At 47.7% G+C, this 55,487-nt stretch overlaps 1 protein-coding gene across 3 annotated transcripts; it reads right to left on the bottom strand.

Moving 5' to 3' along the window:
• Window positions 1-1,452: 1,452 nt before the first annotated feature.
• TNFRSF13B (TNF receptor superfamily member 13B) lies at window positions 1,453-33,461 on the bottom strand. 3 transcript variants are annotated; one of them, XM_078068020.1, is made up of 6 exons: window positions 33,356-33,421; window positions 13,952-14,088; window positions 11,128-11,373; window positions 2,552-2,728; window positions 1,770-2,032; window positions 1,453-1,550 (listed from the first exon to the last, which is right to left on the bottom strand). In XM_078068020.1, the coding sequence occupies exons 2-5, from the start codon at window positions 14,064-14,066 to the stop codon at window positions 1,782-1,784; spliced, it is 789 nt and encodes a 262-aa protein (XP_077924146.1). In that variant the 5' UTR covers window positions 14,067-14,088; window positions 33,356-33,421; the 3' UTR covers window positions 1,453-1,550; window positions 1,770-1,781. The 3 variants fall into 3 exon arrangements, with proteins under 3 accessions (XP_077924146.1, XP_077924145.1, XP_077924147.1); XM_078068019.1 differs by lacking the exon at window positions 33,356-33,421 and adding an exon at window positions 14,379-14,441; XM_078068021.1 differs by lacking the exon at window positions 13,952-14,088 and having other exon boundaries at window positions 33,368-33,461.
• Window positions 33,462-55,487: the final 22,026 nt, after the last annotated feature.

The raw sequence follows: 55,487 nt of genomic DNA, 5'->3' as shown, positions 1-55,487 counted from the left end.
CCTTACCCTGTCAGCGTGCGGGACATCCACCCCAGTTACAGGCCTTTAGTGTCAATCCTGTCATCGGATAAGCTACTCGCATGGGCTTGGTGGCAGGAAACACTGCTGCCTGGGTGTTGCCATTTGCCATGTGGGGCTGACTGAGCGACAGATCGGACATGAGTCTTCGGCAGACATACTTTAGAAGCCCCAAATTCCCGTGTGAAGCCCTAACCCTCAGCTCCCTGGAATGTGACCTTGTTTGGACATGGAGTCTTTACAGAGGTGATTTGAGTTAAATGAGGCACGGGGGGCGGCCCTGATCCAATAGGACTGGTGTCCTTATCTAAAGGACATAATTAGGCCCCAGACTCAGAGGGAGAGAAGACGCAGGCCAGGCCGAGCCGAGCGGCCTGGAGCAGATCGATCCTCACGGCCCTCAGAAGGAGGCAGCTGCTCGCGCCTTGACTTCAGAGGGCACACCTTGAGAAGCAGGGGACAGTGACTTTCTGTCCTTTAAACCACCCTGTGTGTACTACTTTGTTACAGCAACCCCAGGAAAGCGAGACAGCCTGTTAGCCCGTGGAGGGTGGACAGATGATGCATCAGGCATCCCGTCTACACCTCCCAAAGTGTGTTGTGTGAACCTCTGGTATATGTCGCTGTGCAAGGTAATCTTGCATGGCACAGGATGACATCATTTTATTTCACTTACTCATGTATTTATCCTACTGTGTAAATGCTTCTAAGAATCATTATGCATTTTAAGTGCGACTAAAATATGGATTTCGATGCCACTAACAATAGAAATATCAAATAAAATGTGTGGATGCTCAGATATTACTGTTTAGTGTTACCACTCATAAAATTTAGCGTGCGCTTAGAGTAGGGCTAGAAGGAAAGGGGATTAATACAAAGAAGAATCTTAAGCCACTCACAGTGCAGGTTGGTGGCTAGATAGGACCAAAGGTGTGTGCAAAGAGCCTCGGGCTTTCAGAGCGGCTGGGTGCCCTGGGCTCAGCCTGCCCCTTCCTGTCCACGCCATGCCCCACCACACACACACACACACACACACACAAACACACATGTGCGCACACACGCACGCGCAGAATTGCACTATGCTTCCCCGTGCGGCACCATGCCTAAGGAGGCTCGGTGGAGAAATTGTTTTGTCAAAGAAATGCAGGTGAGCCCAGCCCTCCTGGAGGACCCCCACTGGTGTCCCCCCACTCTGGCTGTCCCTCTTAAATGAAAGCGGGCCGCAGGGCCCCCGCTGTGTACCGCTGCTTCCCACCACGCACAGGTCAACAAGCTCAGTGGGTCCAGAGCCTGGTGGGGCGGTCAACTTGCAGGTCCTCGGAAAGCCAGCAGCTGCCTCGTGGTGGAGCCTCGAGCCCAGGGAGGCAGCGGGACAGGTGGGATGTCCAGAGGCATCACAGGGGAGACGCGACCAAAACCAGGGATAGGGAGGAGTGGGCAGCCGGGGAAGGTTTTATTTCTAAAGAAGGGCTCTTGGGGGCTGCGTCCAGCAGGCGTGATGACTTCACTGCAGGTGTGTAGGTGACGGTGACCTGCAGTGGGGACGTGGCAGAAAGACGTGACCGGCCTCCTTCCCCAGCACCTCTTTCCCTCCCTCCCTCCCCACCTCTCTTCCACCCTCCCCACTCTCCCTCCCTCTCCACCTCACTCCCTCCCTCCCACCCTCCCCACCTCACTCCCTCCCTCCCACCCTCCCCACCTCTCCCCCTCCCTCTCCACCTCTCCACCCCCTATCCTTCTCCCCGTCTCACCCTTCCCCCAGGTCACGCGGCGGGGCCTCCCTCCTCGGCGGGCGCGCACAGGACCTCAAGGCCACCGTCGGGGGTGCGGGCGCAGGGCTGTGCGGTCGCAGTCGGGCCGAGGCGCCCCCACCTCCCCGAGGGCGCGGCGTCGGGGGTCCCGGGCGCGCGCGCGCTCTCCTGGGTGGGCTGCCTGCGCTCCGGGAAGCAGAAGCTGCACGTCTCCACCGGCTCTGGCAGCGTGCCCGCGGCGCTTCCAGCTTCCATGCAGTGATCTGCGGGAAGGGGAGAGGGCAACGGCGTTGGCCTTGGCCCCGACCCCTCCTCAACCGCCCTGCACCGAGGGGACAGGCGGCCAGGTTGTCGGGTTCCCGCAGACGGTGAACTGCCCTGCCCGCCCGCGCCCCACGGGCAGCCCCCCCTCCTGGCGCCTCCCTTGTGCTAGGGAGCCTGCCTAGGAGCAGGCCTTCACACCTTGGCTGACCCCCCCCCCCGCAACCCCCAGGGGGACCGCCTCCTCCAGGTTTCAGCCCTGGAAGCCCTGCGCCCCTGCCAAGCCCCTGGCCATCGCCCTACACGCAGCCTCGACAGGTGCTCCACCTCTGGTCCTGATGTTGAACCTCATTTCACCAAGACGGAAACAGTACCGCAGGGATGTGCCCCCCCCCCCCCCCGCTCCAGATAGGGCTGGCAATATGCTGTCCCTTTGGCAGCAGGACCAGTGCTGGGACAGGGGGATGGCCCGCAGCTTGTCCCGCAAGCCGTGGGAGTATGAGGGCCCGTTTCTCGCTCACCCTTGGAAGCCTTGGCCTGGGTCCCACATGGTGCTGCTGAGGGCTGGCAGGAGAATTGGTCCCCTCTCCTCTTGAGGAAGCAGGCCACGGCCAGGAGGAAGCAGCAGATGATTGCGCAGAGACAGAGGCCCAGCGTGCTGTAGACCAGGGCCAACTGGTCGGCACTCAGCTTCAGCCCTGGGGGTGCCCCAAAACAGACGTGAGGCCCTGAGATCCGGAGGGGCCCTTCACTGTCCAGGGCCCTTCTCGGAAGCGTACCCTCCTCTTTCTTTTCCCTCATTGGGCCCAAGCAAGCCACGTGGCCATACCCATGCCCCCTGGGAGGGTGGAGCCCCCAGTCCCAGTGTACTGTCGAGCCAAGATGGTTCCCTTCCTCACCCTGAGGCTTGGCTGGTGTGGACTCTTCTTTGGACTTTGGAGGAAATCAGCCCCCTCTACCCCAGGCTGGTAGCAACGTCTCCCAAGAGCTCAGCGCTGGACACCTCTGGAGCTGGCCCTTGTTGCCGTCTGCTCTTGTCATAGGACGTAGGTTGGGACAGTACCAGAGGTGGATGGATGAATGAACAGACAGAAATCTTGGGAAGCTGTCTCTGTCCTGACCTGGGCCTTCCTTCAAGAGGGGGCCTTCCTGGAGAAGCATCCTTGGAGAGTGAGACGGCTCCAGTTGCTACTGAGTCTGGGAGAGCAAAGCAGGAGGGCCCTGGGGAACGGGAGTGCTGTTCACTCCACTTCTCAGGGCCTCGAGCTTCTGGTTTGGATGCGAGAGGAAGACTCAGCCCTGAGCCAAAGCCCTCCCCTTGACATTTTTCCTGGCCCCTAGAATCGGGGCACCCCCCCTAGGCTCCAGGTGGAAGGACAGAGGGGCCAGAGTTAATCCGCACATGCAATATACTGATGATGTGGACCACCCACGGAGCCTGTGTACGTGCACGCACTTTGGGGAGCATCTCCCATAATTCCCCTGCTCCTGTGAAGGCGGATTGACTACCCCGCCTTTAGATATTGAGGTGGAACTCATACGCCGTCACATTCCTCATTCTAAAGTGTGCAACTCAGTGGGTTTGCGTATATTCACAAGGTTGTGCAAACGTCACCGCCACCTGATTGGAAGACATTTCCATCACCCGTGTACTCACTAACAGTCACTCCGCATGTCCCCCCCCAGCCCCTAGCACCACTCCACTGATCCCCCTCTGTCTCTGTGGGTGGGCCTATTGGGGACCTTCCCTGTGAATGCGGTCATAGAGTATGTGGCCCTTTGCGTCTGGCTTCTTTCGCTGAGCGTGATTTCAAGGCTGATCCACACTGTCCTGCGGGTCAGGACTTTACTCCTTTCTGGGGCCGGATAATGTTCCATTGTAGGGTCATAACCCATGTTCCTCCGTTCATCTGCCCATGGACGTTTGGGCTGTTGCCACGCTTTGCTGTCGTGCATAAGGCTGCCGTGACCATTTGCAGACAAGGTTTCGTGTGGACGCATGTTTTCGGTTTTCTGCTGAAGCCTAGGCGTGGAATCTCTGCGTCAGATGGTAATGGTCTGTGTCACTTTTTGAGAAACCTCCAGACTGTTTGCCACAGGGGCTGCACCATTGGACACTCCATTTTACAGGTGACAAAACAGATTCCAAGTCACCCTGTTCCCAGTCGCAACTGTCGCGGGGAGCAGGTGTGATGGACTCCGGGCCAGTGCTCAGGGCTGGCCTCACAGAGGCGATGAGGGGGACGCCGCCCCTGACACGCTCCTCAGAGTCACGAGTTTTATAAAGTGACCGAGCTGGCAGGTGCCACCCTGATGTTTACAGAGGGAGACCGGGCGCTCTGGGCGGTGCTGTCCTTCGTGTCCCTTGCCCAGAGCTCAGGGAGGCCCAGAGAAGGGGGAAGCAAAGAACCCTCAGTGGGCACCATACGCCCTACTCGTCTCTGGAATAAAACGACAACAATGTGCGGCTGGATCCACAGGGGAGAGGCCGGCGGCCTTCATTCACATCAGGGACGGAATGCCCAGTCGCCAGGTTGCTCAGTACAAATGAACTGCCGTGTAGATTCAAGGAGAGAGTCTAACCATCTGCACATTTCAGATGTTCTCGGTGCGAGTTCTACCAGCCAGACCCGGCAGCGAGTGTTCACGGCTGGTCCCTGAAGAGCCACCTCCGCGCAGCCTGCCCCTCACATCAGGGCTGGGCCGGGCCTCCCTGACACCAGGAGGAGGCAGCAGAAGGCCTGGGAGCCCTTGCTTCTGCTTCGGGGAGCCCCGGGGCCACCGCGGGAGAAAGCCAGCTGAGAGGCCACGTGGGTGCCCACACAGAGAGGCCACGTGGAGGGGGTGGGCCTTGAGGCTGAGGGAGGAGCGAGGCCCAGCCATCCCCGCATCAGAGCCAAACCTCCAAGTGACCCCATCCCCCCCACGCCATCTGCCTGATGCTGTGCAGAGACCCCAAGCAGACACCAGACCTGCCCAGTGGAGCCCAGTAACCCAGAGAACCAAGCGAGATAACAAAGGGGTTATTTGTAGGCCACTAAGTTTTCGGTGGCTTTTGGAGACTACAGTGAACAACCAGACTGCGCTCCTGAGGGGGTGAGGGGCTTGTCCCAGCTGCTCTTTGCCCCTCTGCCCAGACCAGCGACCTGACGTTTCCTGTGGGCAATGGAACTAGCTCGTGCTGGTGACCTGCCCCTGGTACCTGCTTTACAGAGCTCCTGAACCAGGAAGGGGAGTGCAGATTAAAGTACAGGGGTCCTCTCCCACCTGTCTCACGGGAGTACCTCGTTTGGGCTGGGGTGTGGGGAGAACAGTTTGAGGGCCATTTGGAACCAGCTCGCAACACGAAAACCACACTTTCCTGATGCCCGTGGATTCGCCGACTTCACGTCCAGGCCACGTCCCACCCACACAGACACGGGCGTTCACTGGAGCCTTGTTCAGAGCCGCAGAAGCTGGGTCGGCGTACGGCGGACCGAACCCCAGGAGATAGGCAGCGAAAGCAGGAGGTGCGCACTTTGGATGCCAGCCGTGGTGTGAACCACATAAGGAGCTGTAGATGTGCCTTAGGTAAGGAAAGGTGGGAAAGTAGGTTCTACGCCTGGCGCGGAGCCCAACGCGGGGCTCGATCTCACGACCCTGAGATCAACACCTGAGCTGAGACCAAGAGTCGGACGCTCAACCGACTGAGCCACCCAGGCGCCCCTCTTCTTTTTGTTTCTTAAATGATTTGTCTGTGTCATCTATTCAAAACAGGAAAACAGCTTGAAGCTGCTCTGCTCACGACACACACACGTCCAAAGAGCCTCGTAAAAGGCCCACCGGAAGGACCGGGGTGGGGGCGGGGGGGGGTCATTGAGCCCCAGCCGCTGGCATGCCCACTAACGGGACAGCCGTCCCCCGCTGCTTTCTGCACCACCCGAATGGGCCCTGCACGGGTCTGGCAGCAGTGAGCGGGTGGAGGGCATGTGTGTGCCCTTCTCTGCTCTCCTTTGGTCGATCACGAAGGTCTCTTGGGTCACGACCTCAGAAGTCGCCTTCTGTGGGCCCTCGGTGACCCGGCCCCCGCAGATCAGAGAGGCCTTGCCCGTACTTCTCTGTCTGCTGACCCCGGGAGCAAAGGGGCACAGTCAAAAGGTTTTGTGAGAAAAAGGGACGCGTTCTCTGTGCTCCTCGGAAGATGAAGTCTTGGGAAGACCCCCCTGCAGGTGCAGTTCCCAAGAACCACCACCAGAGGACACCGCACATGGCTTCCGGCGGCTTGGGAGCGAGACTGGCCCCAGCCCTGGGACGGTTTGTTTCCAGGCTAGTTTTTGTTTTTGTTTTGTTTTACTGTCTTCAAAGCCATCTCACATCTAAAAATAGAATTTCCCCAGACTGCTGTGGTCCCCGGCTCAGACTCAGGCTGGCCAGGTGGTCAGGGTTATGACTCGTCACTTAGGGGCAGAGAAAGGGGCCTTTGCGGGCCAGGAATCCAGATGGCACCGCTCAGCTGGGGGCCCTGCAGCCACACTGCTTGGGTTGAAGGAGGCTTTGGACTTTGTACTCAGCTTCCTCCGCCCTCAGTCTCCTCATCTGTAAAATGGGGAATGAGATGCTTGTCAGCATTGTTTGGCATCCGCAGGGTAGTGCGTGTAAATGGATACGAGGCGGCTAGGCCCTGGGTGGGGGTGTGGGGGGACACTGATGCTGCAAGTCCCCAAGTGTCCCCACGCCTCCCCAGCTCAGCCTGCGGGGAGTCTGTCCGTAGGACGGAGGGAGGCTGGGGTGGCCTTTGTAGGACGCCACACTCAGGAGGATTTCTGTTCCTCCTCTTTCTCGGAAGACTCTGGTGCACCACTGGTGGGCCGCGTCCATGGGGACCACCTGGTCAGCATCCGGGACTCTGCATTTTTCCCTCCTTCCCTGTGCACGTGTGGTGACCCTGGGCCGAATGTTCACCTTGAGAAGGGGTTTCCTGCAGCGAGTGTGAGCCTCACTCTCCGGTCACCGGGGGGCCTGCACATGTCCGTAATGTGTGGGCCTTTCCTGCAGACAACCCCCCATGGGGTCCGTGTGTGCTTGTGTGTGTGACACTTGGCTGCCGTTTTGGGAGACGAGTTTGGGAAAGGATGGGGGGGCATCCCCTGCTCCACCCGCCACCCCCATCAGGGCCTGGGATCCTGATGTCCCTGTTCTGTCTGGTGCCACCTCTTCTGAGAGCAAACCTCCATCCTGCTGGTGGGAGGGCAGCAGGGCAGCAGGGCAGGGGGGATGACTCCTTCACAGCCTCACCCCTCCTCCCGTTCGGCCCCTCTCCCTGGCCCCGGATCAGACCCCTTGGCCTTCCTCTTTGCTCAAGCCGCTCCGGTTAACGAAGGAAGCCCCCTTCACCCTGGGGCCCCCTCCAGCCCTGGCCCGTCCCTCCCCTCCCTTCTCAGCCTGGTTTTGAAGACCAACGTCAGGGCCGCCGTGTCTAGCTTCAGCTCCCACACAAAAGGAAACCTTGAGCAACTCCCAAGACAGACGTGGTATCCGCCCTGACCCCGAAATGCTGACCGCTGGCTTCCATGGACGTGACCGCAGTGAGAACACGGCTGTTTCCCACCCTGCACACATGACCTGCAGATTGATTATCTCGGCTGCTGGGTTTCTCTTCCTTAAATGCCTGTCATGCTTCCCATTTGCCAAGCCAGTGCTTTTCTCCCTGGGTGCGTGTACCCCACAGCTCAGAGTTCCCCCACCATGCAGGACGCTGCTGCCCGCCGGCCCCTCCACACCCTCACCTCCTAGGCCTTCAGGCCCTCTGCCTGTGATCTTCATGGTGGGGCTCTGCACCCCCGTCCCCAGCACCCTACACTGTTCAGTGAACACGGGGGGCCCTGGAGGGCAGTCTATGCTTCCGGGCCCCCCACTCTGCCACTGTGCCTTCTTCCCATCTGGTGCAATTAGGTTAAACCGGACTAGGGCATGCTAAAGGCCTGATAAAGGATGAGGCTAAGCGGGAGATGGAGAAGGAGAGGCCTGGCTTCTTGGCCTCAGGAACAGTGAGAGAGGGGCTCCCTGCCTTACCCCCTGGCATTTCCTCAGGTCAGGGATGCCTCCACCTACTGACACCTGAAAATGGCCCTTCAAAGGGTCCTCTGGCCTCTTTGCATCTGCAGCCTTCTCTGCGCTGTGACCTACTCCTTCCAGAATGTTCCTCCTTATTTGCCTTTGTGGACACACAGCCCTCTGGGTTCTGCTCTGACCTCACCGACAGCTCCTTTCCAGTGTGTCTGTGGGACCCTCTATGACCCCTCAGAGGCACACTCCCCCTCTCCCCCCCATAGAGCTTCCCTCTCCGTCCTTTTCTGCACACACCTCCTGGGTCCCCGGGGCATCTTTTTCATTCTTGGAAACACAACTGCCACCCCGTAGGCCCACGAAATCCAGGTTCCCCAGTGAGATGCTCCCCAGAGCTCTGGACACCTGGATATCATCCTTCTAGCCTCCAGAGTGGTGAGCAAGGACACTTGTGTGGTTTTAGGCTCCCCAGTGTGGGGCATGGTGTTACAGCACCTGCAGGAAGCTAACACGGCCAACCCAGGAAAGGACCAAGGCTCAGAGAGGTTAAGTAACTTGCTCAAGGTCACACAGTTAGTGAGGGATGGAACCAGGGTCTGCCTCCACAGCCTGCACCATTACTCCAGTCTGCCTCAAAGGCCCCTCCTCGAGAAGACTGCCTTGCCCCCCCCATCGCACCCCTGGCTGCGTTATGTTGCCACCATGCCCGGAGACTGATTTGTCATTTGCTTGAGTCTTGTGCATCGTCTGTCTCTCCCACTAGACTGTGACTTCTATGGGGTCAGGGACAGGATTTGTCTGGTCTTGCCACCTCGCCCACGCACAGCAAACCCTCCCAGTTACGTGTCAGATGAAGGAATGACAGTCTGGAAGGACCGCAAGAAGAGCTGGAGTAGGGTTGAGGTGGGGCCTGGCAGGGATGCGGACTTCATAGGGGGATGGCAGGATCTGGGGAGCCCACAAGGGGGAAGGGATCACATCAGCTCCACCACTGGCCGCAGCTGGAGACAGCCTGGTCCCATGGCGTCCTCCAGTCCATGCTCTCAAACAGGTCCACCCCTGGCCCTCCCGGCGTGTAACCCTCCTACTTCCTGCTTATAATCCACACCAAGCACAGCTCTGGTCCCATCAGCACACCCAGGTGTCAGAGGAGAGAGCAGAATGGACCGAAACCCCAGACCTCTGGGGAGACTCAGGCCATAGCAAGACAGTCATTAAGCCACTGAGTTCCTGGGAGGGTGTGTGGTGTCCCCGGCTAGTGGGCCAGCTAATGCTGCAGGGTCAGGCATGACCTGCATGTGGACCCCCCTGGCTCCCCACCATGTCCTTACATACCCCCATCCACACATCCTGAGGGATCTACTCCTGGAGCCAACATGAGGCTCCCAGATTCCACCCAGTGCCCTCCAGGGGTGAGGCTTGGCTGGGAGTCATAAGCAGGAATAGCTAATCTTGTCCCACGGGCAGCAGGTTACCCTCAGGAAGTGATAACAATCCCATGAATGCCACTCTGGGATTTTTGCTCTTGCAGAACGGATAAACTTTGGGACCCAGAGACTTGGCCTGAATCCCAGCTCCGCACTGCTCATGCACTCATTGTACAAGTCTCAGAAACTCACTCTAAATTTTGAGACTCAGTTTCTCGACCCATAAAACGGGTAGTATTGATCTGAAGGGGACCCTATTGCATTAAAGGTGAGAAAGTTCTGGGTTTGGCTAGAAGAATCCAAATACATCGCCAGCTGCAGGTTGGACATACGGGTCACTAGACACTGGAGGAGCAGGTGTGCCCCGCCCATCCCCACGTCATGTTCTGTGCCTCCCTCCCTCTGTATCCATGCCCCTCTGCATGTGAATCAGCATTTCTCATGAGAGAGAGACTGTGCTAGATTACAATCAGCCACAGACTCACCAACGCTACGAATTCTTTGTCTCTCCTCCCGCATCTGTTTCCCCATCCTTGAATCTGACTGGCTTTGCAACTTGAGTAATAGCCTGCAGCGGTGCGGATGTAGTGCGTGTCCCCAGCCTGGCAACACGAGGCCTTGTGTATCTCTACCTCTTACACTCCTGCCATCATCATGAGAGGGACATGCCTGGTCCCGGGAAGAGGAGGAGAGACACATGGAGCGGAACCACCTCTAGCTGGCCAGCAGAACACAGCTAACCCCAGGCAAAACCCAAATATGTAAGAATAATAAGCCACTGAGTTTTGGGACTATTTGTTACACAGCAACAGCTCACTGACAAGAGAACAAAAAAGACTAAAAGACAACAGTCTAACCAAGTAGAACTTGGGGCTGGGCAACCTCCATTATCAGGGCGCACAATGCCTGCCCTTTGGTATCTTGGCACTAGGATCTGGCGCCATGGAAATGATGTCATTGTGAGGAAAGTCACAACAGAGGAAAGAAACCAGTCAGGCCTCCAGGAGCTTCAGCCAATGTCTCTCCACTGACAGACCAAGGGCAGTGTAAGTATCTCAAGTGCTTATGGGTCCACATGGCATTTCTCCTCCACCCCATCCTTTCTGACACTGCAGAGTAGGGTAGGTAAGCCAAGAGGTGTTTTCTGGGAGGATAATTAGACACTTTCAATGGTTGGCACTTAGTAGATGACCAGGTCCAGGGACCCTTCTCACCATGTCCCAGGTGGCCAACCCCCACCATCAGTTGTTTTGTAATACTTTTTTCCTTTTCATTCTTTGGAAGTCCCCATTGTGTCTAAATGGAATCAGAGATCTTGCTCACATGGTTAGCTTTGCTGGTTACCTGCTGCTCTGTGTTTTAAGAACTCATTTAGCCTCCATTATAAGGCTCTCAATGATCAGATTTTTTTTTCTTCTTTTCCTCCTGTGTCCTTCTCGCCCACAGACTTTTATGTATTTTGCCTAAAATTTCGTTCTATCCTGTGATAACCCTCCCCTGTCTTCTGGCCATTTGCCCAGACTCTGGACTTCCTGCTTTGTAGACCCTCCTTATCTAGGCCTGGCACCTGGCCCTCTGCCCACTGTGGCCCTCAGACACCATCAGGCCAACCTCAGAGGACTTACCTGGACCTGTCTCCGAGCCTCTGTGCTCTGTTCCCTGGTACCTTCCCAAGTCATCTGACCTGGTTTCAGCTTCCCCAGCCCGCTGTCTCCTGAGCTCTGGTGGGAGGTTCACATGGCTCCTGAACTTGTTCTCACAGAAGTATGTGCATTGCTTGGGGTGACGTCCACAGATGGAGGCACAGCTGATGCAATCCCTCAGGAGCTGATCATAGTACCTGCCTTGCTCTTTGCGGCAACTGAGTGCCTCTGGGAGACAGAAACGAGTGATGTTACTGGGTGACAGAGACCTGCAGGCCCTGTGAAGCTGGCCTTCAAGGGCATCACAGTTTAAAAAAAATCATAATTCAATTCCCCAAAAGCAATTCCATAGTAATGCAAGTCCTTTCCCAATATGTAAATGGAAGGCTATACATTGTCCTCTAAGTACTGTTTTAGCTGCAATATATACTTTGATATGTAGTATTTTTCCTATATCTACTTTACAATGTTTTTCACTTTTCATTATTACTTCTTCTTTGACCTATAGATTATTTGAAAGTGCATTTCTCAGTTTCTAAACATATAAGAATTTTCTAGTTATCTTTTAAAATTGAAATCTAGGTTATTACATTATCACATAAGTTCTTCACTTGTATTTTTCAAACTTCATAAAGGAAAAACATATTTCATATTAACATAAGGATTGGAGGAGGAAGCCAGCAACCACATTGGCAGGTTGAGGGAGGGGGTTGGAAGGAAGATGGGAAAGCTCAAACTAATAGTGTCTCTTCTGTCTTAATGAGAATTATAAGAGCTTAAGCAGGCATCAGTTCCAAGGAGCAGAAATCAAGTAAACTAAAGCCTAATCACACTTGCTTTAAGAGAGCAATTTTGAGTGCATAATAGAAATCTATACTTTCACAGGGCTTCCCTTATCTTTAAAACAAGATTTTATTTATATGAAAATGTGACTCACACAGGGTTATTTTAAGGGCACATTTCAGAGGCTGTGCAAGATAGAGGGTAAGAACACAGACTTCAAGATCAGAGAGATTTGAGAGCATCCCTAGTCTACCACTTGCAGGTTGTGGGGTCTTAGCCTCTCCATGCCTCAGTTCCCATATTTCCAAGACAAAGGTAACAATAATGTTGACTTCTTAAATTTGCTAGGAGGATTTGAAGTTCCTGGCACAGTGTCTGACACATAATAAATAAATGCTGGATTAATAGAAGGTTTAAGTAGAATATTCATTTGTGACTCTTTGCAACACACACACACACACACACACACACACACCAACTCTTAAGTCCTTGAAAGAGTAAAGGAGAAGACCAGGAAGATGGTGGAACTGGGAACTCAGAGAAGACTCAGATGGGATCAGTGACCTCTTCTTTTTTTTTTTTTTTTAAGATTTTATTTATTCATTTGAGACACAGAGATACAGAGAGAGAGAGAGAGCACGAGCAGGGGGAGTGGGAGAGGGAGAAGCAGGTTTCCCGCGGAGCAGGGAGCCCGATGCGGGGCTCGATCCCAGGACCCTGGGATCATGACCTGAGCCGAAGGCAGATGCTTAACCATCTGAGCCACCCAGGTGGGAATCAGTGACCTCTTCTTGCCCTGGCTCTGCCCCGGGGTTCCAGTAATCCACATAAGACCACTGCCACTCATAAGAAGGAGTTGATGGGATGACAATGGTGTTCCCAGCATTTTATGTGTGACCTCCTCCCCTCCTCAGGCCCCCAATGTGGCTGTTGCAGGTGGTGTCTGAGCTTCCCAGACCACCAACCTTCACTGCCCAACCTCATAAACTTCCCTTCTGGACCTTGATATTTCCTGTTGTGTTTTTTTCACCTCCATGCCTTTGCCCACACTGGTCTTTCTTCCAGGAGTGCCCCCCCACAACACCACATCTACAAACTCTTAACAATTTATCTCAGGTGGCATTTACTCCAAGAATACCTCCCTGCTCCCCAACCCATCAGCCAGAGGTGGTCTCTCCCAACTGTAGCATTTTATGGTACTTTATCTTTCTCCCTTGAAATGTAGTTATTTCTTCCATTAGATGATAACCCCCTTGAAGGATCATGTCAGTTTCCTATTTTCAAGGAGCTAGACAGTTCCATGAATATTTACGGAGTGATAAAATGAATATTCTACTTCATTAATGGATAGTGGAGATACTCTCAGTCAGTTAAGTGTCTGCCTTCGGCTCAGGTCATGATCCCGGGGTCCTGGGTCATGCCCCACCTGCATCAGGCTCTCTGCTCAGCAGGGGGTCTGCTTCTCCTTCTCCTACTCCCTCTGTGCTCTCTTGCTCTCTCTCAAAGAAATACAATCTTTAAAATAAAATAAAATACACAAGCAAAAAAATGCCTGGGGAATAAAAAGGCAGAATTTTTAATGCTAATGATGGGTAGATAGGAATTTATTATTTTATCCTCTCTGTGATAATTCCTATAATAAAAACTTTCAAAAGAAAATTAGAACAGAGAAGGACAAAGAAGGTCTTCATTTCTATTGGGTAGTCAGATAGGACCTCTGACATTTGGCCTCAGACCTGAAGGTTGAGTAGGAAGGAGCTGAGGGAACTATAACAGGAAAATGCATTCCAACCATAAAGTACAAATGTGCAAACACCTTGAGGCAGGAAAAAACAGCATGTTCAAGAAACTGCAAGGAGGCCAGCATGGCCAGAGCAGAAAGACTGAGGGGTAAAAGGGTGCCACATTGTACATCTCCTTTAACCACCTCCTTCTCAACCACCCAAGTGCAATGGAGCCTGAGGGACCTCTGGGGGGAAAGAAGGGGTGATCCAGCCCGTGGGGCTCAGGCCCCAGAACTCACTGCAGAATGCTGAGCAGGTGCGTGGAATCTGATGGCTGCAAATGGGTTTGCAGGAGAGGCAGACGTTCAGCAGGGGATCCCAGTACTGTTCTTCAGGGCAGGGCTCCATGGCCATCCCTTTCACAGGCGCTGTGGAGCTGAGAGGCAGGGAGCATGAGGGTAGCTGGCACCCTGCTGTAGGTCAGAACCCAGACAGTCACTCCCACTCACATTCCTACCCTCTGTCTCAGCAAGCAGAGGGGAACCAGACAAGCTAGCTTCCAACCCCAGCTGCACCTACTGGGAGACCTGCAGCAGCCATCTCACTTCCTTGAGCCTCAGTTTTCCCATTTGTGAAATGGCTGTTCTGAGGCTCCCTCTCTCACTTCTGTGCCCTTCTCAGCCTTGTTCTTTGCCCTCTTTAATGTGCCTCTTTCTACCACAGTACCTTTGCACAAAATGCTGTTCCTTTTGCATAAAATGTTCTTCTTCCCTGCTCCTCCACTGGTATTTTCTCCTGATCGTTTAAACCCCACTGTTTCAATTTCATTTCCTCAGAAAATCCTGATTCTCTTCTCAGATTACAACATGCCCCTTTTTCTGAGCAGTGATGTGCCCTTCACTTGTCACTGTTTTCACTTCACTTTTATAAGTGTGACTATTAGATACTGTCTCCCCCATTAACTGTGAGCATCCTTCAGGCAAGAACTCTAACTTTTTTCTTCACTCTGGGTCCTCAGAACCTAGAAAGTGTCCAGGACAGAGCTGGTGCTCATTAAGTGAATTAAAAAAAAAAAAAAAAAGCAGATCTAGCCAGTGCCTAGCATACAGCAAGCATTCAATAAATGTCTATTTCCTTCCTGTTTTCTTTTTTATTGAGATATGAGACACACACAATGATGTGTGTAAAGTGCACAAATCTGAAGTGTACAGCTTGATGAATTTTTCCATATGTATACACCTGTGTCACTACAACCCACATCAAGGTACAAGGTATAGATATTTCTTGCACCCTGAAGACTCCCTTGGATCTCCTCCCATCTGATACTTACTTCCAGAGGTAATTTCTACTCTGATTTTTATCACTGTAGCTTGTTAAAACAATATTGCCCATTCTTGAACTTTTGTGTCTGGTTTTGTTGGCTCCATGAGGTATCTGAGACACATCTCTGTCGAGGCTCTATCAGTCATTTGTTTTGTATTGCTGAGTCTTCCATTATATGAATGCATCACCTTTTCTACAATTTTCTGCCTGATTTCATGATATTAGCTTCACCAAAAACGTCTCCTTTTAAACATTTTTCAAGGCCGTTTGTTTACTCTTTGATGAAAGTAAAGCTGAGAAAAGACCAGTAGCTTCTGGTTTAATGTGACAGCTTAAACACATGGGCTTATCTTCCTTCCCTCTTGAAACCCTACTAAAAGGACAAGAAAAAGATATTTGTCCTCAAAGAGAAAGAGAATGGAAAAAAGTTACTGCAGCAGGGGACAGATGTGAGCAACATTTTGGGATATGGAAGGCATGTGAACTGGGACTGATTTCAGTTAAAGATCTCTCTCCTTCGATGCCCACAGGGAGAAGGACGTTGATTTGAGCCACAGAACCCTAGGAAGTCTCTGGAATTGAATGCACCAAGTATCTCTGACAGTGGGGGATGGGAAGGGAAAATGATGAAAGAGGGCTTGACCCCAGCCAAAGCCCATCCGCAGACAGGTAACGGCCTCTTGACAACCTAAGCAAAAGATTAGGGGCCTTCTCAGACATAGTTGAGGGTAGCCATAAAGTCCACTCTCTCCAAAACACAACCTAACGAGTGCTGTGGCCAGGTTTTAAAAAATGTGTCCTTCCCCATCCTGCAACTGGCAGGAAATCAGCAGAATCTGGGAAAACTGATCCAAAGGAAACAACCTAAAGACACTGACTGGGAGATTCTCTCAAGAAAATGACCACGTTTGCTGCTTGACCATCTGAGAGCCAAGCTTCTACATTAACAACCCCATTTGTTTACTCAGAACTTCCAATCAGCTGTTTCTGCCTCAGTCTAAGTTGTGAACCAAGAACCATGGGTCCCCTGATATTGGAGTACCCCCTCTACATGAAAGAGAATTCAAACAAAGTAAGCAGAAAGAACATGCCGGGAGCCAAGAGAGACAATGCAGAGAAGAGAAGAAAACTAAAAGGTGACACTAGCAACAATTGATATCCTCAGAAGGATTGGAGAATTTTTACATTTATGAAAAGGAATGGTGCCCTGTCTTTTAAAAAGAATATGCATAGAATACATAAGAATTATTAGAAATTAAAAATATAATAGCCAGAATAAAAACATCAGTAGGAGGGTTGCAAGATGTAATTGAAGAAATGTCCCAGAAAATAAGGAGAGAAAAGATATGAAAATTATGGAATTATTTCGGGAGGTCCAAAGGTTGACTAATGGGAGCTCCAGAGAAAACAGATTTCTAGGATATAGCTTCCAGATTCAAAGAGCCAGTCAGGCATCTGGCACAATAAATTCTCACCAGCCATGACCCATCATCATAAAATTTAGGAGGACCAGAGATTAAGAGCACATTCTAAAACCTTCTTGAGAATAAGCAGGTTACCCATAGAGTTCTGTGGGGAAGCCAGTGGACATCTCAAATCAAAACTGGGATGTGAGAACAATGTCTGGGAAGATGGTAGAGTAGAAACTCCAGGAATCTGCCTTTCCACCTAACAGCTGTTGATGGCAGCAACCATCTGGAGGCACTGTTTTGAAACTCTGGACTTACCCAGGGGAAAGCTGGATGAAGAGACTGGTAAGGTTTTGGAATTTTGGTGCTTTTCAGCCTATTTCATGCTGGTGGCTGCCATTCCTCAGTCTCCACCCCATGTATGCAGCAGTGGGAACAGCTGCTCATATTGCTGGTGCAACTTGCTGGAACCTAGATGGGCAGTAAGGACCTTGTCCTCCAAATATTGGGATTGTAGGTTCTGACTGCTGTTTGCTGTTTTTGATCAGTGAGAGGCTAGCACACAATTTGGTGGCCATTGTTTCAACCCCCATCAGCTGAAGTGGCTTCCATGAAGATTTATTTATTTTTTTAAAGATTATTTATTTATTTATTTGAGAGAGAGAGGGGGAGAGGGAGAGCATGAGCAGGTGGGAGGAAGCAGAGGGAAAGGGAGAAGCAGACTCCCCACTGAACAGGGAGCCTGATGTAGGGCTCGATCCCAGGACCCTGAGATCATGACCTGAGCCCAAGGCACACACTTAACTGACTTAGCCACCCAGGCACCCCAAGCATTCCATGGAGATTTAAAGAGACAGTACTCTCCACCACTCTTGGGAGCCAGACTTTTAAGGAAACCTTTGTCAGGTCACTGGCTGACTGCAGAGATAAAAGAACAGAAACTTCAGTGACCACACACAATAAATACAAACTTTCAAAAATAGTTTGGAAAAGCCACAAATGGACTCCAGCCAGCAACAAGCAAGATACAGCAATCCCTGAGGAATGAGAGAACTAGAATGACCACAACATAATACTCAAAATGTCCAGTTCTCAAAAAACTTACAAAACATACAAAGAAACAGGAAAATATGACACATTCACAGAAAAAAAGAATTTGACAGAAATTATCCATGAAGAAGTCTAGACATTGGAAATATTAGTCAAAGATGCTAAATCAACTGTCTTAAATATGTTAAATGAGCTAAAGAAAACCATGGACAAAGAACTAAAGGAAGTCAGAAAAACAATGCATGAATGATGTATGAGAATATGAATAAAGAGATAGAAGTGGTAAAAGAAAGAACCAAAACTTGGAAGCAAGCAAGATTTCCTTCAGTAGGTACATGGATAAATAAACTATGGTACATCTAAACAATGGAATTTATTCAACACTAAAAAGAAATGAGTTATTAGCCATGAAAACACATGGAGGAATCTTAAATGCATATTAGTAACTGAAAGAAGCCAAACTGAAAAGTCTACTGTGTGAGTCCAGCTATATGACATTCTAGAAAAGGCAGGACTATAGAAACAGTAGAAAGATGCGTGGTTCTCAGGGGCTTGAGGAGGGAGAGATAAAGGTGGGACACAGGGGATTTTATAGGGCACTGAAACCATTCTGCTTGATACTATCCTGGTGGATACACGTCCTTACACATATTTGTGAAATCCCATAGAAGGTATAACACCAAAAGTAAATGTTAGTGTAAGCTTACGGACTTTGGGTGATAATGATGTATTAATGTAGATTCATCAATTGTAACAAATGTACCACTTTATTGCAGGATGCTGGTAGTATAGGAGGCTGTGCCTGTTTGGGAGTATGAGTCATAGGGGAACTCTCTGTACTTTCTACTCAATTTTTCTGTGAACCCAAAACTGCTCTAAACAATAGAAACAAACAGAAATTATGGAATTGAAAAGTCCAATAACTGAAATGAAAAAAAACTCACTAAAGGGGTTCAACAACAGATTTGGAGAAGGCAGAAGAAAGGATCAGTGAACCTGAAGATAAAACAATTATATTATTTAGTCTGAGAAGCAGAAATTTTTAAAAATGAGGACAAGTGAACAGAATCTGAGGCCTCATCAAACATGCCATCATAAATTTATAGGAGTTCCAGAAGGAGAGAGAGAGAAAGGGACATAAACAACATTTGAAGAAATAATGGCTGAACATTTCTCAAATCTTAGGAGACACATGAATATAGATGTTCAAAAATCTCAATGAACTCTGAATAAGATAAATCCAAAGAGCCCACACTGAGACACATTGTGGAAATGTGGAAACCCAAGGACAAAGAGAAAATTGTAAAACCTGCAACAGAGGAACAACTTGTCACATAGAGGTGATCTTCAATAAAATTAACAGCTAATTTTTCCTCAGAAACCATGGAGGCCAGGAGTCAGTGGGATGATATATGTAAAGTCCTGAAAGGAACAATTTGCCAACCAAGAATTATATAGCCAGCAAAACTATCCTTCAAGAATGAAGGGGAAATTAAGACATTTCCAGATAAACAGAAGCCAAGGGAATTCATTACCAGTTCATTAGACCTGCCCTACAAGGTATGCTAAAGGGAATCCTTTTTGCTGAAATGAAAGTACCCTAGACATAGACACATCATAAGAACAGATAAGGGACATTGGTAAAGGTAACTACACAGGTAAACATAAAAGCCAGTTTTACTGTACTTTTTGTGTGACTGTGACTCCTTTTTTTTTCTATATGATTTAATGAACCAATGCATGAAACAATGACTATGACTATAAACTTATGTTAATGGACATAAAATGTATATAGAGGTTATCTGTGACAATAACAATGTAAATGGGAAGGGACAGAGATATAGGAAGAGAATGTTTGTATATTATTGAAACTAAGTTAGTCTTCAAATTAAGTTGCTATAAGTTTAAGATGTTAATTGTAATCCCCAAGATAACCACTAAGAAAATAACTTTAAAAAATACAAAAAAGGAAAGAAAAAGCAAATAAAATGTTACACACAAGTAAACAACTAGATACATAAGAGGGTAGTAATGGAGGAATGAGGAACAAAGAACATATAAGACATACAGAAAACAGATAAATGACAGAAATAAATCCTTTTTTTATCAGTAATCTCATCAAAGTAAATGGACTAAATTCCCCTATTAAAAGGCAGACGTTGGCAGATTGTATTAAAAAAGAAAACAGTATCCTTCTATATGCTGTCTACAAGAGACTTCCTTTAAATAAAAAGGACACAAAGAGATTGTAAGTAAAACAATGAATAAATATATTCCATGCACATAATAGCCAAAAGAGAGCTGAGGTGTTTATTATTGTCAGATGAAATAGTCCTTTAAGCGAAAGAGGTTATAAGAAACAAAGAAGGACAAAATATATGAATAAAAAGTTTGATACAGCAAGAAGGTTATAAACATACATGCACCTAAAAACAATATATGAAACAGAAATTGACAGAATTGAAGGGAGAAAAAGATAGTCTTACAATAATATTTGGATACTTCAATATCCCACTTTCAGTAATGGATAGAAGAACAAGGCAAAAGATTAATAATGAAATAGAGGACTTGAACAACACTATAAACCAATGACGTATAATGGACATAACACAGGGTGTTACACTCAACAACAGCAGAATACACGTTCTTCTCAAGTGTACATGGAATATATTCTCTATGATTGACCATATATTAGATCATAGGGGCACCTGGGTGTCTCAGTTGGTTAAGTGTCCAACTCTTGATTTTGGCTCAGGTCATGATCTTGGGGTCGTGAGATCAAGACCCACGTCGGGCTCCACACTGGCTGTGGAGCCTGCTTAAGATTCTCTCTCTCCTCTGCCCCTCTGCCTCTTCCCCCCTCACTTCCCCCCCCAAAAAAGCCCAAAAAAACAAAACAAACAAAAAAAACCATATATTAGGTCACAGAACAAATTTTAACAGGTTTTAAAAATCTGAAACCATTCAAAGTATCTTTTCTGATCAAAATGGAATGAAACTAACAATCAATAACAGAAGGAATACTGGGAAATTCACAGATATGTGGAAATTGAACAACATACTCTTAAACAACTGCTGTATCAAAGCAGAAATCACAAGGAAAATTAGAAAAATATTGAGATAAATGAACATGAAAACACAACTTACCAGAAGTTACGGGATACAGCAAAAGTAATGCTAAAGGGTAAATTTATAGCTGTAAACACATACACTAAAAAAGAAGAAATTCTCAAATCATAACCTAACTGTACACCATGAAGGACTGGAAAAAGAAGAGTGAACTAAACCCAAAGATGGTGGAGGGAAAGCAATAATAACGATGAGAGTGGAGATAAATAAAATAGGGAACAGAAAAACTGTACTAGAGAGAATCAACAAAACCAAAAGTTGGTTCTTTGAATAGATTAACAAAATTGACAGACCTTTAGCCAGACTGACTAAGAAAAACAGAAGACTCAAATTACTAAAGTCAGAAATGAAAGTGGGACATGAAAAGATGTTCAGCATCATCCATCATCAGGGAAATGCAAATCAAGACTACAACGAAATTATCACCTTATACTTGTCAGAATGGATAAAATAAAAAATACAAGAAACAGCAACTGTTGGTGAGGATGTGGAGAAAAAGGAACCCTCTTGCATTATTGGTGGGAAGGAAAATTGGTGCAGCCACTGTGGAAAACAATATGGAGTTTCCTTAAAAAATTAAAAATAGAACTACCTTATGATCCAGGAATTGCCCTACTGGGTATTTACAAAAAAAAAACCAAAAACAAAAACCAAAAAAAACACTAATGCAAAGGGATACATGCACCCCTATGTTTGTTGCAGCATTATTTACAATAGCCAAACTATGGAAGCAGCCCAAGTGTCCAAGGATAGACAAATGGATATTTGGTATATATCTGCAATGCAATATGACTCAGCCATAAAAAAGAATGAAATCTTGCCATTTGCAAAGACATGGATGGAGCTAGAGAATATTATGCTAAGGGAAATAAGTCAGTCAAAGAAAGACAAATACCTTATGATTTCACTCATATATGGAATTTAAGAAAAAACAAATGAGCAGAGGGGGAAAATAGAGAGAGAGGTAAACCAAGAAACAGACTTAACTATGGAAAACAAACTGATGGTCACGAGAGGGGAGGTGGGTGGGGGGATGGGTGAAATAGGTGATGGGGATTAAAGAGTACACTTATCATGATGAAAATAAAATAAAATGGAAAAAAGAGATTTAAAAAAATGAAAGTAGGGACATTACTACAGATTTTACAGATTATGAGAATATATGAACAATTATACATGAAACAAATTGGGTAACCTAGATAAACAGACAAATTCCTAGAAACGTACAATCTACAAAAACTGACACATGAAGAAGGAATATTTGAACAGGTCTATATATAACAAGTAAGGAGATTGAATCAGTAATCAGAAACCTCTCAGTGAAAAGCCCATGACCAGATGGTGTCACTGGTGAGTTCAACCAAACATTTAAAGAAGAATTAACACTAATACTTCTCAGACTCTTCTAAAAAATTGAAGAGGAGGGAATACCTCCTAACTCTTTCTATGAGGTCAGCATTACACTGATACCAAAGCCTAATAAAGACAACATAAGAAAAGAAAATTACAGACCAATATGCCTTATGAATATAGATGTAAAAATTCTCAACAAGATATTAGCAAATAAATTCCAACAGCTTTATTAAAAGGGTTCTATACCACAAAAAAAAAAAAAAGTCGGATTTTCTTTTCCTGGAATGCAACTACGATTCATTACACAAAAATCAATCAGTGTAATACACCATATCAAAAGAGTGAAAAGAAAAACTATACGTTCATCACAATTGGTGCTGAAAAAGGATTTGACAAAATTCAACACCTTTCCATGATTAAAAAAATAAAACAGTAAAGTAATAATAGAAGAATTTCTCAATATGATAAAAGCCATATATGAAAAACTCACAGCTGACCTACTCAATGGTGAAAGACTGAAAGCTTCTCTCTTAAGATCAGCAACAAGACAAGAATGCCCACTTTTACTGCATCAATTGAACATAGTACTGAAAGTTCTAGCTAGAGCAATTAGACAAGAAAAAGAAATAAGACATCCAAATTGGAAAGAAGGAAGTAAAATTATCTCTGTTCACAGATGACATGATCTTATATGTAAAGTCCCTAAAAGTTACACACACACACACACGTTGGAGCTAATGTTAAGTTGTAGGATACAAAATCAAAACACAAATATATGTATTTGCAACAAACAATTCTAAAAGGAAATTAAGAAAACAATTCCATTTACAAAGGCATAAAAAAAGAATAAAATGCTTAGGAATAAACTTAATCAAGATGGCAAAAAGTATACGCTGAAAAACTACAAAACATTGTTGAAATTAAAGAAGACTTAAATAAAGGACATCATATGTTCATGGACTGGAAGACTTAATATTAAGATGGCAATACTACCCCAAGTGATCTACAGATTCAATGTAATCCTGACAAAATCCCAATAACTTTTTTACACAAATACAAAAATTCATCCCAAAACTTCATATGGAATTGCAAGGGACCCTGAATAAGCCAAAACAACTTTGAAGAATAAGAACAGTTGGAGGACCAACACTTCCTGATTTCAAAACTTATTGCAAAGCTAAAGTAAACAGTTAAGTAGTGTAATACTGGAGTAAAGACAGACACACAGACCAATGGAATGGTCCAGAAATGGACCAGAAATAAACTCTCACATAAATAGTCAATTGATTTTCAACAGGGCCCAAAATATTTCCACAGGGAAAGGACAATCTTCAATAAATGGTGCTGAGAAAACTGTATAGCCACATGTGAAAGAATGAAGTTGAACCCTTACAATACATACAAAAATTAACTTAAAATGCATCAAAACTTACACTTAGGCTAAAACTATAAAACTTTTAGAAGAAAACATGGGAAAGTCTTCATGCATTGAATCTGGCCATGACACTTTTGATACAACACCTAAATAAATTGGATTTCATCAAAATTTAAAACTTCTGTGCATCAAAAGAGTGAAAAAGGGGAGCTCACAGAATGGGAGCAAGTATCTCTGATAACAAATTAATATGCAGAAGATACGAAGAACTACTGAGACTCAAGAACCAAAAATGAAACCAATCAAGTCAAAACTGGACAAAAGACTTGAATTGACATTTCCCCCAAAGAAGACATCCAAATGGCCTATAAGCATATAAAAATAGTCAACATCATTAGTCATTAGAGAAATTAAAATCAAAACTACAATGAGATACCACCTCATGCTCATTAGAATGGCTATTTTCAAAAAAGGGAAAAATAACAAGTGTTGGCAAGAACCTGAAGAAATTGGAGCCCTCATGTATTGATTATGGGACTCCAAAAGGCTGCGACCACGATAGAAAACAATTTGGCAGTTCCTCAAAAAGTTAAATACAGAGTTACCATTTGGCGCAGCAATTCCGCTCCTAGGAATATATATTCAAAGGAACTGGAAGCAGAGATTCAAACAGATACTTGTACACCAACATTCACAGCAGCATTATTCACAATAGCCAAAAGGTGGAAAACCCAATTGTTCGTCACTAGATGAAAGATAAGTAAAAAGTGCTATCTATACTGAAATATTATCCAGTTATTAAAATGAGTGAATTACTGACACGTGCAGCAACATAGAAGAACTTTCTAGACCTTATGCTAAGTGAAATAAGCCAGTCACAAAAGGACAAACGTATGATTCCACTTGCATGAGATACCCAGAATAGGCAAGTTCATAGAGGCAGAAAGCAGACTAGAGGTTACCAGGCACTAGGGGGAGGGGAAACTGGAAGGATGAAAGTTTTGGGTATAGATAGTGGTGATGGTTGCAAAACACTGTGCATGTACTTAATGCCACTGAATTGTACACTTAAAAATGACTAAAATGGTAAATTTTATTCTGTATATTTTATAAACCAGAAGGAAGAACATAGTGGCATAATGCTCCAAATTTATGATAGAAATGTTTTCAGTCTAAAACGCCACATATTGTTAATTAAGTGTGGGGTCAAATAAAGATGTTATGAGACATACAAAGTCTCAAAACTTTTATCTTCCATCCATGCACCATTTCTTGGTAAGTTACTGGGAGATATGCTCCATCAAAGGTAGGGAGTAAACAAAACAATGGGGAGTGGGGGAGAAACACAGGCTCCATCTCAGCAAAGAGGTGAAGGTAGAAATTCTCAGAATGTTGGTGAAGGAAGTCTCTGGGGACAGCTGCCTTCAGGCCTAGAGGGAATCCTATCCAGGCTAAAATAAGAGAAAAGAGGAAAGGAAGGTCTCCAATGAAAACATTGAAACAATAGACAAGTGAGTATGTTTGGCAAACTGACAGGCTGAGTTTGTCACAGAGCTGAGGATAAATTACTAATACGTGCAGAGAAAACTGAGGCGTTATCAAGCCCAGGGAAATCATAGTACATGTAAGGCTCAGCTGTGAACAAAAGCCACATCATCATAAATGTGTGAGCAACTGTCTGAATAACTCAGAGACTTTGAATTATGTCTGCTATAAAATAGTTTACTCATTTGTGTGAGTGGAGACAGTCATTAGACCACTGTCAATGAACAAAGGCAATACCAGAACTTATAAGAGAGGACGAAGAAAAGGAAGAACAAAACTGTAGAGGGTTTTACATTTGGGGGCAAACTGATTAGCTGGCAGCCAAGAGGGCAGTCTATCCTTGAACACCTGGGTTGGCTAAAGGGATCCAAAGGAATTTCCATTGTTGATGGATTCTCTGGAAACCCTGAGGGCATCAGAGTGGGCAAATGTGCCAGGCTGTCTGAGTACACTGCTGGTCCTGCCTTATCCCCATGGGGTCAGCCCCATTGTCTGTATCAGACTTGCTCACAGATTCTACTATCTAAACACAGCGCTCTGGGAGATCGGGTGGAGGAGAGGTTGTGTGTACACAGAGGGTGATGTAAGAGTGGAGTTCTTATCTTAGAAAGTAGGAAGTTAATCCATAATGTATAAAATTGAAAAGTCGAGAACTAGCTGTGTATGCCTATTATATTCTGAGACTATTCAAGAGTGAGCCCAGTGAAGCTATGAGGTAGCAATGGCTGGGAACCACTGGACTGTATATCCTAGGCCCAGCATTCCCTAGCTGTGTGACCTTGGGCAGAACTTCACCTCCTGGAAACCCAGTGTCCTCATCTGTAAAATAGGAATGTTATTGCTTACTTCATAAGCCATTGTGAGTATTACATGCATCGCAAGTGCTTTGCCTGGCATGGTACTGCACTATTAGTAAAAGGTTAACCCTCTGAGCTATTGCCCTTATTAATACTGCCATTCCTTGCAATATTGAGTACTGTACTGGCCAAGGCCTGGACCTGGGTCAAGGGAAGAATAAAAGGGCCAATTCCTGCCACAAGGGCCTAAGACAACTCCATATCTCTCTCCATGGTGGGGAGAGGGTCCGTCCCCATGAGAAAGGAGCAGGATGGGTGTAAATCTCAGCTCCTCCTTCTTACTCTTTACAATTTCGCCAAGAAAATCTGTCAATGTGACTTGAAAAGAAAGGACAATAAAGGCTTCAAGACAGGAGGAATTTCTCGTCCAATTTTTGAGTAAACACAGCATGAACTGGGGGGGCTTTGAGCTAGGCTGTCACTGGTGGGGTGGGGTCAGGAGGGGATTCCAACGTGAAGAAACCTGGTGTGTGCCCTGGAGGAGGTCAGAGCCTGACACCCGGGGCACCTGCAGGAAAACTGGCAATGACGACTTATGACCTCACTTTTATTCACATAAAGAAGAAGGAAGAGGAGGTAGAGGGGTTGGGGTGGTGGGAGAAGTAAGAGGACAAGGGGAGGGGAGGAGACAAAGAAGGAAATGAGAAGGTGGGTTTTCATTTCAGTTAATTGTATGTGATTTCCTACGAGGCTCTTCTGAAATACTGAACACAAGTCAGAGACTGACCCGTGCCAGCCCCCACCCCAAACTACCTTTCAGAGATTCTCAGGGTGGTGAGCCCACCATCCCCATGCAGGATCTAAGTCAGAACTAAACTAGGTCCTGGGAATCCTAGTCAAGTCACTTTCTCAGTTTTGGTTTATAAGAGGGGGATAACCATTTCTACCTATTATAATCTTTGCCTCCTGTTAGCTCATTTTGGAAATTGATTTGCCACAGTTCAGGGGCAGAACAAGTGTGAGAGAACTAAAGTGCGTGTGGTGGGGAAAGTGCAGCTCTGGGTCACCACTGAATCACCTTGGAAAAGGCACCTTATTTGCAAAATGGAGGGTACACTTCTCTCAAGGACGTGTACGCGACATGCCTGAGATACAGCTGCCAAGTGGTAGTTACTTGTCTGATATAAGTGGTATAAAATATAATGGATTAATTATGGTCACAATTATAATCATTTTATGGTAATATAAAACCATAGACTCATTTATAATGATAGAATATTATTATTAATAATAATATAGTATCATCTAATTAGCCCTCCAGGCCTGGGAACTGCTCCCACAATCTCAACTTATGGCATAAGCAAAATAATTTTCTAAAAACACTTGCCCCCATAGCTGCCTTGTCCCCTTGCTTCTCCTCTGAGCTGTCTCACATGTGTCTTCCTGGATGACCATGTGGCCTGAGCATATCCACTTGGTGATATTTCTTGTTTTGTAATTTACATTTGAGGGTGTAGCCATTCTGCCTCCTTACACTGTCTCATTCATCTCTGAATCCGGTGCTTCCCATAACACCAGGACATAGTAGGTCCTTGATAAATGCTTATAAATGACCTTGGACATCATTGTCCTCGGTAAAGACTTGTGGAATGAAAAGCAGTCTCCATTTTTAAACTGTGTTACAGACAGCTGGACTGGGACAATATTTGAGTTTTACTCTGTCCTCTCTCTTGCCTGCATTTCCTCCATTCAAGTAAGACTCAGGACAGAGATGTCCTGGTGTGGAGAGAGAGGAAAGCAGAAATCTAGGCTTTTGATTTTAAAACTTAGGGGAGAGGATTCTTGGCAGAGACAAAGTAACTGGGCCAGAAACCAGCACAGAAAATAATTTCCCCTATATCAAAACAAAACAAAACAAAGCAAAAAAACAGAAGCTCAATCAATGATTTAAGTGTGAAAAAGAATAAAATTACAAAAAGTTCTGGAGAAAAACGATCTAATATTTCTTTGTAACCTTGGAGTATGAAAGGCCTTTCTAACTATGACCCCATATCCAAAATCTGTAAAAGAAAAGACTGATAAAATAGACTACACAGAACAAGGAGACAAAAAAACCCCAAACATGGCCAAAAACATCTTTAGAAAACTCTAAAGGGTTTTCATTTAGAAAACTTCTAAATGAAAAATGGGAACAAATCATTGCAGTTCAAATCTATAAACAGAAGAGGAAAGGCCAGCTACCCAATAAAAAATTGGGCAAACACAGTGAACAGACAGTTCACAGAAGGAAAAAACATCATAAAGATGTCTGGTCTCATTCCGAAGTGATAGGTGAATTCAAACTATGCTGATACTATCTTCCCTCTAATAGACTGCCCTCTAAATCCAGAAGCTTAATAATACCTTCTACTGGCAAAGTCATGAGGAAACTGGCACTCTTATTCACTATGGAAGGCGGGGGGGGGATAGGGATAACCCTCGTGGAGGGTAATTTGGCAACATTTGTCAAAATTACTGATGCGTGTACCAGTGATATAGTGATTAAACTCTGGGATTTATCCCAGAATGTGAAATAATAAATTACTTGCAGCAATGTTTGTAATAGCAAAGATTGGTAAAAACCCAAATGCCCATCAGTAGAGGACTGAATGAGTAAATTACAGTATGCTTATATACAGGACTATTGTGCATCTCTAAAAAAAGAATTAGGAAGCTGTTTATATATTGCTATGGAAAGAACTCCAAGATATATTGTGTGGAAAAACAAAAATAAAAATAAACAGGGCACATAACAGCATAGCTCATAGGATACCTCCCTTCCTCCTTCCCTGCCTCCCTCCCTCCCTCCCTGCCTTCCTTCCTTCTTTCCTTCCTTCCATCCTTTCTTCCTTTTTGCAAAAAGGGGGAAAGTTCAAATCTATAAGCATTGACATATACACAAAGAAACACTATAAAGAAACTTAAGAAACAAAAAAAATGGTGTTTTAAGTAAAAATCTTAGGAATAAATTTAACAAAAAAGTGCAAAACATGTACATGGAAAACTACAAAACATTGTTGACAGAAATCTTAAAAAGACCTAAATAAATGGAGAGACATCCCATGTTCATGGATTGAAAGACTTAATATTGTTAAAATGGCAATATTCCCCAAATTCTTCTATGGATTTAATGCAATCCTAATAAAAAAAAAATCCCAGCTGACTTTTCTGCAGAATTTGACAAGCTGATCCTAAAATCATATGGAAATGCAAGAGACCCAGAAGAGACAAAACAATCTCAAAAAAGAAAAACATAGTTGGAAGACTCACACTTTTCAACTTCAAAACTTACTACAAAGCAATAATAAATAAGATAGTGTGGTACTGGCATAAAGATAACCATAGACCAATGGAAGAGAAATGAGAGTCCACAAATAAAGCCCAACCTTTATGGTCAACTGATGTTCAATAAGGGTACCAAGACAACTCAATGGAGAAAGGAGAGTCTTTTCAACAAATAGTGCTGAGACAACAGGATAGCCATGAGTAAAAGAAAAAATTTGGACTCCTACCTCACACCACACACAAATAAAAAATTAACTCACAGTGATCATAGATCTAAACGTAAGAGCTAAAATGACAAATTTAGAAGAAAACAAGAGTGAATCTTTAGGACTTGGGGTTAGGCAAGGACACCAAATTCATAAATGCCTAAAGAGAAGATTGAGAGATTGGACTTCATCAAAATTAAACACATTTGTGCTTCACAGAATACCATCAAGAAAATAAAAGGACAATCCACAGACTGGGAGGAAATATTTGCAAGCCATATATATGTTAAGGGATCAGTATATATAAAGAATGCTTATAACTGAATAATGAAAAACAACCCAATTTAAAAATAGGTTAAGGAGTTAGACATTTTTCCAAAAAGATACGTGAATGGCTAATAAGCACATGAAAAGATGCTCAACATCATTTGTCATTAGGGAAATGCAAATCAAAACCACACTGACATACCTACTAAAAGGGCTATAATGAAAAAAGGGATAATGACAAGTGATCATGAGGATGTGGAGAAATTGGAACCCTCATAAATGAAGCAGGATTATCAAATGGTACAGCTACTGTGGAAAACAGTTTGGTAGTTCCTCAAAATGTTAAGCATAGAATTACCATAAGACCCAGCAATTCCACTCCCAAGAGAAATGAAAACATATCCACCCAAATACTTGAACAGGAATGTTCATGGCAGCATTATTCATAATAGCCAAAAAGTAGAAACAACCCAAATGTCCATCAACTGATGAATGGATAAATAAAATGTGGTATATCCAGTAAATGGAATATTATTGGGCCATAAAAAGGAACAAAGTGTTGATACATTCTACAACATGAATGAACCTTAAAAACATCGTGCTAAGGGGAAGAAGGCAGTTTGCTAAACACCACATTCAATTTTTATAAAATTGTTCAAAACAGACACCTAGGGGCTCCTTGGTGGCTCAGTTGGTCAAGTGGCCAACTTTTGATTTTGGCTCAGGCAGTGGTCTCAGGGTCATGGGATCGAGCCCTGCATCTGACTCTGTGCTTAGTGGGGAGTCTGCTTGAGATTCTCTCTCTCCCTCTTCCTCTGCCCCTCCCCCCTCAAATAAATCTTTAAAAAAAAAAAACAGGCAAGGGGCGCCTGGGTGGCTCAGTCATTAAGTGTCTACCTTCGGCTCGGGTCATGATCCCAGGGTCCTGGGATCGAGTCCTGCATTGGGCTCCCTGCTCCTCGGGAGGCCTGCTTCACTCTCCCACTCCACCTGCTTGTGTTCCCTCTCGCTCTGTGTCTCTCTTTGTCAAATAAATAAATAAAATCTTTAAAAAATAAAAATAAAAACAGGCAAATCTGTAGATACAGAAAGCAGATTAGTGGTAACCTAAGGCCTGGGGTGGGGAGGAATGGAGATTGCGGGGTGATGAAAATGATCTAAAATTAGATTATAGTGATGATTTCGCTACTCTGCAAGTACACTAAATAACATTGGCTCGTACACTTTAACGGGGTAAACTTTATGACATGTAAATGATATGTCAGGAAAGCTGTTTCTTCCAGGGGAGGCAGGGACTGGGCAGATGAAGGACGGAGATGGAAGGAAGACTTCATATTGTATACCTTTTTATACTTTCTGTGCTTCCAATGTGTGACCACTATCTACTCAGAAAACAAATTGAAAATACAAAAAGATCAAACAAAATTAAAGAGAACTCTGACCCTTCCCTCATTTGGGGAGAGGAGAGAGAGGGTGCTACCACCCACCCCAGCCCCCTGAAGTGGTGGCAGGGGGGCCCGTGGGTTAGATTGGACAGGGCAGCCCTAGAGAGCTTCCAAGACATATTCATGGTCTGGAGGCCACCAAGCTGTGGGACCTGATGGGGACATAGGACGTAGTTGGCCAGATGGCAGACACCCAACTGACCAGAGGGTGCCATGCCTGCTCCCCATTCCTCCACCACCACCTGGACCTACATAAAATCCCAGAACCATCATCCAGCCCCAAAGAGGGACTGGGAAAACCCCAAGATTGACACTGGCCAGGAAGAATAGAAGCTTGAGAAAGTTCTGTTGACATAGAGGGAAGGAGGGAAGAACTCCTCTTGCACGCCTGGTTTTGTGGACCAGGCTCACACCCGCGGCCTCCTGCACCCTGAGACCTGAGAGCACCAGGAGGGCTGATGGTTGGAGCCCTCTGCCTGTGGTTCCAAGTGTGCTTGGCTTAAGAGGTGCTGTACCAAGAAAGACCTCTGTGGTCAAATTAGTTTGAAAAATGCCAGATTAAAGGAAGGCAAAGCTTTTTTAGCTGCAGCCCTTCTCTGAGTCTTTGCTTGGGGACTCCTCAAGAGGGGTTCTGGCAGGTTCAAAGCCCTTTTGATGTTTTGAAGGACATCTGGTGGGGCAGAGACCCTTCTTCATGGTACAGCTGAGGAAACAGAGCCTGGAGAGGGGAAGGGCTCATCCAAGGTCACACAGTGAGTCCGTGAACACCGGGAGCGAGAACCCCTGATTCCAGGCCAGGGCGGATTCGGCTGCACCAGGCTGCCACACTCTGCGCCCCGTCACAGTTCTGAACGGTCCCCAGCCCGTGATACTGGCGGCCCGGGCAGTTTCACCCTGAGTCAACGTGGTCTCTGGTCCTTGCCTGCCCGAGTTTCTCAGAAATTTTATACGTTTGAGCCCTAAGCTAGGGACATGTCTGGGGACGTGGTCACTGGATTTAAAAAGGAATCAGAGAAAAGATATGCTCCCTGCCTGATGTGAGCCGGACAGAGTGGTAGCCAGCCGTGCGTGAACCCAGGCCGGGCCACCCAAGGCCCTGACAGCCCCTCAAATCCAGCCTTGGGGTCCCCTCTGCACAGTGACGGACTTGGACCCATCTGCTCCAGCGACCTATGCTTCCTGGTTTGTGCCTTCGAACGAACCTTTAAAACCCTCATAAAAATTCTACAGGGTAAGCTATCTAGCTTCTTCAATAAATAAATAGTTGGGGGGGGAAAGGAGACCAGATGGGAACTGTTCTAGATTAAAACATGTAATCAAAGGCATAACGTGGGCCATGTCAGATCCTGATTTGAACAAATCAACTGGAAAAGACGTTGATAAGACAGTTGGAAAATCTCAACACTGACAGGTTATTTAGTAATACTGGGGGGGGGGTCATTCTACTTTTTTTTTAAGATTTTATTTATTTGTTTGACAGAGAGAGGGAGAGAAGGATCACAAGTACGTAGAGCGGCAGGCAGAGGGAGAGGGAGAAGCAAGCTCCCTGCTGAGCAGAGAGCCCTGCTCAGCAGGGAGCCCAAAGTGGGGCTTGATCCCAGGACCCTGGGATCATGAACTGAGCCGAAGGCAGAGGCTTAACCCACTGAGCCACCCGGGTGCCCCTGGGGGGAGGGTGTCATTCATTTTTGAATTGGTCAGGGCATGATGGTTATTTTTTTGGTTTTTGTTTTTTAAAGAGGCTTTTAGAGATCAATGCTGAGGTATCCACAAATCAAACAATACAATGTCTGCTATTAGCTTTAAAATGATCCAGTGGGGCTGGTGGGGGAACATGGCAGGCATGGAGGATGTAAGGTGGGCCATACGACGATAATTGTCGAAGCTGGGGGATGTATGCTGAAGGTGCATTAAACTCTCCTCTCCACTTTGGCTTCAAAATAAAATACTTTTTTTTTTTTAATATTTTTTTTTTAAAGATTTTATTTATTTATTTGACAGAGAGAGACACAGCGAGAGAGGGAACACAAGCAAGCGGGAGAGGGAGAAGCAGGCTTCCCGCCGAGCAGGGAGCCCGATACGGGGCTCGATCCCAGGACCCTGAGATCATGACCTGAGCTGAAGGCAGACGCTTAATGACTGAGCCACCCAGGTGCCCCAAAATAAAATACTTTTTAAATGTCCTGGCCAACCTGGCTCAGGTGCCCTGGCCAGCTTGGGTTCGGGGGTGTCTCAGACGGAATTCCTGCCTATGTGCTGACCTTCCAACCTCCCGGCTCCTCTCCTGGAATGCAAGGTGCAGACCCCCAAAGCCCCCAAAATTGGGGCTCTCCATGTGCGGAGGCCTGGGGCGACCCCCAGACTGCCCGAGCTTGCCCGTCTGCTGTGGATGCTGTCCCCACCAAACCCCACCGAACCCATGCGGGGTGCCCCTGGCCAAGCCCTCCTCACACCCACTCCCACTCCCTCCGGCCGCCCACCTGGCTACTCACGCCACTCTTTCTGGCCTGCCCGGCTCCAGCCACCTCGCCTGCTCCGGCCCAAGCTGCTCATTACTCAGGAGGTTTATTATTAGACTGAGATTTGATTAGTGCCTGAGCTGCACTTCCTGGGTTTTCCCCCCCCCCAACCTGTAGGATGTAAATCAGCGGCACCCCCTCCCGCCCTGCACCTGCGTGTTAGGAGCTGAGGTGGGTGGCCTGGGACTACTCCGGAGTCCCCACCAGTGCCATCTGTGGAGCTCCCCTGCACCCTGCCCACCAGCGTCCGCAGGGCAGGGGAAGGACAGGACTGGCCTGGCCTGGCCTTGGGGTGAGGTATAAACTGGTATGACCGCAAGCAGGCCCTGACCCACCACTTGGACCTGGTTTCCTGCCCCATGGCACACGTCCCCGGGTACAGCCAGGGTGAACCCGCTCTCCAGCCTCCAAACATTGCTCAGCCCCTTCCCTCTTCCTTGACACCCATTTCCTATTTCATTGCTTGGTCGTCTCTTCTTGTTCTGCCTTCAGGCTCAAATGAGGGGCCAACTCCTCCGGGAAGCCATCCCTGACTGTCCTAGGCCTGGTTAAATGCCCATTCTCGGTGCCTCCTAAGCCCTATCAAAGCACTCAAGAGGCTGACAGCCTGGCTTTGAATCTTAGCTTGGCCATTTACCAGCAGGAAGCTTTTGGGGCAATTCACTTAACTTCTCTGTGCCTCCATTTTCTCTTCTCGTGAGCGGGTGTAGTAATTGTACCCAGCTCACAGGTTCTTAGGAGAATGAAAGGAGTTGCCACAGTTAAAGTCTTAGAGCAAGTTCTTGGCACCTAGCAATTCTCAATAAACGATATGGAGGATTAGCACCATAGCCCCCATCACAGTCTTGTAACTCGTTTTCCACGCCTTCGCAACTCCCCTGAAACCTCCATGGGATTAAGACTGGATTGAGACAGATTTAGAAGCCCACATCATTTAGGAAGGAAACTTTGAGGGATGGGAAGGAATTGGGCAGGTGGAGGGGAAGTGGGATGGCATCCAGGGGACAATTAGGGCAGGAGTGAGGGCGGGGGAAGGAAAACAAAAGGCTGACTTGAATGACAACAAGCACAACAGGAGAGGAATTAAGGTTGGTCAACTAAGAACTGCTCAATCGCAGTGATCAGAGAAACACAACTTAAGCAATGAAAAATGAATTTTCACCCACCAGCATAGCAAAATCCTCAAGGTCAATAATACGTAGGGCTGGAGGTGACCCAGGGAAATGCGATCTTGCGCCCTGCTGGTGGGAGGGAGTTGGTACCACCATTTTGGAGGGCAACCTGCCAGGGTCCATTAAACTGTACAACACACGCCTAACTCACAACCTGGACATTATTCTCCACATGCTGCAGGTGCACGGGGATGTTCGCAGCGGCATGGTTAATAATAGGGAGCATCTGGAAACTACATACATGTCCATCCAACGGAGGATGGCTGAATGAGATGCACAAGTCATAACCAGGAACATTATGGTTACAAAGGTTACAAAGAAGGAGCTAGATGATTGTCCAGACAAATCATGATGCCTATAGTAAGACACCTTGTAGTAAAACAAAATCACAAATGGCCTTCTCCGTGGCCCCATGCATATGAATGTGATGCAGACGAAGTCTTGTGGGGTATATGTGGTAATGAGTTACCTCTGGGTAAGACAAGAGGGGACCAGGTTTGGGGGTGATGGTCAAAGGGGACTTTAGCCCTATTTGTAATGTTTTCATGTTTACACAGAGAAGATACTTATGTATTACTTGTGCCAATGAAAAGTAACAAAACCACATTGTAGGCTGGTGGGTGGGGGTGGATTTGTGAGCCAGAGGTGACCGTCGATTGTGTCCCCAGGAACTTCCTGCCTGTTGAGTCGGGACAAGCCCAGAGTCACTGTCGGATGCCCTCAGTACACCTCCTGCTTACCTTCCTACCCAGGGCTGGGGCTCTCCCCACCTCACAGAGCAGCTAGCTCCCAGGGGGTTAGTTCTGACCGTTAGAAAGCTGTCTCTGTCTACTGAGCGGACCGTGCCTTCCGGAAACAGACCTGCTGGACTGATTGCGGCTCTCTGAAGCCACACACGTTGCCCTGCTCAATGAGATCCCACTTTGGAGTTTTAAAGCCAGCATAGGTTAGGCGTGAAACGAAGTCAAACAAGATCCAATCTGACTTTTGGGGTGGCCAAGAATGGGATGGTAGTGTTTCCTAATGTCTCACTGCTGATCACAGCTTGTTAATGCTTTTGCTCAAACACCCTTTACAGATAATGGATTTTATTTGCTTTCTATTTTCTTTAATTACAAGTGTAATTTACATGCAGTGAAATGCATGAATTTTAAGTGTGCAGATCAACGAATAGTTTATGTATGTGCATACCCAGGTAACACTACCCAGATCAAGACTTAGAACATTTGGAACCTCCCCCAGAAGGCTCCCTCCCTGCCCCTTCCAGGCACCCCCACCACGCCAGAATTGCCACCATCCTGACGTCTATCCCCATAGATTCATTTCTCTTGGTCCTGACTGTATAAACAGGAACATACAGATGAGATCATCCACTTCTTTCTTCTGGCTTCTTTCTGCTGATATTAGATTTTATTAAACCAGACAGAGCAAAGCTGTGGGACATTTTTGGGGGGAGTTGTTTAACCTTCGTGGGCCTCCTTTTCTCCTGATCAAATGGATGAACGTGAAGCTCACACAGGACAGCACAGACCAAAACACGTGTGAGCTGTCCCCACCAGGGCTGCATGATTACAAGGAATTTTATTACTGTTACTGAACTCGAATTTCATGACCCATGCAAATAGAATCCCTTCCTCCCTGGGCTCCCTCAGAACAGGTGCTGGAGGTTTCTGAACCTCATTCTGAAACCAGCCCTCTCTCGGAGCTGTCTCCCTGGGGGGAGAGGGGGGACGCAGGATTCTAATTTTAAGCCCCACACTTAAAGGGGACAGAAGAGTCTGGATTCTAGAGTAAAGATACCTTGTATACCTCCAGGTTTTGGAGCTGATGCATTCAAATACACGTACCTAAACAGTTAAAACGAGCACATGGTAAAGAAAAATTCAAACAGTGTGAAAGGAAATAGAGCAAAAAAGAAATTTCCCTCCCATCTAGATACTCTCGACGGCCCCTTTCCCTGCTCAAAGGCAGCAACTGTGGCCAGATCTGGTTCACACACGCTTCCAAGCAAAGCCCTAGCATTTACATGCCTGTACCTGTCAATAGAGGATAGATTTTCGCCTCCATCCCCTGCCACCCCATACACATTTTTTTTTTACGAAATTGCTTGTTTATACAGATTCAACGCACTATAAACATACGACCTTTCTTCACTCAATATATCCTATCAGTCAAGCCTTGTCTCTTTAAAGTTCTTTAAATGCTCATTAGAGATAATAACAACCGTGAGCATTTATGTAGCACTTACCATGTTCCAGACACTATTCTAAACCCCTTACATATGTTCACTTCATATATATTTTATCTCTGTGTCTCATCAAATGGCTTGAATTCCCTAAGTGGATTACTTGGTCAGAGGAAACATTGTCACGTTGATTAATATTTTCCAATGAGACTGTTCCACTCTACACAAGCGAGGTGGTGATATTTTGGCCCTGAGAACCTCTGCCCAAGCTGGGTGTCATGGTCTCTTTGAGGCAGTGGGTATATTTCTCATCCAAGCCTTGCCATCTGCCAACCCCCCCTCCCCCGGTCCCTGTGAGGCCATGCTGTGGAACCTTCTCTGAGAGAGTCCTAGAGGTAAGACAAAAGCAAGAGTATCCAAAAAAGGGCATTTCTTAGAAATGCAGTGAAAGCCCTGATTTTCATGATTGCAATTTACATATGCGACTCAGATGTGAATTTCCTATGTTGCTGATGTACCCTGTCTCTCGATTTGTGCTAATTTTTCGGAAATGCTAAATACTTTTAGCAGAACCTGTTTCAAAGAAGCAAACAGCAATTTCTATACCAAGAGTCGCAAACTTTTGTGGGAAGACCTAGTTTCTCTTTCCATTTAAAAAATTTTTCCCCTCAAAACTTTTATTATGAAAAATTCAAAATTCAGAGAAAGGTTAAAGGTAGCATAGAATGAATACCCAAGGACCCTCCAGCGAGGTTTAACAAGTGTTCACATTGGTGTCTGTCTACCATCTACTTTCCCGCTGAGACGCTTGAAAGCCGTTTGCAGACTGACATTCACTCCTCAGCCCTCCAGCGGACATCTCCTAAGACACGGACATTCTCTTCCATAGATTTAGCATTTCCACACCTAAGAAAATCAATAATAATTCGAAACACCATCTAATATCTAGTCCATATTCAGATTTCCTTCCCCAGCTGTTGTCTGAAGCTTTTCTTGGCTGCCTCTTTTGAATCAGAAACCAGCGGGGGGGGGGGGGGGGGCCTGGGTAGCTCAGTCGGTTAAGCCTATGCCCTCAAGTCATGATCCTGGGGTCCTGGGATGGAGCCCATGCTCAGCGGGGAGCCTGCTTCTCCCTCTCCCTCTGCTGCTCCCCCTACTTGTGCTCTCTCGCTCTCTCTGTCAAATAAATAAATATCTTAAAAAAAAAAAAAAAAGAACCCAGCCAAGGGTCACATGTGGCTTGTGGTTGTTATGTCTCTTTAGTTATTTTTTTGGTCTCTAATTGTCCCCTCCCTTTCGCTCTTTTCTCTCTCTCTCTTTTTTTATTTAAATTCAATTAGCCAACATATAGTACATCATTAGTTTTTGATGTAGTGTTCATTGATTCATTAGTTGCTTGTAACACCCAGTGCTCATCACATCACGTACCCTCCTTGATGCCCATCACCCAGTTACCCCATCTCCCCACCCACCTCCCCTCCAGCAACCCTCAGTTTGTTTCCTCGGAGTCAAGAGTGTCTCATGGTTTGTCTCCCGATCTGATTTCTTCCCACTCAGTTTTCCTTCCCATCCCCTATGATCCTCTGTGCTATTTCTTATATTCCACATATGAGTGAAACCATATGATAATTGTCTTCCTCTGATTGACTTATTTCACTTAGCATAATCCCCTCCAGTTCCATCCACGTCGATGCAAATGGTAGGTATTCATTTTTCTCTTTTCTTTATCTTCTTTTCCTTTCTTTGGTTTGTTTGACATGGACTCAGCCTCTGTCTTATAGAATGTCCCACATCTGCATCTCTGATGGTTTCCTCCTCTGTGCTTCAGCATGTTCTTCTATCCCTGTGAGTTCCTGGGAGGGGAACGGTACGTCTGCACACTCGCTTGGATTTGGGTTGCCCATCTTGGAGGAGAAGACATCCCAGGTGATGGGGTGAACTTCCTATTGATTCCCCTCAAGTGGTGCCTGGTGTCAACTATCCTCCACGAGGTGATGCCCAATTGGATCGCCTGTTGAGGTGGTGACACCAGATGTCTCCACGTAAAGGTGCCCTGCCCCCTCACAAGTGTCACCTGCGGGTGCTGCTTGGCACCTTGCATATCCTGCTCCCCAGCCACCATTCACTGACGGTCCTTGTCTGAAATAACTGTAACACTTGGAAAATGGTGACTTTCTAACCCTATCGTTCCCTCTAATTTCTTAGCCAGTGTTTTCTCTGATGGATTCTCTTTTTATTTCCCTTGTTAAAAAATATACAGAATATAACTGTGCACGAGATAACAAAACACATATTTTCACCACCTAGAGTTACGTGTTAACAGGTTGGCATATTCACCCTCAAATTTTTCTTTTAAGAAAGAAAGCATTACAGCTCTGACCGCCCCCTCCCCCTCGCCCCTACTTCAACCTTCACCAGATGGACGGAACCACCATCATGAGTATGACTCCATCTTCCAGGCTTATCTTTATACCTTTGTAAGGATGCGTTTATCTATGAACAACGCAGTATATATCACTATTTTGCGTGAGTGATTTAGAACTGTTTTATATACATGGTATTCTGAATCTATCATGACGCATTTCACCCAACATTGTTGAGATCGACTCATATTAATTCGTACATAGCTAGTTCATCTCTTTTAACGGCTGTCTGGTAGTCCACATTCCAGTTCTGTCCCTCCTGTGTTGAGGAATATTTAGGTTGTTTCTGACTCCTTGCTGTTATGAGCAAGGCCATCCCGGGCAGACGTGTGCATACTTCTTTGTGTAAATGTGAAAGTCTCTCTGGGGCGGTTGTTCTCAAACAGGACCTCTGAATTGTGGGGTGTGCACTTTCCCACCTTTAGTAGATATCACCAAACTGGCCACACTAAGAATCGTTCCCCCTGGCAGCGGATGACTATCCCCAGGCCCCCATCTCTTTATCTACACAGGGGAGTATCAGACTGTTTCATCTAGTATCAGATATTTTGGCAATCTAATAGGTAAGAGTTGGTGTCTTGTTGCTTTAATTTGCATTTCCTGATTACTCATGAGGCTGTGCACAGATGCTTACTGGCCCCTGGGAGAAGGAGCTGCGACCTACCTGAAGGCTTGCAGTCACTCACTGGGAAGGACAGGACAATGAGAGGCGTGGCGGGGGGCAGGGGGATGCGCTGCTCTGAGCGTCTGAGCTGCTAGCGAACACTCACTCTCCTAGACACGTCTCATGCCCCTGAAGCTCACCCTAAGCCCAGGAGGTGCTATATTAGCTAATAATCAGGTGGCTATCACAGAGGGAATGTAATTATTATCCATTCATAATGTCCCTATATTTGTATTAATAATCTTTGTCACCGATTATTGGCATGTGCGAGGCACTTTACAGATTTTATTTAATCCTCTCAGAAATATATTTATTCTTCTTCTTCCTATTTTACTGAAGAGGAGCCTGAGGGTCAGAGAGGTAAGTGATTTGCCTAAGGTCATAGAGCTGGTAAGTGATCTGCTTGAAGTGCCCAAACCCTTCCCTCCCCATACTCCTCCCACATGCCCAGATAGCTCCCAGAGAGAATAAAAGATGACTTCTTACTGAAAGAAGAAAGGTTCTGGTTGCCCTGACCCTCCCCTTGGCTATGAGCAGAGAAATTTTTTGTTCACCAAAAAGTGCAGCCTTGCAAATAGCTCCCAGCCCACTGACCCAGGTTCTGGATCAGGAGACAGAGAGGGCAGCTTAAAGTACTTCTTTCTTACTGCAGCTTAGGAAGGAGAGGTGAGTCAGTGATCTCTTCGTCTTTTATCGTTTTTGGATCGGCTGGAGTCAGGGTGGGTGGGGAATGGAGCTACAAGGCTCAACAATGGGGGACCTTTTATATCTTAAGTTTGGGAGCAAAAAGAATCTCTCTCTCCAAGCCCTCTGTTGTACATGCGATGTTGGGCAGAGATATTTACAGACTTCTCCATTGTCATCCGGACTCTGGAAGAGAAGTATCTCACAGACACCAGTTCCAGCTGCCCATTTTATAGATGGGAAAGCTGAGGCAGTGAAATCTCTAGGCTCTGGGCTGCTTGAGGGCGCCAAGGTATGTGACTTACCCTCAGAGCCCAGCGAAGTATTCAGCCTACAACATACCTTTCACAAATACCTGTTGAGTGAATACACGAATGAATGAGAAGGTTGGAAATTGAAAACAAACAAGATTTTGGTTCCTTTGGGTTTCGCTGGGTGGTGACCAATTTAAGGAAGGAAAATCGGTGAACCAGGTCCTTCGTGAGAAGACGAGGCCAGGCCCCGCGGGGAGGTGGTGGTGAGTCAGCTAGCACTCACGTTCACAGCCCAGTGATTCACAGACCTGGGACTGAGGCTACAAGTACAAGGCCAGGAACAGAATCTGCACAAGGCCCCACACTACCTAGCTCCACCACCTCCCTCCTCTCCTTTCCCACCTCTCTCCCCGCTCCCTCCAAGAGCCCCGCCAGACCCATTCATTTGCACCTCAGGGGCCTTTGCCCCTGCCGTTCTCCCTTCTGGAATGCTCAGCCGTGGCTCTTCATGGGACTGAGCCTCAGGTCCTCAGAGGGGCACTCCTGACCACCCTAGCCAGACTTCTCAACCCCACCACTTGGATCTGGTTGATTTCCTTCTGAGCGCTGACACCTGCTTAGAATGAGCTAGCTTGTTCGTGGGCTTACCGGCAGCTCATCTGCTCCCCCTCTAGAATGTAAGCTCCAGCAGGCCAGAGCTCCATCTTGACAGCAGCAGGTCCCCAGAGCTGTGCCTGGCACCCAAAAGACAGTAGCTGCATGACTGAGAAAGAGAACGGGGTGAGCTGCTGACTTCTGGGCTGAGGTCTCTGGCATCCCTTATCTGTAAACAGTAGGAGACAAGCTGGAAAAGGGGTTTGGGCCCAACAGTGAAGGTGATGGTGTGTGTGGCGGGGCGTGAGGGGGTTGGGGGACATTAGAAGAATAATAAGTGACCGCAGTTAGTTGAACTACTACTAAGTGCCAGGCACAAGCTTTATTTTAAATTGTTGCACCCTCAGAATAAGGCGGATGCCACCAAGCCCCCCATTTTACAGGTAAGGGAGTTGAGGCTGAGAGAGATGGAGCATTTTGCCCATAGCCAAGGATGTGGTAGAGCTGAGATTTTCTCCCACCAGTATCTGACCCCGGGGCCCACGATCTTCCCAGTGGATGCTGGAACAGCTGGGGTTGTTATAAATTGTCATCAAGCTCCAAATAGGAGCCTGAACTCCTGCCAGACCCTGATATTCTTCTGCCCTGGGACCCCTGACCCTCTCAGGGAGGACATGCGGGACCAGAAGCAGAGTGGTGCACTGACTCAGGCCACAAGCATTAATTGAGCACTTACTGTGTGTAGGGGTGCTCCGGACATGGTAGTATGTAAGTCAAATTCCCGCGATCATGGAGCTCAGGCGACGGAGGCGGAGAGATGCCAACATAATATGACAGGAACTCAGAAGCTGGTCTGTGCTAGGGTAAAGTGGAGAGGCAGGCTCTGGAGCGCCCAGGGTGTGTGTGTGTTGGCGGGGGGAGGGGTGGCAGGACAGGTCTACCCAGAACAGTGGATAGGCAGCTTGCAAAGGTCTAGGTGAAAGGCAGTTCAGACAATTGGTACAGTTATGAGTGAGTGAACTTGGCATATGAGTGTAATAGAGAAAAAGGCCTGTGGGGGTGGATGTGAGAAGGAAGAGAGAAAAATGTTTGCCAAACGAAGGAAAGATCGAAACAACGTGAGCTCCCACAGCACCTGGCACGGAGAAGGTCTTCCAGAAATACCGGAATTCAACTGAACTGAATTGAACTGAATCAGATCAACGCTTGGAAAAAAACAAGAAACCACAGTTTCTGGTGCAGCCCACCTCACAGGAAAATTCCCTCCAGAAAGAATGAGGGTGAGTATTAATCTCCCAGTGGTTAGCCAACCAAAACAATACACACCGATGGTAGAAGGCAGATTAGCAACCATCAAGTTGCAGAAGCAGAATTTAGAAGTTTTGGGTAAAGGAGGGAAAAAAAACAACTTAAGACCCTTTGTCTTGCAGGATTTGAGTTTAATCTCCTGCTACTATTGAAGGCTAATGGATTTTTCTCCTTTTTCCTGATAAGTTGGCTCTGGTACAGGGGCTACACCAGCTCTGGGGCCCCTAAACCACATGGCTGGGCTGGCCTACTTGTCGCGGCTCTGGATCTAAAGTGGCTAAGGACATAGGGACCCCAGGGTAAAAATGGTGAGACCCTGCTTCCAGCTGCCTGCCTTGAACTGTCGCCCTGACATTTCACCTTGGACGTCTGTCATAATAGTAGCTATTAACACTTTGAGGTGGGTACAAGTCTGACCCCATTTTGGAGATGAGGATAAATGAAGCTCAAAGACAGCAAATCACCCACTAAACCTAACATATCCAAAGCACTCCCTCTGCTGCTCTTGCCCATTTCAGTAAATGATACCACTGTGTACTGAATGACTCAAACCAGAGATCTGGGGATGACCCTCGATCCTTTCCTTTCCTCACTGCCATGTCTTATCCATCACCAAGTGGTCTATTCCATCTCCACAATACAGAACATCCTCAACGTGGCCATTTCCCTCCCCTCCCCACCACCACCACTCTCGTTGTACCCACATCACCTTTCTGCTGAGCCACTAACTGATCTTCTATCACCCATTCACCTCCAGCAGTTGTAAATGAACTTTTCAAAACATAAATCAGGGGTGCCTGGCTGGGTCTGTCAGTAGAGCACACAACTCTTGATCTCAGGGATGTGAATTCAAGCTCCACCCGGGGCATAGAGCTTACTAAACAAACCAACAAAAATCAAAACATACACCAGATATCGTATCAGTCCCTCATTGAAGACTCTCTAACTTTTTTCTTCTGTCTACTCCTAAGATTTTTCTTCTTGTCTTAGATTCCTGGTAACATTATTGTGCTGTACTTAAGTGTGGTTTTCTTTGTATTTATCCTTCTAAGTGTTCATAGTCCTTTTCAAATCCATGGCTCAATGTTCTTTCATTCGTCTAAAAATATTCTTAGTCATTATCTCATAAACTACTACCACTGTCTAGTACTTTCTTTCTCCTCTTTTTATTTATTTATTTATTATTGATTGATTTAGTGCACAAGCAGGGGGAGGGGCAGAGGGAGAGAGAGAATCCCAAGCAGACTCCATGCTGAGTGTGGAGCCCGACACAGGGCTTGATCTCACGACCCTGAGATCATGACCTGAGCTGAAATCAAGAGTCAGACACTTAACCAACCGAGCCACCCAGGCACCCCTCTCTCCTCTTCTTCTGGAACTCCAATTACATGTATGTTAGGTCTTTTATACCATGTCCCATATTTCTCTTAGGTTGTTTTGTCTCTTCAATCTGGATATTTTCCTGTGACCTACCTTCCTTTTATTTCTCTTCAGCTGTATCTAATCAGCTATTAAACTTATCTTTTGAGTTCTTAATTTCGTGACTGAATTTTTCAGGTCCACAATTTCCCTTTGATTCCTTTCCTTGCTTCCTTGCTTCCTTCCTTCCTTCCTTCCTTCCCTTTGGTTGATTTTCTTCCAGTCTTTTAAAAATAATACATTTTATGTTTTAGAGCCACATTTAGGTTCACAACAAAATTGAGGAGAAAGCACAGAAAATTCACATGTGCCCTTACTCCACCTCCCATGCACACATAGTCTCCCCCACCATCAACATCCCACATCGAAGTGGGACATTTGTTACAATCACAAACTTACATTGAAACATCATTATCACCCAAAGTCCACAGTTTCATTAGGGTTCACACTTGATGATGTATAGTCTATGGGATTTTAAAAATGTATAATGGCATGTATCCACTATAGTATCATACAGAATAGTTTCATTGCCTGAAAATCCTCTGTGCTCTGCCTATTCATGCCTCCCCCCACCCAAACTCCTGGCAACCACTGATCTTTGTACTGTCTCCAGTTTTGCCTTTCCCAGAATGTCAAAGTTGTATCATTCAGTACATAGCCTTTTCAGATTGCCTTCCTCTAGTTATAAATATGCATTTAAGGGTCCTCCATATCTTTTTATGGCAAAATAACTTATTTCTTTTTAGTGCTGAATAGTATTCCATTGTCTGGATGTACTACAGTTTATTTATCCATTCACCTCTGAAGGTTGCTTCCAAGTTTGGCAATTATGAATAAAGTTGCCATAAACATCCATGTGGAGGTTTTTAATGTTCATGTAGGTTTCCAGTTCATTTGGGTAAATACCAAGGATTGCAATGGCTGGATCATATGGTAAGAGTATGTTTTGTTTTATGATCCTCTTTGATAGAGTCCCATTCACTGCCAAAATTCTCATCTTGTCTTATAATTCACTGAACACTTAATTGTAGTTATTTCAAAGTCCATGTTGTAACTCCAATATCTGGCTCCTCTTGGGTCTCTTTTTATTATTTGTTTGTGTGTGTGTGTATGTTCCTCTATCTGGGGGCAAGTCTTGCATTATTGTCAGCCTGGACATTGAGTATGAAAAATTATAGAAATAATTTGATGTAATCTTCCTCCTTAGTTTTGCTTTGGGCAGGAAGCTAAGCTGGGATCACCTTAGCTGGGCAGTCCCAGATCACCTTAGTCAAGAGAGGAATTGGTATGCCTTAAAGCTGGGATTCAATTCCTGTGAGGGCTTGTCTATTTTTTTTTTTTTTTCACCTTTATTCTTTTTTTTTTTTTTTTTTTTTTTTAAAGATTTTATTTATTTATTTGAGAGAGAGAGAGAGCGAGAGAGAGCACATGAGAGGGGGGAGGGTCAGAGGGAGAAGCAGACTCCCTGCTGAGCAGGGAGCCCGATGCGGGACTCGATCCGGGGACTCCAGGATCATGACCTGAGCCGAAGGCAGTCGCTTAACCAACTGAGCCACCCAGGCGCCCTTCACCTTTATTCTTAACATGCAGCCCTTAAGGATCCCAATCCAATGCTTTGGATGCTTAATAAATGCCTCCTCCTTGACAGGGTCTAAACTCCTAAACTCCATGAGTCCGAAAAATGCTCTGCTCAGCTTCTCAGCCTCTCAGATGTTGCTTTCAAGTCAGTAATCCCCTTGAGGGGAAAAGTGGAATCCACCGCCAGCCTCATTCTCTGGGCATCTGTGCTTTCCCAGATCTTGGCCCCGTAATTCCCATAATTTCTCACCACCTTGATAGTTATCTGGCACCTTCAAATAGACGTGTTTTCCTTTTTAATTTTGTCCCACTTTTCTAGTATTTTCAGCAGAAGGAATGGTCTGAAATAATCTGGTTTTCCATTGCTGTAAGCTCCTCTATTATGTTGAGAGAAAAGTAAAAACTTCTTGTTTTGCCCACCAGGCAACACATGATTTAGATAGCCTAGCCCTCCGATTTCCTGTCATACCACTCTCTCCCTTGCTCACTACACTGTAGTGAGATGTTGGGCTTTTTCCTGTAACCCAACTATGCCAAACTCCTTTGTGCCCCAGGAGCTTTGCACATGCTCTCCTCTGTCTAGAATGTTATTTCCTTTACCTCATCCTCCAGGTCTCTGTTTAAACGTCACTTCCTCTGAGAGGCCTTTCCTGACCTTTCATTCAAACACAGTCAAGCTGTACCTTCACGCTCCTCACTACCTAGCCTCTCATGGATACCCTGTTCTTCCCTTTCACACTCCTTATCATAATTTTGAATCATATATTGATTTGTTATTACTTGTTTATTATCCATCTTCCCACTGGCTGGAAGTCCCACAAGGGCTGGGGCTGTCTTGGTTTGCACTCCTCATGAGCAGACCCTGAGAAGAAGATTAAGTACAAGTTGCTCAGGAAGTTGTACAAGGAAGGTAAAGCAGCCAAGAAAGGATGTTATTATGCCAGCTACCATGGTGGGCACCAGGGCCCTGATAGGATCATGTTTGTTTGGGGCACCATTTTATTCCCAACCCCTATCATGGGGCCTGGCACATAGTAGGAAATCAATAAATATTTATTTAATAAGTGAACTTTTAGAACTCCATGCCAAGATTAGGACGTTGCTCTTTGAATGGGATCACTATGTTATTAAAGACAATTTTTGAGAGTCTGCTGTTGACCAGGCCTCGTGGAGGGTGGGAAGGGGCTTTCCAGAACAGGAATATAATCAGAGGAGGGCACCCAGCAGCCTGGAGCCTGTCCCTCATGGGGAGCAAGACTGTGCATCCCATGAAGACAAGGCTCGGTGACAGTCCTCACACACCCTGGGTTCCATCCTGGGGGGTCATCCTGTGTAGACTCCACGGGGTGAGAAGGACCGGGGAAGACAGTGCTCAGTGCAACTTTGAGGCGAACTCCTTCCATCAGCACTATTCAAAGGCTGCCTCTGCTGAGTAGTGAGCTCCCTGTCACTGCTACTGTAGAGGAAATCGTGGTCTCTGTCCTCAAAGTGTCCAGTGTCCGGTGGAGAGGACAAGACATCACTCTGCATAGAGTTGTATAAATGTTTAAGTACAACAACTCAAGGGCCAAAGATTAAACTCAGCTCCTGGTTGGGGGAGCTCACACTGGGGTGTCTGAGGCAGGAGGGGGTAAACCCATTTATTTCTCTGTGTAATCTTACAGTGCTGTGTTTCCAAGGGCTCTGCTTGGTCCACTGTTCAGGACCTTATTGTGGTGAGAGGCCCTTGTTGGGTTTCAGGACACCTGAATCCCCTATTGAGATCCTGACAAGCCTAGGAAGAAACCAAAAGGAAAATGGAGCTGTTCCTAAGAACCATACCGGGATCTCCGACATCTCTGCCCCGCCATCTCCCCGCTGTGATGGTTAATTTTATGTGTCAACTCAGCTGAGCCACAGTACCCGGATATTTGGTTAAATACTAGATATCGCTGTGAAGGTATTTCTTGATGAGACTACAGTGACATCTGTAGACTTTGAGTAAAGCACAGTGTGGGTGGGCCTCATCCAATCAGTTGAAGGCCTTAAGAGCGAAAGACTGAGTTTCCCGGAAGAAGGAATTCTGCCTCCGCACTGCCTTCAGACTTGAAACTGCAACATCTAGCTTCACTAGGTCTCTAGCCTGTCAGCCTGTCCTGCAAATCTGAGACTTGCCAACCCCCACAACTGCATGAGCTAATTCCTTAAAATCAATCTATGTATCCGTCTCCTGCTTGTTCTCTTCTTCTGGGGGAGCTCTGACTAATACACTTGGCCTGAGCTAGGTGTGTAATAGTAGAGACCGCACACAGATCCACATCTGCAGCCAGGCTTCTCCTCCAGACTCCAGACTCAGGTCCCCATTGGCCTCCTCTTGGCTTCCGAATAGGCATCTCAGACTTATGGCAGCCACAGGGAGCTCCGACCCTACCTCCGCGCCCTGTCCCACCTTGTCATCCCTGTCCTGGTAGCTGGTAGTTCCAACCTTCTTTCTCTTTCTCTTTCTATTTCTCTGTGTCTCACTCCCTGCAACCAACCCAGCAGCAAACCCTGTTGGTTTTGCCTTCACAATATGACCAGAATCATCTGACCTCATCTTACCAGCTCATGCCTGCCTCAAGGAACGCATCTCTCCCCTAAATCCAACTGAATGCCAATTGAATTCCTACCCAAGTCCTGGTTTCCCCGCTCGCTGCTTCCTACCCCCACCGCGTAGCTGCTCCCAGCCTGGAAGCTGGGAGGGAGGCGTGCTGTGAACACTGTCAGGTCATGTCCCTCTGCTACTGGGACCCCAGGAGAGCCATGGGCAGCTCCAGGCCAAGGCTCACCTGGATCACGCTCTGAGGCCCCATAGCCCAAACAAACTACCCCTGCCCTAGAGTTGTTGTTACTGAAAATTGTGAAAATCCAATACGGTATGATATAGACGTTGTAAGTGGGCAGCATGAAAGACTGTCACAGACCCCAGCCCCCAGATCAAGGAACAGACCGTGCCCAGCCCCTCTGGGGCTCCGCCCTCCCCTAGGGCAACCACTGTTCTGACTTCCAAACCTTAGGCCTGCCTGGTGCTGGACAGGACATAAACGGAAAAAGAAGTGCCTCCGTTTCGGAATGAGTTTAGAGTTACAGAAAAATTGAAAACGTCCTACAGCATTCCCGAATACTCTCCATCCAGCCTTCCCTAATATTAACACTTCGCAGAACCATGACCCCTGGTCAGCACTAAGACATCAACACTGGTGCAGTGCTATTAGCGAATAATCCAGGTGGCTGTTAACTAGTGTTATTCACAGAACAATAATGATAACACAAGGGCGCCTGGGTGGCTCAGTTGGTTAAGCGACTGCCTTCGGCTCAGGTCATGATCCTGGAGTCCCTGGATCGAGTCCCACATCGGGCTCCCTGCTCAGCAGGGAGTCTGCTTCTCCCTCTGACCCTCCTCCCTCTCATGCTCTCTGTCTCTCATTCTCTCTCTCTCAAATAAATAAATAAAATCTTTAAAAAAAAAAAAAAAAAAAAAAAAAAAAAAATGATAACACAAGCCACCACCCTGATTCGAGTTCTCCCTTTGATCCCTCCCATCCTGTATGTGCTCCGGGGTCCCGTCTGGCCCCCCACACACCGTGTACTGCCTCCTCCGTCTCCTCCAGCCCGTGACAGCTTCCGTCTTCCCTTGTTTCTCACGAGGAGCACCATGGATGGTACCCACAGGAAGGATCTCGGAGCCTGGCTGGGCACACCCCGACAGAGTATGGCTGCACGGCCCTGCCCCTGGCCCCCCGAGCTGGGTGCACCCCCACCAACCTCCCAGCACCTGTGGTGTCCCCGGGGACCCCTGCCTGGTCCTGATCGCAGGAGCCCAGAGAGCTGGGCTTTGTGGGCACACCTATCAATAGTGACTGCACTGAAAATTAAAACTGAGAAGTTAAAGACCTATGTATTGATTTATTTTATTTTTTTATTTCTTTTTTTTAATTTAAGGTTTTAGTTCCAGTACAGTGTTATATTAGTTTCAGGTGAACAATAGAGTGACGACCCCTGCACCCATCACCCTGTGCTCCTCACAACTACACGCCTCAATCCCCGTCCCCCCACCCTCTCCCCTCTGGTCACCATCAGATTGTTCTCTATGATCAACAGTCTGTTTCTTGGGTTGTCCCCTCTCTCTGGTATTTTTTTCCCTTTGCTTGTTTGTTGTGTTGCTTAGATTCTACATATGAGCGAAGTCATATGGCATTTGTCTTTCTCTGACTTATTTCGCTTAGTGTGATTCTCTCTAGCTCCATCCATGACCTGTTAAGATAAATGGCATAGGGTTATGAGAAAGTCACTACGCATTGGAAGGAAATTAGTGACAAGAGCAGCACTGTTGTACAATTTCACGAATCTCTTTAAAGTCCAGCTAGGCCCTGGCACCTGCCCGCCGCCGGTCTGTGGCAACGAGCAGCCTGGCACAGGTAGTGAAGGAAACCCGCCTCACGCGGCTCTGCGGCCTGGCAGCTCTCCCGGAAAGGCCTTGGGGTCCCGCCGGGGTCCCCAGCACACGAGTCCTGGTTTTTCCATCTGTAAAACGGGATCCCTGAGGGCACTGACTTCTCGGGCTGCTGTGAAGACTGCTGGGGATCCTGCAGCCCCCCGGGAGTGAGACGGCTGGCCCACGGGAGGCACACGCGTCGTTTAGCGAGTTCTGCCAAGTCGTGTCGCCACTTTCCAAAGTGCTGGTACCCCTCGGCCTCCCACCAGCTGTGTGTGAGAATCCAACAGCAGCTCAGGCCGCGTCGCAGACCTGGCTCAAGTCCCACTCAGCCAGCCAGGAGCTGTGACACCGTGGCAAACCACAGACCTTCTCCGAGCCTCAGTATTCTCATCTGTGAAAGGGAATGATGGCGCTCCTTACCGCAGCGGACTGTGGCGGGGACTGGGTGGGATGAAGCATGTTGGGCTCTTCACCCGGTGTGTGTGACCGTGAGGGACACGATTCTCCTGTCCTCAGAATTAACAGGGAGACGCCTTCATGGCCCAATGGAAAAGCCTTGAGAGGGACACGAGGTGCCAGTTCTTATCTGTCCCTGGAGGATAAGCCCCGGATCTTTGCTTCCAGAAACAACCCAACTCTGGGATCAGGATGGCTCTAAATTCCCCGGAGCTCAAGCTCCTCCCCTACCATGAGGGCTTCCCCAGAAGCAGGGACAACTGTGTCACCCCCACCACCTCACCTGTGTTACCACCACCTCCCACACCTTGTGTCACCATCACCTCTTACACCTGTGTCACCACCACACCTGTGTCACAATCACCTCCCACACCTGTGTCCCCACCGCCTCCCACACCTGTGTCACCACCACGACTCACACCCATGTCACACTCCCACGCCCGTGCCACACCTACCGGGCCCCCCCAGGCAGCACCTGTCTGCCTACCCACACTCCTTTGGGTGCCTTCATCCAACAGTAACGAACACCCTTCTTTTCCTTCCTCACACATACCACACCTTATCCCGGCTCAGAGTCCTTGCACATGCTGTTCCTTCTGCTGGGAAGACTCTTCCCTGCCATCCTCCAGCTGCCTGATGCTCTCTGGGCCTTTATGCCTCAGTTCTAACATCCCCCCTGGTGGGGCCTCTCCGGCCACCATCGGTAGAGTGCACGGTGCTCACTCACCCCCACCTCCCGGGCTTCGATCATCTTCGTCGCAGCTTACAATGACCGCACGTGTCCCCCACTGAGGTGCAACTGTCCGTCTCCTCGGGCGAATGCAGCACCAGGGCAGGGACATGGTCAGTTCACTGGTGTGTCCCAGGTACAGGGGACTAGGAGCCCCATAAATAGTCGTCCAGAGGCTGCTTGCGCTTCGCAAAGAAGACTAGTGGCAGCTGTGGGGAGACGCAGGGGGGTGGCGGCGCGCGGCTCCTCCCGGGCCCGTCAGCACCAGAGCTGGTGCTTCCTGGGCACCGCAGCGAGCGGGTGGCTGAGCGGACACTGCCGCGGGTGCTCTGGAGCCCGGGAATGCAGATGGGGGGCGGAAACGCGGGCGGGAGGCCCGGCCAGGGCAGTCACAAGGCCGGCTGCCGGCAGAGCCCACACCGAAGCCCGCTCAGTCCGGCCCCCTGCACGGCACAGGGTCGTGGGCTTGGACGCCACGTTTCCCTCCACACCCCATTCCCATCCAGGCCGCCAGCACATCATGCAGGCGACGCCTTCAGAATGATTCTCAGGCGACCGCTTCTCACCGCCTCCCTGCTCCCTACTTAGTCACTCCCTGGACTGGCCAGGCGGCCTCTTCCCTGGCCTCCCTCCTTCTGCCCATGGCCCTCCTCAGCGTGATCCCCATCCAGGACCCGTGGGACCTCTTATGCCCAAGAGGAGCTTAGCGCTCTGCTTACTCTGAGTGCCAGCCAGAGTCTTTACAACAGACTCAGTCACTGAGCCCGGCCCTTTCTCTCTCTCTCTCTGAGCTGTCTGCCGCTCTCCCCCTACTATACCACCTCATACAGGGGACTTCTCCTCTGGGCTTCAAGCATGTCAGTCACAGTCCTGCCTCAGGGCCTTTGCACTTGCTGTTCCCTCTGCCTGGAATGCTCTTTGCCCAGATTGCTGCTGGGGTAGCCCATCACTTCCTACCAATCTATGCTCAAATCTTGCCCTGTCAATGAGGACAGCCCTGACCATGTCAGGAAGGGTATCCAGGACATAGTGCATGCTCAACAAGTACAAGAAAGAAGAGGAGAGAGGGAAGGAGGGAAGCAGGGAAGAAAGGGAGGGAGAAGGAATGAGGGAAGGAATACCACACAGCCATTGTCATTCCTGTGAAATCAGGTTACAATGAATGCCAAAGAGCAACCCAACGGTGTAGAAAGAAAGATTATAGAAGGCCGACATGAATCACCAATGGGGGTAGGAGAGGGAGGGATGCAGGTTTGGAGACCCCGGGTGTGTAGAGGATTCTCTCTGCTTTCCCTCCCCCCCACCTCTCAGCCTTGCCCAGCCACCCCCGACTCTGGACAATACCAGGAGGCCCAGGACCCCGGGAGGGGCTAGACGCTCTGCGGCCCTCAAATCTCATCTCATTTCTGCTCCAAATAGGCAACCCAGCCGCTTCCTGAGGACGGAGTCCAGACACTGGGTTCTAGTCCTGCTGATGTCCCAATCTCAGTGGGGACCCCAGACTTGGCACTCAACATCCTGGGCCTCAGTTTCCCCTCTGTCAAAAGCAGGGAGAGTGGATGCCATCCTCCAACAAGCAGCCCGCTCTATTCTGAGCTTCTATAAATACAGCGGGCGTAGTGCTTATCTGCTAGGAAACCTGCCACGCCAGAACCATCCTGACCTCCTGGGGTAGGTTCTACTCGAGACTCTAACCGCCACACCTGGGCCCATCGCACCGCAGACCAAGGGCAAGGTCACCTGGCACCCCCTCCTTCCTGCACTCTTTCCTCTCGGGAGGGCCTGGGGTTTCACACAGAACAGCCTAGACCCATAAATAGCAGCTAGCCACTCATAGGCCAACCCTCCCAGGCCCCAAAAAGGAAGTGAGAGAGAGGCGGGCACTTTTGTTCTTTGTGCAGAAAAGAACTGCCAGTCACACCCCAGGGCCCAGCGCCGACCCGGCCCCCACCACCCACCGGTTCTCTCTGTGGGCTTGGCAAAGCGGGGCTCCAACTGAGCGGCCACTGACCCTGACGGATGAAAAGACAGGTAAAAAGTCACAGCTGACGAGGCAGGGCCCTGAGCTGGACCCGGGATTCCTTGCCCTACATCTTTCTGCGAATGGCAATTTGTTCAACAGGGACATGCAGACAAAACCGTAGGAGACAGTGCTGTGTAAAGAAAGCCAACGGGCAGTCCTTTGGGGTGACTCCAGGAGGAGGCGACTCGAGGGGCAAATTCCTCTGTGAGGCGCACACACTCGCAGATCGCAAGGGCCATCCCCTACCTTCTTCCGTAACACTAGATGCGAGGGGGCTGAGGGTCTGAGAACAACCTGGCCGCGCCTGTCCCCTCACGGGGGACTTCGGAGCAGCTTCGGCGTGTGGGCATGAGGACAAACCCTTCTGTGGTGGCACCATTTGAAAGAGCAGACAGAGGCAGAGATGGCGAAGTGTGTTGTCCTGCCTGGCCCTGCCCAGACCCTTCTCAAGAGCCCCTTCTTTGAGTTCCTTCTTGTTTTGAGTGGTTCATCTGTTTCCTGCCCAGGCCCGGCCTGAAACGTCAACAGGGAAATGGATGAATAAAATGCGAAGTGTTCTTACAGTGCAGCCTGGTAGAGCGGGAGAGCGAAGGTAGCCAGGCCTACGTGTGCCTCCGCCAGGGGCCTCTCAGATACACAGGGGTGAGGGAGGAGACGCAGGTCACCGTGAGGGTCCACCCGTGTGCACGGCAAACCCCAGGCCCCGGCGAGCCCGAGGTATAATTCACGTCCACTCACATACGGACGTAAGACAGAAACAATGGCCTGCAAACGCACGAACCAAACTCACAAGAATGCTTCCTTCTGGGGAGGGGACACCACCGGTGGCCCAGGTCCAAAGGGCCTGGGACCACATGCGCAGTGCTTTGTATCTTGAAAAAGAGAAACATGGAGCAGACTTGAGCGGTTGTCAACAAAGTCCACGTGGGTGCTGTTCAGTTATTCCTTGTGGTGTTCTGAGCGTCAAAACCTTGGACGTAGTCGTTCACCTGCTGGATTTCAACACATAGTCTGCTGAGTCCTATTCTCTACCAGCACAGATAACAGGTGCAATATCCCTGTCTTCTTGGAGTTTATGCCCACGTGGGAGACACACAGAATGCACAAGATAGATAAGTAAAACATATAGCCTGTCAGGTGCTGATAAGGGCCATGAGTGGGGAGGAAGGAGCTCCGGGCACGGGGACTGCAAGGTCAAGTAAGGCAGTGGCCATGATTTCCTATGGCTGCCATGGTCAATAAACCACCATTAACTTGGTGACTTAAACAACACACATTTATTCCCTCATATAGTCATTCCCCCATTTATAATTTTGAAGTTCAGAAGTCCCGAATCAGTGTCACTGGGCTAATGTCAAGGCGTGGGCAGGCTGCCTCCTTCTGGAGCCTCCAGGGGAGACTCCGTGTGGGGCCTCTCTCAGCTTCCAGAGCCGCACCCCTCGCATCCCTGGGCTCGTGGCCCCTTCCTCCATCTTCAAAGCGGGAAGCCTAGCATCGTGCTTCGGTCACATACCTCCTGCTTCTGTGTCAGAGCGGCCTCCATCCCCCTCTCCGAGGATACCTGAGGTCACACCGAGGGCGCCCCTGGACAATCCAGGGTCCTCTCCCCACCTCAAGATGCTGACCTCAGCCGCATCTGCAAGGTCCCTTTGTCAGACGAGGGAACATTCACAGGGTCCAGGGATGAGGCCCTGGATGTCTTGGGGTCAGTGTTTAAGGCCCCATGGGTAGGAAAGGAGACCTCATGACAAAGTGACTTTTACATAAAGACCTGCGGGGGGAGGAAAGGAAGCCACACTTGTCTGTGGAAGAGTATTCCAGGCACAGGGAACAGGCCTGGCAAGTTTGAGGACCAGCAGGGCAGTCAGCATGGCTGGAGCTCAGTGAAGAAGGGAGAGTGCGGGAGGCGGTGAGGCAGCTGAGGGAACGGCTTCTGAGTCCAGAGGGCCTGGTCAGTGGGCAGAAGTCGGGTTTCCCCGAGTGACATGGAGCCCTGGGCCTTTCCCATGAGGGGCTGGACTGCTCCATCTCTAAAACCCTGGCCCCCGGCTTCTAGAGGACGCAGTCTTCCGGGACATGCTGGTTCCTTTTTATTGCGGAGTCATACCCCTTTGTATGGATATGTCTGCTCGCCAGGGATGGACATC

This window comes from Halichoerus grypus, chromosome 2 (assembly GCF_964656455.1).
Source record: "Halichoerus grypus chromosome 2, mHalGry1.hap1.1, whole genome shotgun sequence".
Lineage (NCBI taxonomy): Eukaryota > Metazoa > Chordata > Mammalia > Carnivora > Phocidae > Halichoerus > Halichoerus grypus.
Note: the sequence above shows the minus strand (reverse complement) of the source record. Positions and strands in the feature narration are given on the sequence as shown.

Excerpts from the sequence above, each read along its gene's own strand:
- TNFRSF13B (XM_078068019.1), bottom strand. The coding sequence starts at position 14,407 with ATGCAAAAGGAACAGCATTTTGTGCAAAG. Across the intron at positions 14,089-14,378 it reads GAACAGCATTTTGTGCAAAG|CTCCACAGCGCCTGTGAAAG; the intron begins GTACTGTGGTAG and ends CCTGCCTCTCAG. Across the intron at positions 11,374-13,951 it reads CACCTGCTCAGCATTCTGCA|AGGCACTCAGTTGCCGCAAA; the intron begins GTGAGTTCTGGG and ends TCTGTCTCCCAG.